The sequence below is a fragment of the Chlamydotis macqueenii genome, chromosome 5, assembly GCF_036417535.1.
Source record: "Chlamydotis macqueenii isolate bChlMac1 chromosome 5, bChlMac1.mat, whole genome shotgun sequence".
Classification (NCBI taxonomy): Eukaryota; Metazoa; Chordata; class Aves; order Otidiformes; family Otididae; genus Chlamydotis; species Chlamydotis macqueenii.
Window position 1 is genome coordinate 54451767 of NC_141560.1, and position 72089 is coordinate 54523855.

The following is a 72089-nucleotide window of genomic DNA, read 5'->3' on the forward strand; positions in this document are numbered from 1 at the left end:
TGTAGCAAATGTTCCTTTTTCATAGATGTTAGAAGCTAAATAGAGATGAAGGTTGATAAGCAAAAGCATGTATGTCTGAAGCTGAAAGAGGCAATTCAAAACATCTCTTCTGCAAATCTGTTTAACAAACTGGAAATTCACTTCATTCCTATTGCTGTTGCTTTGAGTCTAGTCGTTTGCCTCTGGCTGGTGAATGTTACTTATAGTGATTGATGGCTTCTAATAGATCTGGATAAAGTAACTTACTAGTAGCAATCAAAAAGCACACCCTTTTAGTAGACTAGTTTGTAATTGGTGTTAGGTCTAAAATTCAGAAGTGGCATATTTTTTATAAATCAAGGCAGTGCATCTAACTGAAATAAAAAAGCTGTTCTTACCCCATATCTGAAGAGTTAAATTGTGCAGAAAAAAAAAGCTTTTACATCTTCTGTCTCCAATTCACTAGCTACCCATACAACTGCAGTGCCTTGCATCTGAAATCAGATTTTTGCAAAAGCAACAAATCAAGCACATCACCACATCTACAGTATGATGCATCACACTTACCTTTTTCTTGGGTATCACCTGGTATACTGCAATTTTAGTTTTGTTTGCCACAATGAGGAACTAGGTCAGAACTGCTTAGTTTATTTCTAGTAGCAATATGAGATCTAACTAACTTTTAAGCACTGACTGGGACTTCTCTAGCAACCTAAAAGTCATCTGCTGAGCCTTTAGACTCCAGCTTCTTGTAGCCTTGTTTCATTATGTGATGACTTTTTTTTTCTTTCACCCCCTCTAACCTACTTGAGCCTACTAGATCAGCTCAAACTCTGGGCCTTTCGCATGCTATGTGAATAGCTCAGCTTAACTTTTGAGTTATATACAGCATAATTACAGATGATCTATGCTTAAATTCTTGTTCTGGTTCTCCTCCCTACCCTTGCCCTCTTCTTGACAGCTGGCAAAATGGTAGAAATCCACATAGGATGTATTTTTCCTCTCTGGGACACTGAAGCCTGCCTGTTTAAGGAGAAGAACAGGGCCTGTTCTGCTGCAAGAGGAGAGAGAACTGACAGCTGGGCAGCGAGGAGAGGCTTGCTTGACATCTGATGCCCAAGATGATGCAGAACACTTCAGGGGTGACAAACTCCCCAGATTTCCAGCCCTCATGGCTGTCAGTGCTCGGCCTGAGTCTTGATGTGCAGGGTCCTTGTGCCGTGCAGAAGCTGAGGCTCAGTGAAGTTCAGTCTCCCTTTGGTAGCAGCCAACACTTGAGAACCTTAGGAGCTGCACAGCCAAGTTGCATTGGAACTAGAAGGGAGAACATGAGCACTTGTCCCATCCCATGATTTTCTGGTTTTGGTGTTTTGTTTTGGTTTTGTGGGTTTGGTTGGTTTTTTGTTGTTGTTGTTGGTTTTGTTTTTTTTTACTATGCATTTCTACCCACTTCCTAAGGATTTAAAAGATTCTGGAGCAATTAATGTATTTTACTGCTGTCACTATCTTTAAAGGAAGATTTTCAGTTTAAAGATACAAACTTGTTTGTCATAGATTACAGGTGTTAAATAAAAATAATTTCAAACCCATTAAAGCATTCATAAAGTTTTTGTTATTTTCATCAAGTTTTACAACTGTTCATGACTTCAGAGAGTCAGCAGTGGTGGCATGTTCTCGAGCAGCTGTTAATGTGCTAGTAAGACATAGCTGCCCTTTCAAAACCAGTACAGGGGGAAAAGCCCCCTTTTTCGTTGATCTGAGCACAGCTAGTAAAGAACATAGTAAAACTCCTCAATTGCAAATATCACATCACACTAATCAGCAATATAAATCTGACTTGTGGCCATGAAAGAATAAGGAAGGAAAAGCTGGACAATCTTATCTTACAATAAAAGTTTTTAAGTTCTTAATGAAGAAGTACACCAGAATAATCTCACTAGTGTGGACTAGAAAAAAAAAAAAAAAATAAACCAAAAAAATCAGCAGTCCTGGTTGTAGTACTTGGAATTCTGTTGGGGAATTTGTAATACTTGCCATGCGCTTAAAATAGAAACTCTAACAGAGATTGAGTCAGAATTGAGCACTTTTAGTGTTGGTGAAACGTTTGCTGTAGGAAATGCATTTGAATGATGACCAGGATAACATTTTTTTTTTTGTAAATTACTGTAAATTACAAATTGTGATGTTGACCGGGATTATTAGTTGATGTAAGACTAGTTTGTGTTTTTAACATCTAAATATAGACTGGCTGTACCCATCTATTAATACCTTCTCATTTTTATTTAGTCTGAAAGAAGTTGCTTAATTGGTTTTTACATTTGAGAAGGCAGCGTTCCTGAACTGCAGTAGGTAGATCCAGAGTGTTCCTCTAGAGGAGCCTGCCTCTCCAACGAGTGTCAGGAGAGCTTAGGGAAATAGCTTGCTCGTGCCATGCAGTTATGTTAACTAAGATGGAATGATACAGGTAGTCTTTTATAAAAAGTGGTTTGGGTTTTCTTTCCCTAAAATACTCCTTACTTCCATTCCACCAGCCTTTTGATGATAGACTTAGTATCTGTCGGGGAAGGCAGGAGAAAGACCAGCTTTGTAGTTATACTTGCAAATTTCTTGCTTACTAACCAGAAGAACAATAAATGCAAATAAAAGCTGAGTGATACTCTGACATTGGACAGCAGTTACAGAGGTGGCAGTGTATTGCATTTCTTTCTCAGGCAGGTCAGCTTGTCCCTTACGGCTCTGCTTAGACCAGCAAATGATAACTTTGTAGGATGTAAAATCTAAAGTGAGGGCAAGAGCCGTAAAGCTTCTAAATTACAAAAGGACAGAACTTCAAACTTCTCAGGGTAACATGAAGAGGCAGTGACAAGAAAAATGCTAATTAATTAACTATCCTGTGACTTCTTCAAGGAGCATCATACAAATGAAGTGCCTCAGATGCATATCAATTCTGATAGAACATTATTTTAAATTTAGGTTTTTTAAATTATTTATTTCTATTATTAGGATTAGCTTTCCAGGGCACAACCCCATTTGTAACACTGTCTCATAGTCTTATGAGGCGCAACTTCCCTTTAACTTCCCATATTTGCCAAAAAGATCACACTTACCTATTTATGTTCTAATTTTATTCCTTATTACAACCTATGATTGCGTATTATTAGCTTAGTCTCCTTAAAAGCACCTAGAACTAGGCCATATGCTTAAGATTTTCAACTCCCTCTAGTGCAAAGTAGCATTTATCATCTTGTACCAAGAACTGTTATTCTCTATTCTGTCCTTGATAGGCAGCACTGATGTCAGAGGACCTCCCTTGTATGAACATCTTGGAGGCAAATACAACAATGTAAGCGTCACTATAACTGCTGCAGAGTCTCTACCCAAAATCCATGAGAACAAACGTGAGACACTTTTTCCTTTCATTGCTGTCCATCCTTTGGTTACAAGCTAAGTGGTTTGTCCTCATAAGTGGTCCATGAGGTCTCCATTTCAGTTTTTGTGAGTGCATTATATTTTGTCATGCCTGCTCTTCATCTCTCTTCAGAAACATTTTCTGTGAGTCTTACGGCAGGAAATGAACCACCAGTTGGCTGCACTGACCGTGTCGTGGTCGTATACTTCTGTAACTGAGATGAAAGAGCATCGAAACTTGAGTCCTGAAGTCTTTGGTTGTAAAGCATTCTTGCAAAGCTTCCATGCCCAGTTGTGCACAAGACTAGGCGTCAGAGTCATGGAATCATTATGGTTGTAAAAGATCTCTAATGTCACCAAATCTAACTGTCAACCCAATACCACCCTGCCTACTGAACCATGTCCTGAAGTGCCATGTCTATGTGGTTTTTTTAACACATCCAGGGATGGTGACTTCACCACTTCCGTGGACAGCCTGTTCCAGTGCTTGACCACTCTTTCACTAAAGAAGTGTTTCTTAATATCCAACCTAAACCTCCCCTGCCGCAACTTGAGGCCATTTCTTCTCATCCTATCACTAGTTACTTGGGAGAGGAGACCCAGCACCTGCCTCCCTACAACCTCCTTTCAAGTAGTTGTAGAGAGCAATGAGGTCTCCCCTCAGCCTCCTCTTCTGCAGACTAAACAATCGCAGTTCCCTCAGCCGCTCCTCGTAAGACTTGTGCTCCAGACCCTTCACCAGCTTCATTGCTCTTCTCTGGATGTGCTCCAGCAATTCAACGTCCTTCTTGTTCTGAGGGGCCCAAAACTGCACACAGTATTTGACATGTGGCCTCACCAGTGCCGAGTACAGGAGCACAATCACTTCCCTGCTCCTGCTGGCCACGCTGTTCCTGATGCAAGCCAGGATGCTGTTGGCCTTCTTGGCCACCTGGGCACACTGCCGGCTCATGTTCACCCAGCTGTCTACCAACACCTCCAGGTTCTTTTCTGCCAGGCAGCTTTCCAGCCACTCTTCCCCCCAAACCTGTAGCGTTGCATGGGGTTAACTGTGCTCCCTAGGAGGGTTTGTAAGTATCTGGGTTCACCATATTGGATAGAAAGGATGAAGTGGTTTTTTTAGTGGTGGTGATGAGCTCTAAAAACAAATACATGGTACTCTTGGTATGGTACTTACACATAATATTTACACAGGGAAAAGCTTGGGAGGTTTTTTAGAGATTTCACAGAGGCGGGTTACTGATTTTATGTGCCCAAGCAAACAGATGACTATTTCTCATAATCACAAGTACTGCTGCTGTTGCAAAGGAGTTGGGTACTTGTAAAGTTATTCAAGCTCTCAAAAACTAAAAATCTCCAGAGTCTAGTTGAATCACTTTGGCTTCTCAGAAGTTGGAGGATTTTGTTAACTAAGCCATCTCAAAGAATATTTTCTGATATCTAGACACAGAGGTAAAAGTGAGCCAATATGGTAATTGTCCTCTGCGCTCACAAACAGGTTGCTCAGATCTTTTGAACAAGATATCATTAAGTTTGTGTTGTCAGCTTCTAAAATGAAAGTTAATATCTGTACTTTTAGATGTGATTTCAGATTTGTATCTTTGGTTTCTACATAATCTCTCTCAAAAAAAAAAACCCAACAAAACAAAATCATTTGTGATCTATACAGGCAAAAACAATCCAAGAAATTGAATCTGATTAAGAATTTAATGCTTTGATACAGGTATGGATCAGGCTTTTTATATCTTTACAATTAAGTTATTCTGTGAAACTTAAGATTCTTGTATGAAAGAGTGAGGGTACTGACGCTAATGTCACCCTAACCACAGAGGCAGGTCATAGTGATGCATATAATTCATACGAGTAATATATTGTCAAATTACAAAATTATGAGGATCTTTATGAGTAGATCTGGACCTTATTCTTAGAAAATGAAGAATGATGAACCCAAGTAATGACCTGATCATACTCTGAAATGGGATAAAAAAAAAAAATTGCAAACAACTAGGCAACTTTTTGAGTAATGGACATACACCTGAAATCTGAAGTGGAAAAAGGTAGCTAAATTGCTGTAAAACAAGGGCTCATCAGAGTTGTTCAAAGAGCAGGTGTTCCCTTTACTTTTATCTATGTGTCTCTCTAAGTAAGCTGAGCTCAGTTGGTTTGCCTTTACTGATCCTCAGATGATATAACTCTGTATTTTTACGTAGTCACTGAAGCTGTGAGTCATAAGGCCAAACATCAGCTGAGGATAAATCAGTAATTCCCAGCAGCTGGATAAAGGCAAACTAAGAAGTGTAGCAAACAGAGTAACACATGAAATAGTTAATCTAACCAGCGCAGGCTAAAAGCCCCAGCTGGAGAACTTGAGAACACCTTTGTGATTTTAGAAAAATGTACATATTTGGGCAGAGAACATAGAAAGATATGTGAATTTGAGAGGTCTAGTAAATGTAACTTGTAGAAATTATTGGTTAGCTGTTAGAAAACTGAGGGGAGAAGGAACTCTTCAAATAGGAGAAAAAGATTGCTGCAAAAAAAGTAGTACATTTTGGTCTCTAAAGCTGCATTTTCAGCAACCTGATTCTTGGTGATTTCACTTCTGCTTTTTTGCATTAACACAGTAAATAATTATTGTTCTACTTACAGCTAAGAGTTGGTCCATAAAAAAAATGGTGCAAAAGCCTGGAAAGTTTGTCTTCCTGATAACAAGTTCTTGCAAATTTCCAAAACAAATACAAAATGGATCTTCTGACGCATCTGTTTTACTGTGAAATACAGCTTGTGGTCTAAATTGATTAGATGAACATGCTGTTGCAAATAATCTACATCCTGCAGAAGGGAAAATCAGACTATATGCAAATGAAGGAAAATGCGATTTATTAAGTTAGCTGAAATCAAACACTTATTTCAGAATAAGTGACTTGGGAATACTTCATATCTTGTTCTCTACTGTGCAGTTCTTTGAGTAAGAAAATGAGCTTGTCTCTCATCTATTGTAGTAAGAGAAGCTTTGATACAGTAATATCGGAAAGAACACCAATGCAGACAACAGACAAGTGATTTGAAACAGATGTGAAATTCCCTCTATGTAGAAAATTATAGGCACTGGTGATGACATTAGATGCATATGACTAATCACACTTAATGCTTGCTGTTGCCAATTAGCTTTATTAGCACAAGCAATTTGAGCACAGGATGACATTACTTTAATTACTGCAAGCAGCTTGTACATTTATTGAGTAGTGTGCATTTAGAAAAGGGTTATTCTGTCTGCAAATTAATCATAACCCTCTTTATCATTACAAATTCAGGAACACTCAGGAAAAAAAAGACTTTACCATGCAAATAGAAAAAATTGGGTGATGAAAGTCTGGCAGTAATTTTAGTATTTTACTACTATTTTATTTTTTGATAAAAAGACAAAAGCTATTATATGATTTCTGTCTGAAAGCTGTACATAAGTGAGACAAAATTGCTACCATTAGAGTTAAGGCAAGACATTATGACCATTAGGTGGTAGCAATGCAAAAAAAAAAAAAAAACCTTATGAAGGTGTACAGCAACAAAAAGGCTAAAGGTATCAAGAAAAAAAAAAAACAACCCGCACAAGAAACACAGAACTTATTTTCTCTTTTTTTAACTGAAGCTATGTTTATTGATCTGTGGCAGGGGTATCAATTTTTCATACAAATTTGCATATGAGAATACCATCTTCAAAAGGCGGAATAGGCATAATTTTGTTAGCAAAATGCAAAAAGAGTCATTACACGAGTATGTTTACTCGGAAATGCTGTAGGAAATGAAACAGGGTTGCAACTACGAGCTGATTTCATTTGCACTACCACACTGGCTCACAGAAATATTGCTACAGAAATTTGACATCAAAATCATGTTGATGTTTTGGAAACAAGAATTCAAAATAAGATTTTTTTTTCTTTATGAATTTCTACTAAGTCTTCATTATATACCAGAAATTGTTAGTTCTTGATTCAAAAGATAACATATTCAACAGATAAAACTTACCTTTCCTGTATTTTAAGTCTGTAAGTAATTTTAGCTTGAATTGTCAGAAATCATATTCTCCATGTTTTACAATAACTATATGCAATTTTTCTTTTAAGCCCGCTGTTGCAAATCTTGTTTTGGACAAGATATCCACTGTTCAGAAATGAACTTTGAAGCCTCTTAAAGAACGGCAGAGTCCTTTGCAGTTGTTGACTTCTGCACTGTTGTTGTTCTTCCCTTGTGTTCATCCACAGCTCCTGTAGAAGAAGCAGTACTGCTAGGGACAGCAGCCGGTCTGTGGCTGGTGTTATGTGGGCTCCAGTGGCAAGGCCACATCACACGATCAGCTGTGGACTCTGCCATATGCAGGCTGCTAGGGCATGTGAATCCCTGCTGTGGGATTAAAAATAGAGTGAGTGAGTGAAGGCCAGCAAGGCTGATAGTGCTGGCTTGCCCTTGGTGGCGCAGCCAGCTACGGCTGGTGAGACGGTTGAACGAAAGAGGTTGGAAGAGGTTGCACGAAGATGTGGAAGTGTCAGGTTGAACAGAGCTTTGAGCAGCCTGAACTAGTGGAAGATGTCTGTGCCCATGATAAAGCGGTTGGAGCCAGGTGTTGGTTAGAGGTCCCTTCCAACCCAGACCATGCTGTGATTCTGTGAGTCAAAGGTTCGCCCTGCAGTGGTGTGGAGGAACTCCTCAGGAGCCACCATCTCCTTTTACATATAAACTACTTCTAGAAGTCTCCTTCTCCGCAAGGTAATACATGTGCTTTGCAGGCCTCTAAATAACTTTAATGCTAAATGATTTTAGTAAGCACAGTGTCAGGTAAGGAAGGCTGGGCAACTTACACATTGGTTTCCCTGTTGCTTGTGTCCACAAACCTCCTGTGAACTGTCCTTATAAAATGAAAGCATACACTCAGGTTACATCACTGTTTTCGACTGCACCAGCTGTGTGCATTGTCCCATGTCTGCCTTTTGGGTCCAGGACATCTGCAACTCAAAATTTCCACTGACTTCTGACAAAACTGGTTTTACCAGCCTAAGTTTCTTTTCAGTAGTGTAGATTGTTTAACTTTCCTGATATACCTGTGTCCACAGAAGAACAATTTTGCTCGTAGAGCATACTGATGCTGTGCACTGCTGCCCTGTTATAAGCCATTACACTAAGCAGACTGATTGATTCTCAGCCTAGATCTAGCCTTTGGCAACAGTCATCAATGATAGAGTGGGAATTGTTTAAAATGCACTTCAAACAGTCTATTCATACTTACCTTAGTTGAAAAAGAACTGATCATCTTTTTTCATAACCTTAATATCACTTTCCATGCGTGGTTTGATTCAAGTAGAAATCTCCAGCATGCATGAACTCCTACACAGTATCTCCCTGAAAAGCAACAAACCCTTTATTATTTTCTAGCTTTACATCCATTTTCAATTTATCTGAATGCATTCAGCATTCAAAAGCTCCGTAAATACAGAGTCATAGTTGTCTGGATAACATGCTCTGCACTTCCAGAGTGCCAAGGGTATCAATAGTTGAAACTGCTGAAAACACAAAGTTGGTAGGTTTGAAGTGTTCCATCTTCATAGCAAGCAACTTAAAGTAGCCCCAGGAACCAAATCAAGAGAACATGTACTACAAGCATAATTCAGATATGCTGCCCAAAAGTAAGCACAAGAAAATAAATTATTAAATGGTTACATGAATGTTCAGCCTCGTGATGTGTTTGATCTCACACTACATTTTGTTAGTCATCTGCCCATGCTCCAGTTTCTTCTTGGCACAAAATGAGCTTTTCTCCTTCTTTCTGACAGTTGCTTGTGGCAGGCTGTCACAGCTTATTCCCAGGACAAATACATTTTTATTCAGAAATTCTTATTCATTAATTCTTTGAATTAACTGGTACTTGGAATATGAAAACAATACTGTGTTTTAAACATAATACTCTGTTTGTATCCTGAATTACAGAAAAAAATACAAGGCATATTTAGCAAAGACACCCTTATATTAGCAAACATTGATGGGCAGTAAATTTTCCATTGTTGTTGGTTTGGTTTTTTTGAGAAGCAATGAGTGTACCATTGCATTGACACTGAGCAATTCCAATCTTGTTCTGGACTTTCCACATTTCTGCTGGGCCACAGAGATTATTACAAAAAAAAAAAACAAAACAAAACAAAACAAAACAACTTTGACAACATTCTTTGAGAGCAAAGCCTGAAGGAGAATGAAGTAGCACTTCAGGCTGAGTAGTGTATGAGCCATTTTAATAGGAAAGGGCAGCTGTTGTCTGCAGAGAAATGTGGAACAGTACATGCATTTCAACAGAAGTTCTTCACTGACTCTGAGCATCTCAAACTGCTAAAACACATCTTGGCATAAGAGCTCTGAGAGGATAAAATGGTTCTGTCCTACAGAAGAATATTCTTCCTCCCCTCTCCCATTCTTGTGACATACCACTATACAAGGCAACCTAATTTACACAGGGATTTGCAGCATGAGCCATGGAGATGCAACACTGTGTGTGAGCCATGGAGATGCAACACTGTGTGTGAGGAACCCAGTGAACTGATGCTGGTTTGCATCACTGCAGCGTTCCCCACCCTGCTAGCCTTCCCCTAGCAATATTATTTTGATCAGGTAGGGGAGAGGCAAGAAAAGAAGGGGCAATTACGTCAGCACAGCTAAAGTTGTTCCTAAATCTACAGATTTAGGGAAAAGACGTACCAATGTTTTTGATATTTGTGATGAGGTACAATTAAAAGCACATTTCTATGTGGCTGGCGTTTTGTTCTGATACGGCCAAAACCAGCTTTTGGAGTATTCCAAGCAAACTTTATTCTCTGTCCCTGCTGATGGCCCTTCCCGTAATGCTGCCAGGTACTGTGTCCGGGTTGGTGGCTGGGCCCTCCCCCTGCATTTGGCTGGTTTTAGATTTAGATATCCCTCTTTACTAAGTATGTGGAACAGACTCAAACCCTGCTAGTTCTTGCCTTATCCCCTAACTATTTTATATGCCTCTGGTAAACTCCTAATTCTTACTAGATTGCATTTGCACAGGCTGTAGGGTTCTTTAAAAGACAGCAGTTAAAGTTTGACTCCAGGTTTAGGCTGACAAAAAGAAATAATATAGAAAAATAGAATTGTTTTCTGTGTTTGTTTCATGATCTGAGGAACTATTTTGTCTGACTAAAGTCAGCAGCATCCTAGTCAATATGGACCGTAGGCAAATCTTATTTCTGGAATGGATGCATTTTCTGATGCTGAACCTCACCCAGCATACCTCACGTTAGAGAGTCACAAATGCATTTTACTCTATAACATCGAGCCATATTGCTCATGGAACTAATAAGAAGCATTATGCATAAGTATAATTTTAGTAGGGACTATTGCAATAGGACAAGGAGTAATGGTTTTAAACTAAAAGAGAGTAGATTCAGGCTTGATGTAAGGAAGAATTTTTTTACAATGATGGTGGCAGAACACTGGAACAGGTTGCCCAGAGAGGTGGTGGATGCCCCATCCCTGGAAACATTCCAGGCTGGGTTGGTCGGGGCTCTGAGCAACCTGATCTGGTTGGAGATGTCCCTGCTCCTTGCAGGGGGGTTGGACTAGATGACCTTTGAAGGTCCCTTCCAACCCAAAATATTTTGTGATTCTGTAAGTATTTCCTTAATACTGCCAGTTCTTTTGTTTCCTTAGTGCTGGTATTTTCAGAGTCTTCTACCACCTTCTATTTTAATAATACAGTTTTATTTGGGTACGTTCTTAAAGTAAAACTCTAAATAAGCTTGTGAGGTTCAGAACACGCTGAAATACTGTATCTTAAACCAGCTTTCATGCTGAGCAGCAGGACTGCTTGCAAAATGCGAGCATAAACAGAAATGTGTAACTCTCAATCTCAAACCATTGTGAAAAAGAGAGCTTAAACTCAAAGCATGTAGGTGTTGTTCAGACCAGCTGAATTATTCTGAGCCAACTATTGAATCACTCTCTTACATTTCTGCGTCAAGCTATTTGCGAATATGCTGGCTCACAACAGAGTCCAAGCCCTGTTCACACACGCATTGAATTCTGGTTCCTTAGTACGCAGAGCGTTAACTATTGCTCCTCCAAGGGGAAAGCAGGCACTGGCTAAGTCTGTAGAGTACAGGGACAGCCTGGCTACCTGTCTACCAGCTTTTTTTTTTTTTTTTTTTTTTTTTCTCCCCAGATTTTCTAACTAGCTGTAGTGTTCAGACGTCTTACTGTTCCGTGAGACTGTATTGTTCTAAATAGCAGTCCTCTCTCTCTCTTTCTCCCTGTTTTTTTTGACTGGCCTTATTTAATTACATAAGCTGATAATAGCCCCCTCTTGGGACACATCTATCATGGTTAGAACATTTGGATACGTGCCTCTAACCTAAACTAAGTTTCTGAGCTTCTCAAGCTGCTGTCACCCTGGTGAAGGGGAGCCCACCACGGCCACGTCTCCACTGACTTTAAAAAAAATGGTTATTAGTTAGTGGAAACCCATACAGAGCTGTGATGGGTCTCTGTTTTAGCATATTCATAAGTGATGCGAAAAAGGACATGCATGGAAAGTTTGTCCTCTAAACTTAAATAGGGGAGCAAAAAGGAAAGTAACCTGCAGAGTGTTGCAAAATGATTTCACAACACTGAATAAAAACAGGCAATAAAATGGCAGATAAAATTATGTGCTGATAATTTCAAAGTGGTGTGCTTGGGATTAAAACAACTGACATAGAGAATCTTATAACAGGCTCTAATCTAGCTACGTCGCTGGGGAAAAGGTCTTGGGATTACCCTTACAATTTTTTTAGCTGAGGCAGTAGTTTAAAAAGCTAGAAGAATTTTAGGAATTACTAGAAACAAAATAAGGAACTCAACTCTTTGTAAATACAGTTTGCACTTGCATCTAGAATACTGCTTCCCCCACAAACACATAAACAATATGGGATAACAAGAAAAGGTACTGACAGCAACAGCAGAGATCAGAAGTCAGAATGAGCATGTGTGGAACTGGAGTCTTCTGCACTGAAAGAAGTGACATCATAAAGATATTTTAAGTCATGACTAGAAAATGATCAGTTTTCTATACCACAGGAAGGGCATTGAGCTAAATTATTAAACCACAAACTTAAGAAAAGGAACTACATAACTAAATGCAGAACTCACACAAGTTACTGTGGAGCAAAAAGCTTGGACAGGTTCAAAAGTGATTAGCCCAATTAATGACCGAGTGAAAAAATGAAGACTGGTCAGTATACAGATAAACTCCTCTACTTGGGAAGTGCGCATGCCACAGGCTGTGGTGAATGGGGAAATATCAGAAGCAGTACCACTGCGCTTGTCCTTTCCTTTGGTCTTTCCCCAGCCATCTACTACTGTCTCTCTGAGTCAGAGTGGCAGGAGATGCCTTCTTGAAAGAGCAAGCTCTGAACCAAATCTTTGTTAGAAGGAGGTATTAAAGTGTAAGACTGTTCTCTTTCATATAAACAGACTTGTCTGTTAACTGTGGAAATACTAGCATAAGCAGACATTTTCAAGTACAAATTAAAATTTTCTATCAGAAAATTTTGGATTTGGTAGATGAGATATTAATAGCACTCCAGCAGCACCTCCAGCTAAGGGGAGTGAGTCCCAAAGCAATTTGCCTGATCATTTTTGTGTTTACATATAGTTTACATATAGATCATTTTTTACATAAAAAGTGTCTTGAAAGTGGATGTTGACTTTAGACTCACCAAATACAATCCTTTTTATCAGTTCATTGATTTTGTCAACTAGAGCTGAAGAAATATTTTAGTTTGAAAGTTAGATCTTGCTAGCACTTCATACTCTTTCCTTACTCTAGAGTTTAACAGCTACTTAGACTAAACCATACCATTGTGACACGGTTAGCTGTTAGCTGTGCCAAAATTTGGATATAGTGATATAAAAGCTATTTATAAAACACTGTTTCTTACCCTTAAGAAAGTTTCCCCATGCTTTATGTCCTCTCTGAGACTCTAAATACTGGTTATGATTTGGAACAAATATTATAATATACTTCTTTATGATACAGTCCAGCTTTGTATCAAACCACACAGCAAGAACCATCTTTTTCATATTGACAAGTTATGTATTAGAACAAGACTTACACAAGGCTGATCTTTACACAACAGTATTTTTTCTGATTTTCTCAATGTGTTTTCCCTTTAATATGCAAATATTCATTCAACAAAAAAAAATTCCAACTAAAAATACTTTTTACATTTCCATCTGTAAGATGCGGGCACTATAGGGGTATTATATATTGATGTTCAATTGACATGAAATATTTATTTATTTTTCTGATATGCTAAATTGCCAAACATTGTTACAGAGAATACCCTGATATTCTGCTATAATTAATATTTACCCAGGTTATAGGAATAGCTATAGTTTACAAAGATGAACCCACAGAGTAGTGGAAAGAATCTCCAGAAGTTTTATTTAAGTATTCTATCCCTCTTTCTAGAAGCTGTGTTTCTGAGGAGTAGGAAGTATTTTTGAAGAGTAGACAGTAGGCCTAGTTCTCTGATATCCATCCTGCATTCAGCACATCAAAAAAGTTAACATCCCTGTTAATTAAATTATTAGTTCTCTTTTTTGTGTGTGTGTGTTGCATTTATACATACTGTGTAGCTTTCAGTAAGTGGAAGTGTAATCATAAATATTTCTAGGAAACCTGGCATCGTTCATTAAAACATCTGTAAATCTTTAAGATGTAACTACAGAAAAAAAAAAAGAAAATTTACAGCTATGGCTGAAAAGGAAATATTCTATCAAGAGCCAATAACAGATGATAGCTAAACAGAACAGCAGAATAGGTCAGGATCTAACCTGCAGTCTGCCAAGTGCTGGAATCAGCTGAGGAAAAGGAAGGCAGGCAGGAAGGAAAGAAGGAAGGAAAGAAAGAGGGAAGGGAGGAAGAGAGGAATGGAGGAAGCCAGCTTGAAGTCAGGGATGTTAATCTGCCAGATTCTGGCAATCTCTTTAAAAAAAAAAAAAAAAAAAAAAAGAGTGCCACTATGTTCTGGTTTTGTTAGTGAGGGGGGGGCCTAAGGTGGTAGCTTCTGTAGGAAACTGCTAGAAGTTGTTCCCCTTTGTTCAGTGGACTCGGCCAGGCCTAGGGCAGACCCGCTGCAGGCCAAGGCCAAGCCAATTGGTAGCAGAATGTCCTGTGATAACGCCTCTGCGATAACGTATTTAAGTAGGGGAAAACAGAAAAAAAAGAGGAGAAGATGTGAAGCAGCTGAGCGGGGGACAGAGAGGGGGAGGCGCGAGCCTCGTGGGCCTTGCAGGCCTCACCCTCTGGCCTCCCGCCAGGCAGCCAACTGGGCCCAACTCGGCCCGGCCTGGCTGCAAGAAGTGGAGAGGAGATGAGAAGTGAATAAGATGTAAAAAGGATCCTGAGAGACGCCTGCCAGCCTGTTGTGAGGAACGGCTGCAGACGCCAAGGTCAGTTCAGAAGGAGGGGGAGGAGTAACATGGCTCCTGGCCAAGATTCCTCTGCAACTCGTGGTGAAGACCATGGTGGAGCGGGTTGTCCCCCTGCAGCCCATGGAGGTCCACGGAGGGGCAGAGATCCACCTGCAGCCCATGGAGGACCCCACGCCGGAGCAGGTGGAGGCCTGAAGGAGGCTGTGGCCCGTGGAGGGCCCGCTGGGGCAGCTGTTCTGGAGGGACTACACCCCGTGGAAGAGATGACCCACGCCGGAGCAGTTTCACGAAGGACTGTGGCCTGTGGGAGGGACCCCACGCTGGAGCAGAGGAGGAATGCGAGGAGTTCTTCCCCCGACGATGATACAGCGGTGTAAAACAACGCGTGATGAACTGACCGCGACCCCCATTCCCCTTTCCCTCCTGTGCTGCTCGGGAGGGGAAGGTAGTAGAGATAATGTTAAGCCAGGAAGAGGGAGGGGTGGGGGGAGGTTATCTTGTTCCCTGTCTCATTCTCCTGCTAATTTTAGAAATAAATGAATAGTTTTCCCCAAGTTGAGTCTGTTTTGCCCGTGACAGTAACTTTAAGGATTTCTCCCCGTCCTTATCTCAAATCTTGAGCTGTTTTTCTTATATCATCTCCTCCTATTCTCTCGGAGGGTGGGGGGAGCGAGAGACAGACTGCATAGTCTGGTCCTGATCGGGGCTGAACTACGACACACTAGCATCCACATTTTTTTTTTCTGAAGAATTATCTAAGCCCAAGATACTGAAATTTCATCCTTAATCCAGGTGATGGAAGGACACTTATTTTATAAACTATTTCAAGAACAACATATTTAGTATTCACAGAAAGGTAATGAGCACAGCCTGTTTGCCAGTTTTACAGAACCTGAACAGCCAAAGTAGCCAGGCCCTTTGGTCCCTAAGCAGCCATCACACACAAATCATTGCCTGGTTCTGTGGACTCAGTTCTGCTAAAAGCGGGTAATTGTAAATGCTAGTGCCAAGCTGTAGCAGCAGTTAGGTTGCTAAGCATTTAAGAACTGTCCTGGGGCGTGCAGATGGTACTGAAAATCAGATACACTCACAATAGGGTCTCCAACTGGAGGAAAGAGTCTCACCAGGCTTCCAAAAAAAAAATCAGGGTTGAAGGGGGAATAAACACCAACTAGCCATCAATAGAAAGGAAATAATCGCAACTGATCCTTCACTGGGCAACAACTCATCGTGAGATACAAGAAGTAACTCAGGATCAGAGCCACAAACATTTTCTCTAATTGCATATGCTGTCCAACAGGCATGCCGTGAAATGGAGGATACTGAGGACTGAATAATTGCATTTCCAGATTTCTGTGTGAACAGATCTGGGAGTGGGTGCAACAGCATTGGGGACTGGAAATAACAAAGCTAAGCCTTAAAGCTGTCATCGAGCACCAAGATTGTAGACTTCTTCTCTCTGATGAGGCTTACTTGTGGAAACCGGAGATCAAGATCTTGTCATAAGCCATCATCTTGGTCAGTAGTATCTTTCACAGGCTAATGTGGGTAGACAGTATTGCCTCTCACAACTCACAGCAGTGAGGAATGGCAGCCCGTTTGGGGTTACAAGTTGCAGGAAGTCACTCAGATAAAAATGAAGGAAGGTTCAGTACTGGTGTCAAGGACTGCTGACTTTCACATCCCAAGATATTTCTCAAAAATGTATTTCTGGATGTGTGCCAAAGACATTTTAATTTCCTGGACTTTACAGCACCTGAAGGGGATCTGGATCCAAATCCTCACTTACACGATACAAAGAGTAAAAATGAACCTCTGTCATAGGAATATGCTCGTAACAGAACAGGCAAAGTTTGAAGACATATAGGAAATGGAAAAGCCACTGAGGAAAAGACAAAATTAAAGAAAAGCAAAACTGGAAAAGGAAATACATCTAGCAAAAAATCATAAAGTAGGAGGAAACTGGCTTGGAAGACAAGAGCTAGAGACTTGCTGTCAATTTTGTAGGCGAAAAGACAGTAGAAATAAAAGACGTAGGGTAAAGGCAGTTTCAAGGGCAAGTCTGCAATAGAGCTGAATGACTGTAGGGAACTCAGGACCACAGAGCCTGCATGATGGCTGTGTTCAGGGTACGTGGAGAGGCACAGCTTCACACGTAACACCCCCTGCTAGGGTAAAAATGCTACTGCTTGGTTTCCTGCTAGAGAGTGGATAAGTAAAGAGCAGACACAGCCACACAAGCTGCTCCTCTTTAAGTGTCTGCTGTTCTTTGTGCCTGCACTCATCAGCATCTCATAACGCTCGTCACATGAAGGCACCGTCAATTCCTATGTCGTGTTCAAAGGCCAGTCTGCGCAACTGTAGTTTATCCCAGATTTCCTGCGCAGTGTCTACTCGGATACAGTTGTCAATAGCCTAACAAAGATATATTATGAAATTATGTACTTTTACGCATGTGCTGCATCAAAGTGAATGTTGTGGTTGAACATGCAACACCAGTGAGTGCAATTTATAACATATAACTAAACGGGGAACTGAATAACTATCTGATTTGCCTTCTTAAATATCCCTGCAGGAAAGGAAAGGGAAGAAAAATGGGAAATTCTTATGATGGCTTTCCTTCCAGAGCCATATTTAGGGAAGGAACAGCAATCATATGTTTTTGCTTAGATCAGACTGTAGCAGTTTTAAATTACATGAATTATAAATGCTTGATCAGTGTTACAAGGTAAAACTGCTTGAAGAGGTTTCCTGAATAGGGTTGGATATAGGTTGAATGTTTGGTGTTTTTTTTTTAGTCTGATCTCAACTAAACACAGAACCACAAACAATAAGCATCAGAAATTTATAAAGGCTTAATATTAGAGGCAAAAGGATGCAGAAAAGGCTAATTGGAATTTAAAGGTGATCAAATAATATATTAAGGTATCCAAACACAAAGAACCCTAACCTGAGAGGTGTACTTTAAAAAAAAAAATTAAAAAATACTTAAACACCACCTAGTAAGGAAACTTGGTGGTTAATATCTCCACATATGTATTTGGTATAAGGGTAATGTTTATTTAAAAAGTACTCACGTATGACTGGGACAACAGTTCCACACCCCACACCCCTGACCAGTGTTAATACAGTCTTAAGCCGAGTCCTGCTCCATTTCCTCAAGCTTTGTGAAGAGTTTCATTGTCAGAGTGGGGTTGAGGAGTGGAGAGAGAAAAGTTCAGAACAAATAAAAGAGAAAGAAAAAGGCAAAGGACGAAAGCTATTTTAGCAAAATTCAATATGGAGAATATCCAAGGAACCAGACTGAGCAATAAAAGAGTATCTAGAAAACAGAATGACAGGGATACATGGAAGTGCACACAAGCAAATGTAATTCACATTGCTTACAGTGGAATTATTTTGCTGATGAGAGGACTATTTTACTACTTAATGTTTTCTGAATAGCCTATGAATTAGTACTTTGTTTTAAAAATGCTATCTTGAGAAACGATGAGTCTGCTTCTTAATAACCCAGAATGACTCACAAGGCTTCATGGTTGACACCAATTGCGTTTTAAAGGTCTTCATTTACCGAAGTCTAATAAAAAATATTTTAGACACCTCTAAATATCAAAATGGCTTTCAAAGCATTAAAATTTCCCTAAATACCACTTGCATTCTTGAAATAGGAGTTAATGCAGGAATAAAATGCAAATAAAATAAGCAAGCTAGCCATAAATATACACAAAATGAGTAAATTTCATTTATATAAACTATCAATGTCATTTTCTAACTGCAGGCCATGCAGTGATAACTGACAGAAAAATGTGATGCTCTTTAAAGATATGGTAACAATTTCTGAAACCAAGAGCAAGATCTGTGTGGTGACAGAAATCATGGGAAAGAAACTTATGTAGCTATTCCTAATATCTGAGGCTCAGATTGGAAAAAAGTAGAACTGCCACTTCAAACGGTAAGTTTTTTCTTAGTCTTCAAAAACTGCAGTAATTATTAGCATTATGCACACAGGATCTATAGGATCTTTGCAATAAAATAATCTAGCTATAACATGTGGCAAGCTGTGCTGTTTTATGCAGCCAATGCATCTTCCAGCACCTCTTTTTTCTATTAGCTGTTTTTTTCATACCTGAGTTACAAGTGAAAAAGGTGAACATCGCATTATAACAAAAACAGTTTGAAAATTGAAACCTCATTCACAATTTGAAACAATTCAATGAAACCTTAGAACAATACAAAATTAGGTTTTTCAACTTCACGGTTAGGTTTTTTTGACAATAAGGCGGTTTTCTTCAGGTTGAAGTCTGTAACAGAAATAGGATTTAATCAACAGAATTCAGAATTATTTTGCAAAGGTATTACTTACTATTGCAGTTTTGGTTAACTTGCATGGTAAATTAATAGAGAGAGGAAAAAATGATCACTCATAGTGTCGAATCAAAGACATCTATGCCATTTAATAGATGGGACAGTGATCATTCTTCCATTCTCTTCCTCTTCTTGAAGTGTTTATTTTTTCTAGCAAAAACCTGGTGTGACCTAATTCAAAACTGAGGCATCTCAGTTTATGTGAAGGCGAGCAAATGAAAAGGAGGTTGACCTTGCAGCAAGGTCAAAGTTATCTGATACATTCAGAAGATGTCTGCTGCTAAATAAGGCAGCAAAAGCCTTTGCTTTTTTTTTTTCCCACACTATACAATGAAAACTTCCAACCACTTACGCTCCAAGTTTAGCTCTTAAAATACCAACGATTTCAGCAAGTCCTTACCAGCTCTTTGCCAGGAGGACTCTAGACACTGTGTTACTGTTGATATACAAAACTTGAAAGATTATAAGATAAATTGTGAAAATATCCCTTTCAAATTTCTTATTTCATCATCTTTCATCCATCATCTTTCTCCACATTCAGGTGAAGTCCAATTTCACCTCAGTCTTGAATTCATCAGTGAGAATAAATGCCTACTTACAAAACATACAAAGTGTACTTCCTATAGCAGTTGACTGCTGCACTAATTTTACTTACAAGGGCAAGTGTGTACCATTAGGGTAATATACAGGACTAGAATTTCAGTTACTCCCAGAAATTTTTGAAAGGAGGCTACATTTGCATGAACTAAACAAACTTTCTGACAAAGTCATTCAGGAGACTGGTGCAGATAGTCTGCCACACCAGTCAGATATTAAGAATACTGAAATACATAGAACATATATTGAAGCTGGAGCCAGCTGTCCCTTCTCATCCCTTCCCAAATTCTTGTACACCCCTACGGGGCACCATGAGAAGCAGAGAAGGCCTTGATGCTGTACAAGCACTGTTCAACAATAGCTGAAACATTGATGTGTTATCAACCATACAAGCTGCTATGAAGAAACTTAAATCTGTCCCACCCAAAACCAGTACCCCTATAAAGGTGAAAATAAGTCAGAGTAGACCACTGAAAGCTGATGGAGCACAAAAGTCCCCCCTTACAAACAAGCATTGTATTATCATTTTCCATAAAGTAACTAGATTTGGCATGTTACAAGACATAATTTTGACCACTTGGTAAGTAACTAACTTTGCATAGTGTTTACATAAGAACCAGTTGTTCAAGCTGCCATTAGAGTTGAAAGACAGCTAGTCACAGGAGTCCAGAAAGTGACCTGCATCTTAAAGTACACAGTTACCTACAGTTAGACCTGTTTGCGCTCTGAGTTCCAGTGGTTGTATTGAAGAGATCTCTTAACTCCAATGGAGCTAGGATAACGGATTAGCTCATATGCAACTGCCTAAAAGTAGATAGGCAAAATAAATCGTACTACCATTTTTTCCATTTTGACAAAGGAAATTTTTAAATGTATTTTTCTTTAGCCTAAAGAGATGTCTACAAGTAAAAAGACAACATTTTTTTCCTTTTTTTCCCCTGGATCCACCTTTGCTCAGCTACCTGTTGTTCCTAGTTCAAAATACCAGATAAAATCTTTGAAAGTGTCAGTAATTTAAAACCTCCTACTGGGAAAACAGAATATCATCTTGTAACTGAGAGATCTGTCAAAATGTGTAGGTTTCCAGTATTTCATTAGGGCTTTGAATATTAAACGATTCCTTTTAACCTTCACCAGAGTTTGTATTTACTAACTTGCAAGGATTAGAGTAAGCCATTTTGATTAGCAAATGACAGATGGGAAACCAAGGGTCTATTTTTATGCATGTATGCACATCTTTACCCAATAGTGGAGGCAGTCCTTTTGGCCACCCATGCTACTTCGTTTGTTTGTTAAATTGTAACATGTGGGTCACGCCAGATTCTGCAGGTACTGATACCAGTTTTTTTCACAAAGACACATTAATGATACCCAGGACATACAGAGAAAAATAAACTGAAAACAGAATAAGCATAATTTCTCCTATTTTTATCATGCTATCAAAATCCACCGTGATGCAAGTCGTTATCACAGAAATGTTTATGAAATTTCTTTTTTTCTTACTGAAGTGCTAATGCACACCATTTACCCTTTCTAGACAGAAGGTGTCCAATTAAGTACAGGCAGAAGTATTTTAACTGTCTATGGTGTTTCTTGGTTTTTCAGTATATACAATGCTTATTTGATAAATATTATTAAATTATACAAGAAAACTAGTAAGCTAACTGTCTGCCAGGCATACTTCTGCTTTTTTCTGGTTTATTTAATTTGCTTTATTCAATTATTTAGGGAAAATGGAGCCTGTAATAATTGAGCTGCTGTGCTGTAAGAAAGAAAGAAAGAATAAACACACAAGAAGTATCTAACCATTGAACTAATCTGAAGAAAACCACCCATTTCTTTTACTTCATAATTTGTAGATTTGGAGAATCAAAATTTCAGATGAAGTATGAACTTCTTATATTCTATGTAAAAAGAAAAATGTACAGTCTTACTGTGAAGTCTGGCTTATAAAGTCAAGCATTTGTGGCTGAAGTTCTGAAGAATAAACATATACTTTTTTTTAAAGCCTTTTTTAAATGCTTCCAGGTAATGTATGCAAGTGTATTTTTTTTTTCTAAAAAGGCACTCACATCACCTTTAGCATCCAACTAAGACTCTCAAGATAAGATCTTAGCTGCTCATATTTTCAGCAGAGAGAGAGAAATTACTAACAAATATTCAGAGTCACTTTCTTGAGACATCATTGATTCCTAATTTAGGTACTTATACATCTGAAGTTAGATAATGTGAAACTCAGTGAAAAAATGCAATGCTATGGTTCTGAATACAGCCATCAAGCTATACACAATGATCTCTTCTTGAACCTATAAATACCTTGAAATAATAGTTCCAAAAGAGGTATGAATCATTCTTATTTTAGTTTTATTGCCAAATGAATATAATATCATAGACTAAGACAGTAATCATTTTACTCTGAGTTGCAACATACAAAACAGTGATTCAGAAGGGGTGACTTGGAAAGCACTCAATTCAATAATTTTTTCCTGTTACATGTCTAAGCAAGATAAACTCAAAATGAAACTGCTAGTTCAAACTCTGCAAAAACATGAATCCCAAAACCTTCTGATTGTATTTTTACACTGATAATAATGAGGTGAAACTTGATTAAAATATGCCCATAGAACAGTACTTCTAAACTTTACAATCCAGCTGAAGTGTTCAACTAAGTAATGATTTTCTCTCCTTCACAAATAGAATATTCCCCATGTAAAATTAAAAAAAAAAAAACCCCAAGTAACTCCTAGGAAACACAGAATGAAGATAGTAAACAAAAATATGGTAACATATTCCCCTGGTACACCTGGATTTGAAAAAGCTGCATGTTTATTTCTATTTGCCCAAAGAACAGAAAAAAATAAGTGGATATGGGTGGGGAAAACAGAAGGAATAAAACGCAAGCCAGGTAGAAGACAGGGGACTGTAACAAATTAATTTGCCCATGAATGTCCCTTTTTAAGAATATTGGTTCTTCCCTTCTTTCAGAAGTACAAAGCTGGGAGAGGCAACACATCCAATATCAAAAGAAGAAACTAATCAGAAACACATTTTGGAGAATTTTCTGTGTGATGTTTGCCTTTGCTGAGCTGTCTGTATTTGCTTGGTGCTATGTAATAGAGGTGTGTGATAATTCCAAAGATGGTAATCCAAAAGATTTAATGAGATATTGCATTCATTTTTTTTTCCTTAAAGAGTTTGCAACTATCTGCTGGCAATTGAAAGAAAAGGTTAGCTAACTTTCGTTCAAAGCAAATCAGTCACCTTGTTGTTCTGTAAGTTCAAATCCCATGAAGTAATATCTGATAGATTGTGTATAGTCAACATAACTTTTCCTCAGATAAACATGGGAAGCAACAATCAATTTGAAGTCTGCAAATTCATGTTTGACTGCCAGCAATTACAGATAGTTTTCAAAATGGCATGCAATCAAGATGCTCATATAATGTAGCAGTGTTGATTCACTAGGATAAAGCTCTAATATTGCTCCAATATCTGAGAATTTTTCCCTTTTATAAATACTGCAAGACACAGAGCATACAGTTTCTGTGCACAAAAGGGCAGGTAACTCTGAAAGCAGCCTCTGCTTGATTGGATATTGCATCAGGTCCCAGAATAATTCTAGGATATCCTGTGCTTTGGCTTTTGGGAGGACAGTTAGAACAAAATCACTTCTCTCATTTGTCTTGCAAACCAGGCTTTTAAGTGGGGGCCTGTTACTGGGAAGGCAGAACTGGTTTATTTCTAAGTCTGCATTCTTTTTTCAGGTACTGAGGAGGCTCCAAACTTTTTTAATGGGAGTGCTTTGGCAGCAGCTCTCCAAAGATACTGGATTTTTTTGTTTTACCTTTTGTATACAGATATTTTAACCCCTACCAAACAGTGCACTCCCATTTTATTTGATGTGTCTTAGTGCTATCATAAAATAATAGGCTCTCAGTCTTTTTCTCCTGTATAGTTTCTGAGAGCCTACTGGCAGAGTTAAGATTGCTCAATAACCTGGATGCTTTCAGCAGCTCTTCTCCTTTTTCCGCTTATTGAAAGAGGAGGTAAGGATTCTCCAGTTTTTGCTGCTGTTCAAGGGAGGGTTAACAAAAAACCCTGAAGGTAAATATCTGTGTGAGAACCAGCACTCACTTAGGATATGCATATATGTATGTGTGTGTGTGATAATATTGTTACTAACTTTAGTCATCTTGCTAGCAATGCTATTAATGTCCACATGAATAATTATCAAGTCTGAAGTCTGAATGAGCTCTGGCAACCTTTCTGTAGTGTCTCAGATTACAACTCTGAGCACAAACAGGTAAATAGCACAGCCTTCTGAGGTCAGATCATTATACGAGTGCATCTCCTTAGGAAGAATTTGACAACCAGTTAATTTTTGTGTTTCTTCTTGAGTTCTTCTGTGAACATTGGACTCTGTTCTTTCTCTTTGCCAGGACACTGTATTGATTATTGGTGGGCAGAAAGTTAGCACAAAGTTAGTGAGCACAGTGCTCCCTTCTGTGTGGAATACCTAAGTCATTAATTCGCTGTGAAGTTGGAGCCTTCTCTGTCTGCTCTTCTTCATAGTCTTCAGAGGTGTAAGCATGCTGGTTGACCCATCACACAGCACTTGGTGTATATTTACAGGATCTGTTACAGCAGGCCATGACAAGTAGGGACTACTGATTCACATTCCATCCAATTTCCACTGACATTAGACTTAAAGCTCTCTACAAACTTAGGAATTTAGGCCTAGAAAGATAGGAATCAAAAGCTGAAATATCAGTGATTGCTGCTATATAAAAAGAAATCTTTTAATATCAGCCTCATACTAAAAGTCCTGTTCAGAATTCCTGCTGGAAAAGAATAAAAATTTCTATTTCATAGGCAACAATATCAATGACTTAGATACCTAAGTTTCAGGTTTTCTATAACGTGCTTTCCAAAGTAGCATAATGCATATATATAGCTTAAGCAGCTGATGTACACAAGCATTTTCTAGATTCTTTTATCATCATCTGTATTCTGGCAGCAATTCCTCCTGATTTGAGTACTTTAAGAATTTTTGTGACTGTTTAGCATAGATTGGTTTTCTCATCAGTAACAATATCAGGATTATAACAGGGCAACAAACATAAAATAAGAAGATGCTTTGAGTTTGCCACCTTAAAAATAGGACTGCTTGCTCAAAGCATCTAACCTTTCATTGTCCCTTTCTTAAACCAAGCAGCTCTGCTGCCTGGCTTCTCTACAGCTCCAGAACTACCAAAGATACCAAAGTTCAAATATTAATACATTTTCCGTTATCTTTCCAGATGAGAGCTGCCATGATCAGTGCTTCCAACAACTGATGAAACAGCTCCAGAATAAGTTTCAGAATAGCTTCTTAAATGTCCACTCATTATTATTAGATGGATATAGTGTGTGGTCTAAGGATTGTGACAGATTTTCTGTTTTGTCTAGTGGAATGTGTTGAAAGGGAATTGCTTTTTAAGACATCCTGACAAACTTTGAAAGCGTTCTGCCATGTCTGGGGAAAGCTCGTGCTGGGAGAGATACTGATCTACCCTTAGATCTATGAAAAGACTGAAAACTATTTGTAGGGTCCATTCTGAGAGCAAGGCATGTGACATGAAGATAGACTGAGTAGCCATCTCTTTCGTAACAAAATTCTTCTGTGGATATATATACGTAGATTGGCCATGTCCAGCTTAAACCAACCGCAGCCACCTTTCTTCTGCTTCAGAGGCTACTAGTTTTCTCATTAGAACCACACTTTATTTGCAAAATATTGAAGTTATTAAAAAATCCAGCAAAAAGATACTAGGCATGAGATTTTCTGAAAACCTGGATAAGTCTGCGAAAACAAATAACAACAAAGTCTTTGTGGAAAAAAGAGAGAAAGTGCTCCTGGAAGAAGAACTGGATCTCAGTGTATGCTTGGTATGTTTAAGGACACTATTTTGAACATAGAAAAACCACAATAAATAATCATAAGCAAATTGAAATTGTTAATAACTGCATTGAAAAACAAAGGCTTCACCAAAAGTGATCTCAATCAACAAAAATATTGTTAACTGTAGGAGTAGGAAATGAATGACCAATGATTGTAAACTGTCCTGTCTTGCTAATGAAACAGGTGGCGCCTACAGCGTTGTGCTTTCCCAAGCAAAACACAGCTCCGCAGGGATCCCAACCCCTGGTATGAGGCTCGCTTTCCAAAGATTCTGTTTTCACAAGCTGTGAAGAACAAGGTGCTACTGGTAAGCCATCAAACTCAACACGGTGAGGGAACTTAAAGATAAAAAGAAGTCAGGCATCTCCAGAGTTAGGCAATGGCTGAGGAAGGGATTTCAAAATTTGAAATTGGAAAAACTTGAAATTTGGAGTAGGACATTCCAAACTCTCCCTACATCCAGCTTCAAGTATCTAAGCCATTTCTTGAATCTGGCCTCTAAGGAACAGCCTTGGTGACAGCCCAGCAGATTGAATTTTTTACTAGAAACGGAGCTCGTCTTACTGAATCTTAAATACAACAGGTAATTCCCAAGTCTTCCAAAAAATAGTTAGTAACAATTCCTTTATAGGTGTTTTCCCTCTTATCTGTAGAATTAATTGTGATTTTTGCAGTAAGGAGAGAGGAGTTGAGAAACTGGGCTCTAAATGCCAGTGGAAACCAAGTCCTCAACACAATTCTATCTCTTCGCTTATTTATAGTCACAGAAATGCGTTCATGTTTTTGATTCCTCCTCCCCAGTCATCAAGTGTGCAGCACTAGTCCCTACACCATTTGTATTTCATGAATGATAGAATGTATTTACCAAGTCTGATGAGAGTTATACCAAATATTTAAAAATATTTTTGTTGAAATTATCCACTATTTTATTTTAAGGCAAAACACATACCCTTTTTTACTATTTTTCTACACACATGTGAGTTTGGGAAACATATTTTAGTAGATTCCCATCGTATTTTGGCCCATTTTTCTGTATTAGAATTAGCTCTGACAAACTTTATTTGCGACAGCTACTATGGATGAATTGTGAGGTTACTACATATTTATCTTTCACAGTCATATCTAAGCTATTTACCCATATTTGATACATTTAAATGTAAAAATAAATAAATAAATTATCTTCTTACTTCCCTTCAATAACAGCAAAGGTTTCTGCTGCATGTATGAATTTTTTAACAGCATCTCTGGCAAGAACTGCTTTGCTTCTGACAGCCACCCTAGATAAAAATGCTCCATTCCACGCAACTATACTAGTGTATCAGCTACACTAGCCACATATTAGCATCAAAAGCAATAGCAACAGCAGATGGACAGTAGAAGTGTTCAGTCTCACTGGCCTTGGCGGTGAGATGGAACTATCCCTGATTAATTTTTTTTTGTCTTTAGTGGAAAGAGACATGACATAACAATGGGCAGCTGGAAGGAATGAGATCAAATAGCTAAATAAATAAGTTCATAAATCAGAAGTAGAATCCGTGTGAAATATCACCTTCATTCTTCATGAACAGAAAATTATGTGAAGGGATATCTGTAGAAATCTCATCAGAAGACATCTTTCGTGATGTTTCCAGTCCAAATTATATCAGCCCAAATGTTAGCAACTCTACGTGCATGCCATCTGAGAACAGGAGCCAAGACAAAGGACTATCACATCTAGCATGATCGGTCTTTCCAGACCTCCAAGTTCATATGTCATAAAGATATGGGTTTGGGTTTTTTTGTTTTCTGGTTTTTTTGCTCTGTCTTGAGGTGTTCCTTGAAATCATTATTCATTAACTTCCTGGAAGCATTTCTCAGGTGAACCAGAAGAAATTTAAATTGCATACCAGCAGATTATTACAATCTCTGTAGAGTGAAGAATTGTTGAGATAGAGCTAGGTTTTCAGTTTTTCTGTACAGAGATTAAACTGACTCAAGAAGTAATAATAGTTTAGTTTTCTTAATACAATTAGCCTAGTAAGAAATAATTTACTCTACCAAGAAATCATTCTTGTTCCAAAAGTTCACAAGTTCTGTCAAATAATTTAATCCATATTTTGTGAAGATAAACATGATATACTTATCTCTTTTTTTTTTTGCACACTGAACTCTAAATTAAGTTGTAAAAACTACCTTTTACCTAACAAAATAAATTTTGAAATATACAAAAAAAAACCCCTCCATTAAAAAAAGCAGAAATAAATATTGAAAGAGGTGTGAAGGTATGAATAAAGAAGCCAGGCTCACTTGTGGTGATGAAATTAAATAGTGGCAGTTCTATTAAAATCAGGCAAAGAGTGCATTGTACTCCTACAGCACTTTTAATAAAAATCCCCTTATACCTGGGAATTGAAACAGTCATAAAATCAGAAGACATTCCCTTGTATATACACAATAATGTATTCGACAACCTGGACTGATAGGCTTTCTTCTGATGTCCCAGACTGCAAGTTGGTGTGATAAATTCCATAAATTGTTTACCCTCCTCTATATAGCAATATTTCTTCTGTTCTTATTATTTAAACAATTCCAGGAAGAATCCTCTAAAGACTAGGTCATAGAAGGTTAAATATCTGGAGAGAAAACAAACTTTAAAAAAAGATAGTGAACTGTACCACCTGTTAAAGACATCTACTGAGACTTGAAAGTCAAGGAAGTCGTGCCTTCTGATAAATAATACACAAGATTCACTAGAATAATGGTTCTTCATAACTCTTTGACTGAACATCCTTCTTCCAAGGGCCTTTTTTCATTGCCTAGTAAGAGAAGTCCCAAGAAAGAAAATCTGCAGTTTTATACTCCGAAACTCTATGCAACTTAATCGATTTAGTTATCTTTATAAACTTTTGAGGCTATTATATTTTTTTAAAAGTTTGATTTCATTTATTTCCTGTATATGAAAAAATAAATAAGCTCTCTAATCACAGTCAATACTTTTCTAATTTTCTTTTGGAGAAAATAAAGCAAAAAAAAAAACTGTCAGGGATCATTTTTGGAGCAATGTATCAAGAAAATCTTAACGTGAGAAGACATTTATCTCTGCTTTTTTTCTCCTACATGAAGCATAGGTATTTACAGAAGTCGCCTCTGTAACATATCTGATCAAAATAATCAGAGGAAAAGTTAGTGAGGTGGAGTGAAAAACAAGAGTCTATAGAAATAGGGGCTGTATGGCAGAGGTACACAATGTATCAACCTACAAACTGTGTGATCTTGAACAGAATAAGTTATTAAATTCAGAAGATAAAAGGACACTGCAAGGTTTTTCATAATACATGTAATGTCAGCACTTTTCTATGATCTGAAAAAGAAGCTTTTCTTTATTTTCATGCCACTTCAATAGGAAAATGTAGGAAATGTACTGACATAAACCCATTACTGACATGGTCTTTATAAAAGCTCTGGGGATTTCTCCCAAACATGAAGTTTAGCCAACCATTGTAAATGTCCCTGGTCCAAAGCAGCGCATAAGTACTTTCTGTATAATATATACATATACTATATGTCTTTTATCCCCATAGGAGGCTTTTAATCCCCCAGGTACAATAAACTACCAAGATTCTGTTATTATCAAACTGGGTCTCTTCTTTCTCTAATTTCTTTTTGATGAAAGAAGAGTCATGGTAGATCTAAGACTAGACTTAAATATCTCATCTCTTTCATGCTAGAAAGCAGAAACAAGTAGACTCCTGAAAATCCTTTCTTATTTGATACTAAAGAGTTGACATCTAACACTTAAATTTTATGTCCAGAAGTAGTTAAAGGCCTCTTTTGCTTCTGTTTCTTGGGTTAATAAAGTAAACTGAACAAATCTGTGAGAACCTGTAAGCCAAATAATAGAGAGTATGGTTTTTCCTGGATTGCATAACAGAGTGGACAATTGTGATCTGTCTGCTTGTGCTGCTAATAGAAAAATGGACCCTTGATACTGTGTAAGCCACACAACAATAAGGTATGAGTTAAAAAGTGCAAGTGGAAGTCAAGAGAAAGTAAGAGAACATACTTACGCTCATATAAATGTATGAAATTCATTCAAGCCTGATCTATAGACTTAATGTGTTATAGAACTGTTATACTTAAAATTTTGCAAAGATATTAGAAAAAAAAAAGAGATAATATCAGCAATTGCATTGTGTATGATATCTATCGTTTTCAATCACAAATGAGAACATATGCATACTTAAGTGTATCATAATAGACCTTAAAAAATTAAACCCGGGAAACATGTAGATTCACTTGCAACAAGCAGCTATTAAAAGCTTTCAAGAAAGGACATAATAAAGATTTATTTCTGTTTCTTGTGTGCCTCTGAATTATCCGTAGTGTTAGTTGGTTTAATAACTTGGCTGATAATGTTAAAAGCTGAGTGAATATTCACTGTATATCTGAGTGGATCAGTAGGACTTAGTTGCTTTTTGTAAGTGACAGAGGTGACAACCCTTCCCAGAGGAGGAAACAGGTTTCTTTCATTAAAAACACCCCTTAAAACAACTTGGATCTGTTCTTTGGGTTTTTCTTTGTAGAATCTTCTGATACTGAAACAAGGATTGATTGATAAGCAAAAAATATTTCTCATAATAAAATACTACATAGCAAATCTTTCTGTCTTAAACAATTAGGTGATTAGTGTTATGAGTACTAGAAATTGTAAATATTCTGTGTTAAAGAGAAGGACAGATGCATTCCAGTGAGAAGTTTAGAAAAGAGATTAGGGAAAAACTAGAAACATAATTTCTTCCCATTAAATGTATCATTATCAGATGTTTAAACTATACCTTCTGCAATTTTATTAGTAACAATAAATAATTAAAACTGTTGTAGAACCTAAGATACTAATTCAGATTACTGAGCTACATACGAAGCAGTGAGACTTCTGGTAAACCATGACCAGCTTTCAAAATCAGATAGCTCTTAATAGTGCCTTGCTTTTGGTGATTGTTTTAGTTTTTACCTTGTATTGCACTGGGAAAAAAAAAAATCCTTAAAAAATATTTTCAACTAAATGTGTAGATCTTATTCTGCAGCTAACTGCATCTGTTTTTCAATTTATAATGATAAGTTATAAGTCAAAATGATGGACATGCTGACAGGTCATTCTGTGAAATTCTGAAGAACAGTTTGGAACAAATTTTGATTCATGTTTCCCTGTCCCAAAATCCTAACTACAGTTGTTTTCAGTAAAGGACTGCTAATTTACAGTCATACATAGCATAGTCATGGTTGTTAGAAAGGCAAGGGATAAGGATAATTGCTAACATTCAAATGGTGTAAGCCAAAGTTCCAGAAAGTTAAATCAAAGGACTTCTCTTCTTATCATCCAGATTCAGGTTCCAGTTAAGATAAAAAAAAAACCCCACCAGTTATTGTTTTTGCAACATCTTGATTATATTAAAAAGTGATAATTTCTTTTTATATTTATCTGAGGAATAGAGGAGTTTAATAGAGGCTATGTGCTCTGTTTATGCAAACTCTGGGTCACACAAAGTACCAGGAGCAATTAACTTCCCTCTGTGCTGCTAGGATATGCACAATGGTAGGATAAAAAGCAACAGGCACAACTTGCAACACATTAAATTCCAACTGGATAAAAAGAAGAAAAAAAAACTTGACTTGAAGACAGTCAAACACTGGAGCAGAGGCCCACAGAGGTGGGGGAATGTCTCCACCTTCAGAGACATTCAGACCTCAATTGGTTAAGGCCCTGAGGAACCAGATCTAGTTGAACAAGCTACAAGCAGGAGGCTGAACTAGAGGACCTCTAGAGGATTTTTCCAATTTAATTACTGTATGATCGTATGAAAATAAAAATAAATTCATTAATTCAGCTAGCATTAAAGTTAATGAAACCTGGTTTGCTACAGAATAAGCCTTATGATTGATGGCATTCTTCATTTTAAGCTTGTTTTTTTCCAAAATCATGTGTGGGAAAAGGACAGAAGAGAAGACAGCAGAGTAATACTATAAGATCTATTTCTTTAGGAAAATAGACTAAAAAGAGTGGAAATAAATTGAGACAGGGATAGAGAGACTGTGAAAAGGAGTGATGATGCTACAGAAAAGCAGAAGAATGAGAGAGGAAGTAATAAGGGAGATAACAAAAAGTAAGAATACAACACATGAGGGAAGCTAGGTAGTGAAGATTATGAACGTGCTGGGAGAGTACATGAAGTTAAAATACGTAATCAATCACAACAGCAAAAATCCACATTATGTCATAGCATAAACAGATCTGAAATAATTCTAAGAAACACACTGTCCCTGAGTTTTTTTGACACAGAATCATACAGAGACATACAGGTAGAACGGAGAGATTACATAGTTGAAGTGTTACTCTTCTGGAGTATTGTGTGCCTGCATTGTCCCTGACACATTCACTCAACCTGGTCTCTAGAGAAGCCTCCACATAAATCCTCTACCATTATATTTCTTACAGCATTCTTTTTCTAACCATATAGTTAGAAATTTTTTCCTAATAACTAACCTCAACATTTTTTCTTGCAGATTAATACAGCTCTACCTTCTTCTACCACCCATTAGGCATGGATATTAACTGATCCCTGTTTGCTAACATTTTTTTATTGTTTAAAAGACTGTCATCATGGCTGGAATTATTTGCCATTAATTTAGGTCCCTGAAGGTGAGCTACGTGTCAAAGCTTCCATAATAATCCATGGATAGCTAGCCAAAGCAATCACTGGGATCTAGAGCACTAGTCAACTAACAACATGTAGGTACTTAGCTTAAGTGGAGTGACTCTTGACCATACTAATTCCCTCTCCACTGACTATCATGGGAGCGTGATAACTTGCTCACATGCAAGTTCCTAGAGCTAAGAAGCTGAATCCCATCCCCTGTGTCCCTCTTACTTCTTCATTCTCAAGCTTTTTCTTGGGGGTGGAGTGATTACCTTAACCCCTCGTTTATGTTCCGTAATAAGAAAACTTGGGGCTGGAGGGGCACTGCTGAGGAACTGAAGTGAGTTTGGTGGCAAATAACCCCTGCACAGACTTGCACATCAGTCACAGAAAATTTTGTTCTCTACCTGCCTCAATTTACTTCCATTTTGTCAAGACTATTTAGTGATTGTTGGGAATTTTTTTTCATTTGCTTGTTTTTAAAGCTAGTATTTCAGCAGACTGTATGACCCACTGTCTTAACAGCCTTTTATTTGTGGTTTTGACTTGACAATAAACCTTCAGCCTTCTCTTATTGCCCCAAAATGCAAATAACCTGGCAACTCACATTGTCTAAATCCTGGTCTGAATTAAGGGTATGGGCTCCCTCTGTAGCCAGTGGAAAGAATAGGCACGTTACAGGGTAAAAATCTGCATGCAAACAGCACGTAAACAGGTTTGGGGTTTTTTTTTATTGGATTCATAAATATTCCTTTTTCTGCAATAGAACACCATTGCATGGGCATCTTATGTAACCTATCTTGTGCATGACATCACTGGCATTTTTATTCTGCAAAGCCATGGAAAAGGTCACATGCAGCCCAGATAAACTGACTTTTCTCTTCCTTATTCCACTGAAAATACCAAAATGTATTAACAAAAGTTTTTCAAATACAAAAAAAAAGGCCAATATGTCACCTTTATATGTCAAAAAATATTGATGGAAGCTAGGATGTTGAAAGATGTTAAGCACCTCTGTTCCCACTGAGAATCAGAAGTGTGTGTTCAACACACGTCAGGATCTCAGTACATAACCTACCAAAATATAACAAAAGGTTTGCCTCCATATGAATCACAGGTATGAGCAAAGATGACTTTAAAGTAATTTTTAGCTTTGCACAAGCTCGTTTGAACCATATGTCTCAAGATGCCATCAAATCCTTGTTTTCTCTCAGAGCTGAAATTCCACATTTGAAAGCTGGACCACTGAGAATGGTTTTCAGCCTGAGATCAAATGATTTTGGTTTTGAAGGTTTTTTTTCGTGTTTTGTTTTTTGGAAGATTTTTGTTGGGGAGAACAGCTTCTGCCTTATAGTTACTAGTAGTGTATTCTTACCACCAAGGCATCAGGTGAAAAGACTTCCAGAGGAGAATAGAAGAAAGTTTTTTCCCCTGTTTATTTTTCCATTGGGAAGATGTGGGAGAACAGTCTGTTCGGCTATCACTTTCAGTCTCCTTTGCATGAGATCAAACGTACTCAAGCCTTTCCACTTCTGGAAAACAATGCAAACCACCAAATTTTCCCTAACCTGGTTTCAAATTACACAGTGGGCCTGTAAGATGGAATGAGTTATTTCTTATCAAAGCAGAAAAAGACTAATTGGGTGCATTTGTAGTAGGAAAGTTAAGGCCGTGTAATATCATCCTGCTAATTCCAATTTGTGCTTTAACAAAATAAAACCCAGTAAATCAAAGAAAGATACAAAACTGTGTTTTTTTAACTGAATATCTATCTTTTAACACTCTGCCTAACTTTCTTACACTTAAATTAACTTAATATAAAGATATTTTTGGAAAATAGTTGATGTAAATATTAATCTGTAGCTCCTTTTGCATTACTGTGAATGTACTTTATGTCTGAAATGCCTACTTGTGAGGCTTTTTGTATTATAATATTGCAACATACTTGTTAATGAAGCAATTGGTGTTTGTCCTGTTAAAAAATAAAAGCCATGAAAGCACTGACCTGTTTTCTATGGGTCCTTATTTTAGTACATATAATTTGATAACTCACTTATTGTAATTTATAAATAATATTTTTAGGTGATAATAGAACAGCCTAGGCTGGAAGGGACCTCAAAAAACCCCACTAAGTCCCTGGGAGACTGATTGTTTTCACTGTAAAAAATCTCTTAGAAGTTGCTCACCAGGAGACAGGTAGCTGTCATCAGCTGCTCCTCACGCTGTTTCTCATCAGCAGGTAGGCAGTAATCCCTCCTGAGATCTTGCAGGAGCAGAAACAGCTCCCTTGTGTTTGGTAGTTGTGAGCTTCCACTGAATTTACTGTCCAAAGGAGGAGAAAGTCACTGGTGAGTTAGGAATTAAATGTATACTTAAGCCAGGAACCAACTTCCTTCAGGCAAGCATCGGAATTGAGAACTTGGGAAAGGAGCCTCTGCTGTTGCAGGATTCAGCCAGGGTTTCTGCCTCTGGAAAAGCTGAGCTCTAGCCTTAGCAGGAGCTGAGAGGCAAGCTCTGTTGCCTTTCATCGAGCTGAGATATTGTATTTGCTTCTGAGAGAGATAAATCCTCCTCCTCGGCCTGCAAAGAAAATTACCAGAGCAGTAGGTCTCCTAGAATTTCAGTGACGCTTCTGCATACAGCCACTTTGCCCGAACAGCAGTGGTCTGGAGATGCATAAAACTAGAAAAGGCAGTAGGGTGTGCAATCTGTATTGTTCCACCCTTGCAAATGGTATTTCTTAGAATATTTGAAATTCTCAGCGCTTTTCTCAGATAAACCCTCATCAAGAGACCCTCTCATTCAGGCTGACTTCTTTAGGATGTGAAGTTTATGTGACTGTGTTGGCTAGCAACCTGTCCTTGACAATTTTTAAACCTATTTATGTGTATAGTAATTAACTTTCAGAATTTTCATCTGAAGATTTTATTCTGTTGGGGTTTTTTTATACACAATTAGTCTAAAATCAATGTGCTTCTTGAATCAAAAATCTTTTTTAAAAGATATAAGATTTTGTTCTAATGACATGTGTTCTGGTAGCACACATTGATGTAATAACAGGAAGTTATTAGTTGATATTGGTGCGATTCAGAACAGAAAATAGTCCTTCATTCAGAAGGTATATCTGTAATGTTTAGTTCTATTTGACACTGAGCTGAAGGTGGTAAAACGGGCAAAAGATTCATTCAGTTAAAAATTGCCTACGTTTCACAGAAATTACAAAATGGGAAAATGGGAAGAAAACAATAGCAAAGACTTTGGAAGAATGAAGAAAATAACCCTTCTCTTATTACTACTTTTTTTTTAAACCATGTTCTCTGTTCTACATCCATTAAAGAAGAAAAATGTTCTATATGTGTGAGGGAAAAAATAATCAAGATGTTTCTCAAAGACTCAAAGAGCAAACTACTTTCAAAATGACAGCTGCATATTGAAGTTCTATGTCATGTTCAGATAAATGCAAAGAGTGCCATCTTCAACTCATCTCTGCTTAGGTTAACACTGAGCAGCTGAGATGCAAATACTGAAAGGTGGGGTAATGCTGTTGAGTAGAAAGAAAAACTCTAAATAACTCTTCAGCTCTGGGACAGTGTCCTCATACACCACCAAAACAGCATTAAATCTTTAGATCAGTGAAACAATTCACAGTCTTGTTGGCATCTGGAATGTTTCATTGCTTCTCAATACTCGGGTCTCTCAATGCCTATACTCTGTTGGAAAAGAATTTGTGCCTTTCCCACTCAGAATTAGAATTAGCCACAGAAAGCCTTGCGTTTATGATCTCCATGCTCAGTTATGGTAAATCTCTGTATTCAGGATTAAAACGCTGATCTCGAAAACCTAAAATCATTTCCAATGCAGAAAAAACAGTAACATGAGTTACTGGTGTCACTGCATGTTAGTGGTCCACTGGTAAATATTGAATTAGATTCAAAGATAGACAACTTTAAACTTCACAAAGAATCATTTCTAGGTAGCTGGATGATGACACTCCCCAGTAAAACATTTACTTTCTGTAATGTCAGTGTTTCACTGAAATCACTCCAGTGTATGGTAAACAAATTTTTCTGGTAACTTATCTCCTAAGCCTAGAATTCAATGCCATTGTTCGTATAATATTTTTATGATTTTGTGTACGTACTTCAGGATGGTCTTAATATGTTCATGCTTGATGTTACCTGGGAAGTAGGAAAAAAACTTCACTCCTTTTTCATGCAGATGGACATCCCTCTGTGAATGCAGTGGCTTTTAATATTTGAGTTTAATAGTCATGGGTGAGTTGCTGAAACCAAACCTGGCTATACAACTTCAAGACAGAAATAGCAGACGCACTTTTTCATGCTTCATTCATCATCTCAGTAAGCTTGATAGTGAAGGGAGCCACTGCAACTCCAGATCCTCCCAAAGTATATTGCAAAATCCACTTTCATTCAGTGTTTTCTTGATGGTTTATGGGTTTTGTTAATTAAAAATAAGACAGGTCATCCTACATCATAATTTGTATATAAGGGAAATTTTTACCATTAAACACGTAATAGACTCCTTAGGATTCACTTGTTCTCAAAATTTTATCTCCAGTGACAAAAATGTAATTAATTTTTTTCCCAAGCTCAGTGTTTCAATACTCTTATTTGTTTAATCTGTATTATCATTTCCTTTAAAATTTGAAGCTTTTACTCTGTCTGGAAACAGTATTCTCCCCTGTGTTTTCATTTAATTATCATGAAATGCAGTTGCAATCATGGAACAGAGTACGTGGTGTTGTGTGAGGCAGCCAATGGCAGTCCTGTCTCTCATGTATCAATTTAGAGACATTACAGACAGTTTTGTTATCAATGCTTGTTGTTCTATTGACTTGACCAAATTTTAGATGAGCTTCATTGTGAGTTTGTCTGATGGTGAACCTGTGGTGAGGACTAGTCATAACCTAACAGCTACTGTAAATTCCAATAAGCCTTTACAATTAACCGAACAACAAATAAATCAGTGGAGAAATTAGTATGTTAAAGGGTCGCCTTAACAAGAAAATAAACTGTATAGTCACAGAGATGGCCGTTTTTCAAGCTAGGCTAGAAAAAGCAGGCTTCAGACTAATTCTAATATTTCTGTCTGAGCAGTGAGGTTTAAAATTCCTATGGAATAAAAAAAAAAAAAGACTAGTAGCATTCTTGACAAGTAAAATTGAGGGAATGAGAACATCAATTGTAGGAATGACTGATAAAATTATTTAATTGACACTAACCTAAAGATAGATTTAGACAAAAACTATGATGGGCAAGAGATGGATTAAGCCTTTGAGTATACAAAGAGGCTTTCTTTTGCATCTGACTCCAGTGGAGATGAACTCTGCAATTTGACAAGATGTAATTTCACTCTGTAGTTTGACAAGAAGATGCAATTATTGTGATGAAAAACTGGAATAAAAATTACAGGGTAAAATACATTGTTTCAAATACTTTTTACAGGAGCCTGAAGAACAAACTGTAGTGAAAGATAACAGAATTAACATTTTTTTTTAATATAGCTTGAATGCAAATGTTGACATCTCTTGATATAATTTCTGTGGTTTTATTTGAATAACACAAAGAAAACATTTTATGTCACAGAGAAGCTTCAAGATTCAAAAATTACCTCTGAGGAGTTAACAGTTGAAAGCTAGGAAATTTCAGCCAGAAGTGCATTTTTGATAAGGTAAAGAAAAACAATGCTTTGCAAAAATTATATTGCCATTTTCCAGATCTATCTGCTCTGATTTGTGAGGATCATGCAATGGCTGACAGAACATCCTCAGCAAATGATAAAAAGCACCTAATGAAATCTGCAAAGTTGAGCCTCCCATTTACGTACATTAGCATTTAAGAACAGCATGAAATAAACTTTATTTAAGCAGTTTCAAATCAGAGATCCAATGACGTGGCTAGGCTACTGTAACTACTGCTTCTGACTGAAGAGGATAGGAAACAGAACTACAAGACACAGCTTCTGCTTCTAGCCTAGGTTATCAACATTATGCTACATTGAAGTAAAAAAAGGGTTTGCTTCTCAACTGGTGAATTATAGGTGTATTGCATTGTTCAGTAACTGTCTCAGCTCCACATTCAAGTTCACATTCGCACTGTGCAAGAGTTCGCAGGGAGTTGTAAGCAGCTTCAGGAAAAGGAGCTGGAAGTGTAACTTATTCTGTGCAACATCTGTGATAGTTTTTTTTACTGAAAGATGAATTTGAGGGACTTGTAGTGAGTAAACTTATCTGTTCAGAGGAAATACAATTTTGGCAGGGATAAAAGGGAACTAACATTGGAATTCCTGCCTTGTAATTCAATTTTGCGTGTCCTGATGCTGGCTGTAACCACAACTAAGATAAGCAAAGTGGTGAAACTTTCACCGGTTGCAGATTAGACTAGGCTAGGGCTACTCTAATCACCGGGGAGAGCTACATCCCTAGCCTTTCACATATAACCCTGGGGGAAAAAAAAAAAAAAAAGGAGAGAAAAGGGGAAAGGCAGAAAAGGAGGAAAGAAAAAAGGGGGGAGGGGAAAAAGAAAAAAAGGGGAAAAAAGGAAAAAAAAGGGGAAAAAAGAAAAAAAGGGGGAAAAAGAAAAAAGGGGAAAAAGAAAAAAGGGGAAAAAGAAAAAAGGGGGAAAAAGAAAAAAAAAGGGGAAAAAGAAAAAAAAAGGGGAAAAAAGGGGAAAAAAGAAAAAAAAGGGAAAAAGAAAGAAAAGGGAAAAAAAGGGGGGAAAAAAGAAAAAAAAAGGGGAAAAAAGAAAAAAAAAGGGGAAAAAAGAAAAAAAGGGGAAAAAAGAAAAAAAGGGGGAAAAAAGAAAAAAAGGGGAAAAAAGAAAAAAAAAGGGGAAAAAAGAAAAAAAAAGGGAAAAAAAGAAAAAAAAGGGGGAAAAAGAAAAAAAAAAGGGGAAAAAACCAACAGTGGTATCTCAGATACAAAGGGGTGAGGGAGTACAGTAACAGCTCTGGCTCGGCTGCTTTTGCCCTGGTGCAGCAGCAAAGGCCGTGAGTCAGAGGGGCTCCAAGGGGGGCGAGCGGCCCGGACCACCGCCAGCTCCAGGGACGGGCACACGGAGCGGCGGGGCGCGCAACCGTCCCGAACGCAGAGCCCGCACAGCGCAAGCCGTGTCAGCTCCGCACCTGAGCCTCTAAAGACCTGCGACCGGGATTCACTTCGCGCCTTTCTTGCCCCCCGCCGCCGCGCCCCTGCAAAGTCACAGCGGGTGACAGTGCGGGCCAGGCCGCCCGGACCAGAGCGCTGGCTGCTCAGCAGCCGGCCCAGGGCCGCCCTAATCGGACATAATTGCCCGAGCCATTATCTCCCCGCAGCCTGCTCCCAAATACCTCTAATTGAATGGCCAGCATTTCCGCTCTTCCTAACGCGGTGGGTTGGCGAGGGGGAGATGGCCCCGGGGAGGCGGAGGAGAGGGGGGTGGGCGGCTCTCGGCTCCCCCCCCACACCCCCCCCCGGGGGTTGCCCCTCCTGCTCGGCCGCGCTGAAGCCCATAAAGAGCGGAGGGAAGAGGAGGGGGGTGGGCGTGTGTGTAGCTCCGCACCCGCGCAGCGTGGCCATGCAGTGAGAGCCCGGCCGGACTGCAGCCGCGGGACGAGCCGCCAGCCCCGGGGAAGCGCTGCGAGGGACGGGCCGTCCCCCTCCGGCTCAAGGTACTCCCTTCCCTCCCCACCTCCCGGCCTCTCTCCCGGGGGGATTCCGGGAGCCAAACCGGTGGCTGCAACCCCGCGGGAGGAAGGTTCGCCCCCGCGCCCGTGTCCGCACTCCCGGGGGAAACAGTAACTGGAAGGCAAAGCGGTCGCTCCCGGCATTTACCCCAGTACGGTCTCTTTCCAGATGCAGAGGTGCACCAGTCTCCTGTTTCTGTCTTTAATCCTTTGTGCCGCCCTGTCAGAAACCGTTGGACTGGTTTTCTCAGTAAGTACTAATTTTGCTGTTGGAGATCCTGCCTGCTGGGCAGCACCCGTGCCTCAGCTGCCGAGCCTTGCAGTGATGTACACTCTATTCAGATATTCAGCTGGACAAGGTGCAACACTCAAACATATTTTGGGCGTTAAACAGGTTTTTAGCTAAGAACTTGGGGGTTCTAGATGCTGACTTCTCCAAATAATACGACTAAAGGGAAAAAAAAAAAAAGAGCGTCGAGTTTAGAGACCAAAATTGAATGGGATGTCTCATCTGTCCCAGAAAAGGCAGTGTACGTATGGACCTTTAAAATAAAGATGCTATCATGTAAATAAAAAAAATTAAAAGAAAGCATTGCTGTTTGTTAAGGTGATAATCAGGTGGTAATGTAAACTAGAAGTATAAAGTCAAAATTTCTGCCCTTACAAAACAGTGTGATTTGCAGTTTCACTTGTATGGTGTGAAACCTGCACACCGCACGGATGTCAATAGCAGAACTATTGACTTAGATGGGGACGGGGCAAGAGTTCACCGTTAATATTTGTTTCAATAATTGGCTTGTATTTTTTATAACATTTCTTTATTTCAAGCCTTCAGAAGACAGTCTCTGCTAAGACAATGTCCCTTTGGGTGCTGTTTGCTTTGTCTTCAGAGAGCACTGTGCGGTTCATGCAATAACATACTTGCATTTTTTTCTTTAAGGCAAAAGAAAAAAGGGGCTGGACTTTGAATAGTGCTGGTTACCTACTTGGGCCACGTAAGTCAAGCACCCTTTTTTGCATTATTTAAAAATGCAGAAGTTTTGTTTGTTTTTTTTCTTGTAAACCAGTTTGCTGTATTTTGCTACTCACTTTTCTGATGATTACAATAATTTCATCTAAATCTGCAAGACTGAAGAAACTCATTTGGGAGAATACTTGTTTAAATATTTTTTTTTTAGATGCCTCTTACAGAAATCAGTTGTCTTAAACAATAACTGTTCTTTCCTAAAGCAGAGTTGTGCTTTGCTTTACGTACAGAAGTGCATTTGGTCACTCTTTGTGCTTCTGAATTGTAATTTTCGTATGACAAATACATCCCTCTGTGGAAGTGTTACAAAATGTTACAGCATCTTAGATGTCAAGGGAAAAATGACAAAATGTGGCATTTTGGCACTTCTCAATGTATTTCAGATTTTACCATTATAAATCTATTTGAAAATGGCTTCCCTGCCTGGCTTTATTATACTACTAATTTTTTTTCCCAATTAAAGAAAAAAATAAAACAATAACATGCAAACTCATAACTGTCAATATTAACAGTTCACTGTGAAAAATATTCAACGTACAAGGTGTTTAAAGTACAGGAACACACTGGTTTACAAAGACGGAGAATCACTAATGTAGATTATAAGAAAAGTGAAACTCAGTGCTAAGCTGTCTTGAATATCTGTCCTTTTAATATTATTTCTTGTTAATGTAAGAACACTCATTACCAATATTTATATATTGTCAGTCTCAGTAATACATGACAAATAGTGCAGATACTTTCTATGACTCTCTTCCTTCTTTCTAACTAACCTTAAGGATATCTAGAAAAAAATGCTTAATGCATCTTAAATGTATTAACTGGTTCTGCAAATGTCTGGAAGTATATTTGCCCTGAAGCAGATCTAACCAAATTGGCAAAGATACCATGGGGAAATGTACTTGTCAAAGTGCCATTTATCTAAGACTGGATAATAGGAATCATCCTTTGTTGCAGGTCGTATTGGTCAGCTTTTACTGATAAAGGAAATGCCCATTGCAAGGGGGAGAGAAGAGGCACCAGGGTCATGTAAGATAGTTTACATGAATAACATTCAAAAACTATCTGTAGTTTTCTTTTAAGCAAACTCATTGGCAGCATTTTCTAAAAATAGAGGAAAGGGTAGCCAAAACAACTTCCCAAATCACATGTGAATGCGCAAACTTACATTTTTCTTCACAACTTCCTCTGAATTCAGTAACAGCTTCAGCAAGTACGCAGTACAGGACTGGGTCTGTAAATGACATAAATCATAAGCACAAATTCAGAAGAAAGGTTATTTTATTCAGTGACACATTATTTGCTTCTTTGTCATTTTGTACATCAAAGCACCCATCATGATCTTTTCTTTGAAATCCATGAAAAGCAAGCCATATAGCAAAGGTTGTTGTTAAGTTGATTAACTCCTCTGATTTCTAATTTATTTATCAGATGCAGTAGATAACCACAGATCTTTTAACGAAAAACATGGTTTCACTGGTAAACGTGAAATACAGCCTGATGAGGATATTAAAGCAGGTAATTAAATTGTGAAAGCTCATATTGTTGATTTATTTTTTTTTATGTTTAGTAATTTATTTACTGTTACTTAGTTAACTAACTACCTAGACACAAGGCTATTCCTGCACTTTAACAAAAATCCTAATAAACATATGAAAGGAAGAAAAATTAAATTTGGCTATTCAGTGTGCTCTTTGTACATGGTCGTGGTTTAAAACATCTTGGTGCCTAGGGAAAAGTACCATAATTATGTTGCTTCTAAAGTATAATAGATCATATTACTTTATATAAACCTAATTTTTTCTTTTCATATGTTAAAATAAGTACCTAAAATGTCAGCCTAGACACTAAAGAGTTAATTACCCTTGTAGCAAAGAAGTGAGCCCATACAGTAATCTTTTGGTAGGGAAAGCTATACAAACTGGCAAATATATTTTTCAGCTTTGGAGTATCAGAATAAAACCAGCCCTCAGAACTGTATGACACTGTTTATGTTGTAAAAGTCTTCACTATTTTAAAAAAACCCAACTCCGTGATAAGCCTTAAAATATTTACTGTATTTAAGGAAGACGGATTATCTTCATTTAAAAAATTCAGAACCTGGTCAAAACTGAAGTCAAGTCAACATATTGTCTTGATGTTGCACGTATCAGAACTTAGTCAATGGCAGTGGAAAGGATGCAGCCTTGTTCCTGATTCATCATCCAAAGCTGGGCCTCTACAATTTCTGTCTAGACTTCATTTATGAAGAGAAGCTGGCACTCTAAGGATTTATTTTGAACATCTACTTCAGGAGAAGATCTAGAAACTTCTAGATTAATCTGTTGGTTTTGTTTTTTTTTTTCTCCTGAGGAGAAACTAAATCTGCTGCAGACATCTAAAGTGAGCTGGACTTAATTTCATCTTTAGACTGTCAAAGAGTGGTCTGTTCCTCACTGCAACCAAAGCAAGCGGTATTTACTTGACTCCTATCGCGTTCATCGCCGCACTAATGGGGAAAAACAAAGTCCCTGCCCCAGAGCTCTTGCAGGCTATTTTAAATCCAGCCAGCACCACGCAAACACAGCTAACACTAAATATGTGAATAACTGAAGGAGATGTGCTTAATTACAATTTCATGGACATAATTACTTTGTAAATAGAGAAGTAACATTAATACATTTCTTAGTTACTGCATTCTCAGCACAATTGCAGTTTGGTACGTAGTTACATAGTGAGATTTTGTGGGTGCCTATGGTGGTTTTGGTAGGGGAGTGTGGTATTCAGGGGTTTTTTTTTTTTTATTGGTTTGATATTTTATTTATTTTTAAGAAAAAAAAAAAAAAGGAAGAACCTACTTGCTTAAACACTGGTGTAAAAAGTAATATTTTGCCAGTCAGAAGCAATGTGAAAGAAAAGCATTTCTAATCAAACAACGCAGCTCACGCTGCAAAGCATTGTCGTTTGTGGATGTACTACCAACTACTTTGCAGGAATATGATCTTTAAGTGCTATGGAACTCTTCTGCCAGGTACTGCTGCACCTCTGCAATTACAAGTAAACCCAACCAAACTTGTCTGGATGGGACCTGAAAATCGTGCAACTACTTCTGTTATGAACCTAATCTTAGATGCTCTTCTCTCATCAAAAGTTTTCTTTGAAGCTGAAGTTTATTACAGAGTTCCTATCCAAAGAAGGTTCAAATATTAAAAAAGACAAAGTAGACAGATACCTTCATTTTCCATTAAAATAAGACTTTTTAAAAATTAAATTCTGCTGATTATTTACAAAAGTATATTAAAATGGCAATTAATATATGTTAATATATAACATACACATTATTATATATAACATACACATTACTAGTGTAAAAGAATTCATGCAAAGGACTGCTCTCTCTCCCTGAAGGAATGCTGCAAAACTCACAAGCTCTCCAGAAAACCTAGAAGAACTTGTAAGCTGTATTAGTTATATAACACTCGGTCTGTGTTTGAGGGGGGAAGTGAGCATAATTAGGAAAATCTTTAAATTTCAAGAGCATGACTGTTTCTTTACTACAGTCTGCAAGTAATTGGCTGTACAGAGGTAAGGTCAATAGCAGAGTATATAGAACTAGACATGTATTATTATAGTTCAAGTCACTAAAAGAAAACATTTATCCAATAAATATTGCATTGGTAATAAAATCTGGGTCAATAAACTACTAATATAATGATTAATAATAACAAAAATCCATAACAGGTCAGATGGGAATAAACATTAAATTAAGGAAAATTTTAAATAATACAACTGTTATTAATTTAAGTAATAACAGTATCTTTGTGTCCCGTCAAAGACTGGAAGATAAGACTTTCAGATGCAAATATCTTAAATGCTGTCTCTCTATATACCAGAAACCTCCTTCCTTACAAGTCCCCATCAATATTTTTTATTTATGCTACAGACCTCAGTCTGCCTTACAACCTGTATGTCACTAGAGATCTGAATAGTCTCTTCATCACGGCAGTACTCCTCCAACATTCACCTGCTCAAAGTCAGTCTTTCAGAGTATTTTCTGAGATTGAACACATCCCCTATGATACCATCAAGGGACAGCATTTTCAGTGACGTAATAATGGACTGTCAGTCAGATACTGGTATCCATCTGGTATATATATGCATGGAACTAAAAATCCTAGGGAAATTACCTACCATTTTTTGTCTAAAGTAGAACAGTTCTCCATCCTGTTGATAAAAAGCAAGAGGTTTTTTGGTTTGTTTTTTTTTTTTTAATAGACACAGGAAGTGTACTTCTCAGTCTCTCGAAGTGCAATAACAAGCTCCCAGGGAGCTTGATAAATTGAGCCATTTAAAAAGCATCAAAAGGCCTACTTCCATAAGATCAAAGAGGAGTATATTGTATTAGATACATGTGCAAAAACATATATTCTGAGCTTTGAGTGAAGTCCCAGGCCTAGCTTTTGGGCTCTGAATCACTTCTATACCACTTGAGTGGCTTATTGGAAACAAAGTCAGACTACATGAAGAACTTTTAGCTGTTTTGCAAAGCTGATGAATTTATTTGCTAAATTTACCCTTCCCTTCAATCTCAGGCTAGTGGACACAAAGGAGAGAGTTGAGAACAGAGGATAACTCTTTCTGCAACAGAACACGTAAGACTTTAAAGACCATGACCATGAGGGTGTCAAAGCAGCACCTATGCAGCAGTAGCATACAAAGCTGGGCGATTTCAATCCTGAGAATTGCAGTTACCTACCTTAAAAGGGCTTTGCTCTTCCATGAAATGAGGTTTTCCATTAAAGATTTTAAGGAAAAGGAAATTTCAGGTAGCTTTTTTTCAGAGTGCACATAAACCTAGCCAAAATGTCACATATAATACATCTTTATACTGTGTTAACATTAAGTAACAACCAACTTGTTTTACAGGGAATCTTGGAAGACCACTGGCTGGTGAAAACATCATGCGCACAGTAATTGAGTTTTTGACTTACTTGCATCTCAAAGGTTAGTGAATACCTTTTCAATCTTTCACATTTTCTGGTGTGAAATTTGCTGAGAAGACAGGACTATCCTTGAATGTACAAGTCTTCTGCAGATTTGAGTGTGCAAGATTTTGAACAGCATCTCTGGTTGGGGGAAGGAACTGTCAATTCCATGTTTGTGCACTTAGGAATAGGCCTGATTTAGAAAGTGCCAAACTGCAGGTCAATGAATATCCAACATAGCAGGGTTCTAATAACATTTGATTACTATAAGCACTGCAAAAATACTATCGGCTGCTACTAAAATTGTATGAACCCAGCTTTTAGAAGAGTTGAAAACAAACTAAATGCAGTCTCATTACATGGGTATTAGTATGAAACAATTCAATAACAAATTGAAGAAGTTGGTTGAAATTCTCAAACAGTTTTTAGTGACGAAATACATCTCCCCTTCTGCACGTATTCTACAGTAAAGTCATATCATAAATTTGCAACAACAGTGAGCTGAATGTTGGCAAACAGCTCAAAATGCTGCTAGTAAAAACTCTGTGGAGTCTCAAAATCGTAACAAGAATTGTAAAACTGAACTTAACAACTGATTCTATAAGAATGGTAATTTGGTTATAGTATTAGATGGAGAAGAAATCTGGCTGCTTCTGAGTTTTCATTAGTTTTGCTTTTTTAAAAAAACCCACAACTCCGAGCTTTTAAAAACCTCTTCAGCCCTTCTAAAACTGCACATATTATGTTTTAAAATGTAATATATACTTGCAAAGAAAACAACAGGAAGGAAAAAAAGTTATTTTTACTGCAAATGTTTGAGGAATTCTCTATCTCAGAAAGCAGGCAATTCAATAAATATGTAACTTCTACATTCTTATATTTGTATCCGACAAATTATAAGCAATTTTGAGGCAAGTGTTTGCTGTGGAATAGTAACAAAGAACTGTGTTACATTTGTTTTTTAATTTCATTATTAAAAGATATTTTCAAGAGATCTGTTCATTTTTTATGTATCTAGGAAACAAAATTCTAGACCTCTGGCATCAGTTTGCACCCACCTAAGTTAAATAATTCTCACTACTGAAAATATCAGCCCAGTGTTTATTGAATCAGCTTTACATTTGAAACAAACACTATTCATGGTTAGTACTCAGGGCTTGAGATAATTCAAATAAATAATTACAGTAGATTATTAGTGTGTATATTTACTGTGGACAAGGGAGTAGCTTGTTTGTCGTGCCCCTGTGGAGAAGAAGCAGCCCTAAACACTCCTTTACACTGCTACGTGAGTCTAGGAAGTAAAGCCAACAACTGGGCACAACAGAAAGGGTATGAAACATGTTGAACTCAAGCATGCACTCTCTGATGAGTAGGCCAAGAGCTGCTAAGTTGGGCAAGAAAATAAAATGCCCAACAAAAATGAGAATCTTCAGATCAGGTAAAATGGCTTTCCCTCAGATAGTTCTTGTATTCCTAGGTTTCAAAAGACCTGGAATGTTGTGATATTGTCCCTTAACAATATTGCCAAGACCTAGTAGAAACTCCTACACAAAATCAGAACTGTAGATTTAGGAGGTGAAAAACATACTTTGTTATGGTAGAGATGCTTTAACATTTCTGCTCAAGTGAAACTTTACTATATTAAATATATTGGTTCCTTTGAGGGGAGGGGGAAAACAAAACTCCCACTCTTGGGATTCAGATTCAGGGAGTGGTTATTCAGATTACACATACATTTTGATCTGCAAGATAAAGGGAATATTGTAACTGCTAAGAAATATCTTGGTGATAACTAAAAGTGGCCTTCAGCTCTTTCACTTGAAAATTGTTCCCTCCACCTTTAAAGTCTTCCCATACAAAGCAAGCTTTAGGATGGCAGCCATAATTAGATAGTATCAAAAATTTTGAGAAGCTGGGATCCAGCAATATCAATTGACGTAATAAAATTGATGTATTTTCATTACCATTCTGTCACTGCTCTTTCTGATAAGGTTAATAAGGTGAAATTATAGCAGGGAAGAGATTAACATTCCAAAGGAAAAAAACCCAATAGTTTATAAATTGAAATACAAAAAGGAAAAAGTTCAAGGATTTGCTTCTTATAGTTGAGAGAAGACAAATATAAAAATGTATACTACTGAAATTTGATTTCATTATTTAATTGCTAAGATTAATATGCATACTTACATACATGTTAATTCTCTTTCTTTTTTTTTTTTTCCTTTTTGCAGAGATTGGAGCACTTGACAAACTACCTTCACCAGAGGAAACAAACCAGTCTTGAAGAAGAAAGCATTTTTATTTTATTGTAGTGTAGATTTAGTTTGAATTCTAAAAAAAAGATCCAAATGAGCTGAAGATGAGAATTATTGTTTGCATTAATCTGGTAACTGGTAAACAGCATTCTGCCCTCTGTTTTTTGGTTGTTTGTTTGGGGGTTTTGTTTGCTTTTTTTTTTCCCCTCCTGTGATGTTATAGTGAAAATTTTGCCTTGGTAAAATTTTTCTGTAGGTAAATGATAAAATAAAAATAAAGAGCAATGACATTGTTTCATTTTAAAATTAAATACATATCAGCACACAATACATCACATACAAAGCTCAGCTTGAATTGTGAGATTACACTGCATCTATACTCTGTGAAATTACAGTAAAATAAAACATAAACACTACATATTTAGCTAACTGATAAAAAGAAGAGCAGTGACTTGAAACTGCTACCATACAGAGTCTTTTTAAATTACAGACCTGTCTGTATTTCTATGCTTCATGGAAGCCTTACTTCCTGTTCATATTTTCATAGCCATGAAATAAACTCATGTTCGTTTTAAATTTTATATTGTTCACCTGTAATACACCAACCTATTGACCAAAGCACACCTTCACACAATACAAATTTAACAACTCCATACAGGTAATAGGTTTACACAAATCCTATGTGTAGGATTCCTACTCCTATGTCATGAAGAATACTGGATCTGTATTCTTCAATGAAGAAATTCTCCTGCCCTCTCCAAGACTAACAAAAATATTTTATTTTGTAAGGTGCTTTAATCCAAGACTAGCAAAGTACTCGAATACATGCCCAACCCCTATGAAAGAGCTTTGATGGGCCAGGACAGAACGCTAGGCCCATACTCAATAAATGTCATATCAAGAAAGAGGAAAGTTTTGAGAGGACACAGAATCTTAGAAAGGTTTTTCACATCCAGATGATTTTCGCTCTCTGCAGAGTGCAATGAAGTATCATCCTTTCAAAAGGCTGCTGTGCACTAGAGCACATAGACTGATAGAAATACTGCAGAACATTATTTCATAATCTGTTTTTCACTTTTAGCATAGCAGAATACATTCTGGATGCCAAGCCACTAGCGTCTAATTCGAACCCTCAAGGTTATCTCACCTTGTCAATCAGCCTGTGCTCTTCCTCTGATAACCACTCAGCCTGTGATTAATGTCTGACGTTCACTTTCCAAAGTGTACAAAGCGCACTTTTTATCAGATCCAATGAGATTTTGAGTAAGCCCTTCAGAAAAATGTTTTACTGATTTGTTTGAGTTTTTTTTTAAAGTGTAATAAAATAATGCACACTGCTAGTATACATGCAGCTAGTTCAACATTATTTGCTAAATCTATGGGCTTCCAAAATGTGAAAAAAGGAGAGAGTGAGATTTAATTTCTGTACATTAGTATAGTTCAGTAATTCCAAACTCTCATTTTCACTAGTAATGTCCACATTTTTCATCATAAACTCAAAGTAGAGCTCACTAAAATCAAGAGACGTTCTTTTCATTGACTGCCATGGACTTCGCTTCATTGAGTGCTAAGAACCAGTATCTGTTTGCAGAACTCAATAACAAGCCATCTTTCTGTGGCAAAGCAACTGAACCTATAGTCAAATCAAAATAACATAATCTTAGCATTGAATTTATTTTCTTTTGAAATAGAATAAGAAATTGAATTTAAAGTTAGAAAACAGTTATTACTTAAATCCAATTAACATACTGTCAGCTTGTTAAAATTGGAATAGTCTTGCCAGAATGTTTATTTGAAATTCTGAAATTCGAGATTATTTGAAATACTGAAAAACTCATAGGATCAAGTTCCTTGGAAGATTTACTTCACTGTCTAAGCAGGGAGGCCCACACATTCTTACTCGTTGTGCTGCACTGCTATATGCATATATTATTAAAAAAAACCACAAAGGATCATTATCTAATTACCAAAAGTGGCCCACATGCTTTCACTTAATAATTACTGCTTTCAAACACATACTGGTAATATGCCAAAATACAGAGAGAGGTAAAATTTTCGGACTGTTTCTTCACCCTCTACAACTCTTATCTTTGCAGAAACAAAGAGGCAAAAAACAATAAGGGGTCAATTTCAGTAACATTATTATTTTATTAACATACTTATTTTATTTAAAGCATGTCTTATAGCACTACATCTCAGACACAAATTCTGCAAATATTTGGAATGACATCTCCATGATCAGCCTCTCAGACAACCATCTGATAAAAGATGGCCTTTAAAGCACAATTTGAAAGCAATTAGTTTCCACAGGGCAAAGACACAACAAAAAGATGAGACAAGGTTCAGTAGAAAATAAAAAAAAATTCCTTAACCATTTCCTTCTCATTTCATTTCTAATTTCCTTCTCATTTCATTTATTTGTTCGTTTGCATATACTGTATCCCACTTTTGTGTAGGATTAGACCAAACATTTATCTGCACTAAAGGCAAAGGCCAAAGTCTAAAAAAATGGGTAAAACTTTGTTGTAATGTTTGACAGTGATATGAAATTACCCAGAACGCAAATTTAACTCTGACAATGAACAGAAGGCTTGCATGATGCTCAGTGACTGGGCAATAAGATGGCAGATGAAATTAAATGCTGATGCAAGCAAAGTAATCTACGCAGAGAAAAACAGCTCTAATTTTGCATACACATAATTATGGTCTAAATTATCTCTGGAAAAATAGCTAAGACTCATTGTATATGGTCCTCTAAAAATGTTGCTTTAAACCTCAGCAACAGTTAGAAAGGCAAATGGAACGCTAGGAATTATAATGACAGCAGCCAAAACCAAACCAGAAAAGATCATTATGCCACCATTCCCAGCTTCGACACCAGTTGCAGTTCTGTGAACTCATTGCAAAATAAAGCGTGGTAGAACCAGAAAAGCTATAGAAAAAAGTGACGAGTATCTTCAGCAACTGAGAACAACTTTTATACACAGAGGCACTAAATAGACTGTGACTTTAGCTAGAGCAAGAGGCTAGTAAGGGGAGAGATTCCAAAGTCTTAAATGTTGTGGTAAAAGTGCACAGCAAATTCACTTCTTGTAACACAGGATTTAAGAGTTACCTGAAAACATGATGAAGTCACATTTTTAAACCCCGCCCTCAGAAAAAATAAGTCCTTTTCCATACATCTCATGATGAAAATGTGGCACTGACAGGCACAGGACACTGTGGAGGTCACAGGTGCTGAAAGGAAGCAGTTGTATTCATGAAGTCTTTCAAGGTCCAAATGAAACCACTACCTCAAAAAGTCTAATTAAATTGTTTCTTAGAAGACAACTTGGACATGTGTGCACAGAGCTATAAAACAGCCATTAGAACCTGATTCATAATTCAGGGATTAATTAAACATGGCTTCTTCATCTGCACAACAGCATCTGATACCAGCTTAAAAAAGAAAGTTGGAAATCACAAATTTTTGGCCAAAAGTTCTGCAGAAATGAATACTACCTAAAACCAAAGAGGTATAATTTTACACAGTGCTTCACCAGTTAAGGGAGTCTCACTAAGACTTGTTTAAATGCAGAACAGTTCAGCCTAAAAGAGGGAATTTCTGGTGGCACAGCTGACATAAACCACTCTATTCCAATCGGGAAGTCATTAGGCAGCTGACAGGATACATGCATTTTCCCACCTGTCTACTCATGTAAAGGTCAGGCTGCAAAATTAGCATAGAAAAATTAGATGGGACTCAAAATACAGAGGGGGCTTGATGCTGAGGCTGACATAATTCTACTTTCATGTTTAATGCTACCATAGTTAAAACCAAACTACAGCCCTTTGTGCCTGACTAGTGCACTAACTGCCTAAGATAACAGAGACCTTGGTGGGAGTTAGTTTGCAAAAGGTTCTGACAATTTCTTAGCTCTTCTTTTGCCTTTCAAACAAGGTGAGGGCATATGATACGAGACAGTGTGTGAAGGAACACGTTAATAACTCACAGAAAAAGCAATGGAAGTATTTTTACATGATTTCAGAATATATGACACAAAAAAGCAACAAGTTAGAAATGGACACCAGGAAATACTTCATAATTTGTGGAGGATATAAATTACCTCAGGAGATTTCTAAGGCAGGTAGGAGCACTGAAAGAAAGTTAGAGTTGAATGTTATTAGCAGAACAAATTATTTTTCACCAATTGCCAAAGTACCTTTACAGAATGCAGTACTTCTGTCACTATTTTGCGTTCTGTCATTTATTTTTATATAAATGCAAGTAATAACTCTGATACTTTGATACTTCATTTGGTGAGGACTGAGCATGAGGTGGACCAGCCATAGAAAGCTGCAACTCACAGATTGCTCTACTACTCAGATTCAGTAGTTGGGTATACCAAGGTCAGTTGCTAAGATTTTTAATACATCAGAGCACAGGGTACTTGTCAATTTGTGTGCAACACTCGGCACCTCCCAGAAATGAGCTTTAAAAAGCCAGAGTTGAGCTGCAGATGAGAGTTATTTTATCTCCTTGCTTGTAAAGCACTACATTATTCCCAAATACTTCATCAAATTCCCTTGAGATTCAACTTGTATATGTTCTGTCATCTGTGGTATTTCTAATTGAATTGATCTCCACAGATTTCCCACTGATTAAGTACATATAAATCATACAGCCTTTCTGAGTGCTGGCAGACAGGAGTCTTACATAGAATGTCTGTCTGAGAGGAAATTCTAAAATACCAAAATACAGTCTATATTAAATCAGGATAAAATGTTACCATTCAGTTTATTTTTTTTTTTTTTTTTTGCCTTTGGTACAGTTTCTGTGTATAGAATACAACATATATTCTATATTTAGGTTTTATATAAGTTAATAGCATTTATATAGTCAACTACATAAATGCTGACTATTTATCACTTACAAACACTTAAATAATTCGTTCAGAATGGATTGCTTCCATAATTTCCCCTTCAGAATGTTTATGAGGTCATTCCTTGAAATGATTCTATGTCGTAGTTCAGTTTCATTAAAAATCATTCTATCAGAAAATAATTGATCCAATTTATGAACATCATGGCTATTACTTACATTTATCAATATTAAAGGTGGTATTTCTGGACAAGATTTAAAACTGAGGCTTCATCATTTACGTCATTATAAGTTTCATGTGATATTTGTAGAATGGGTATTCTTTGCTTACTATTTATTCAGGTGTCAGTGTAGGGGAATCATACCCGTCTTCCCTAGACTCTTTCTGCAGTTTCATGGAGTCGTCCTATTCCTCTTGAACCTCTAATCTAAAAAATAGTAGAGTTCAGAATCATTATCTTTCTGCGGTTTCCACACCTACTGTTTTCTGCAGCTATTAAAACCCTACTGAAAGTAGTCTCCAAGGATTTGCATTAGAATTTTATGCATCTGTTCTACAAATCAGTGTGTGAGGAGGTTTATGTTGGGTCGTTTCTTTTAGGACTTTTCACAGGAGATTTAGGCACACTAAAGAGGGCAGCTCTGCTAAGTGAAGGTCTGAATCGCCTTCTCCTCCCTGCTAATTGGAGAGTTGAGCCCTGGCTCTGAGTCCAGAGTAACCTTTTAAATGAGGCATTTCGGTTTGCTTCTTCAGATCAAGCAGAACGAACCCAGGCTCTAAGACTTAGAGAACCAGAAGGAGCAGACAGGAAAAACAACCACGTTTTTACAGCAAAAAGTGTTACATTTTTGCACCACTTTACAAAACACAGTTTTGCAAATGGTACCCACTTGGCTTTCATGCTGGTTACCTGCTCAGTCACTGTTTAAAAACACAGCTCTTCAAGGACAACATAAGAGGGCCAAATCCTGACCTAAGGGACTCTGTATAGTGGTAACGATGACCTTGAAAGTAGGTTTATTTGCATCAGTTAAGATTTGACCTTACCCACTGAAGCAACATTATTTAAAAAATCTAATTTTAATAAATCTGAGATCTTATGCCGAATATAATTTCAGAAATAAAAGCTATAACCACGCTTATTCCACAAACAAGACCCCTCCTTCCCACCTGCTGCAAAATCCATTGTTCGTTAAATCCTTCTGTCACTTCGGGTCTTCAGAACCATTTACTGTTTGTAGCCATTAAAGAAATGATCCTGTGTCTGTGTGTTACTTAGAAACACCCCCACATCTGTGACATCTTAATTCATTTTATGTAGTTCTGCCTTTCAGTCTATATTTATTTGAATTCCTCTTTCAGTGCACATTATAGACAGTATTTTATCTGTCACCTCGGCCCTCAAACATCTGTTTCCCAAACCCAATTTGATTAAACATAATAGTCCTGTTGTGTTAATCATTATTTTGGTATTCTTCTCCCCACTCCAGCTATCTATTAGTATAAAACACAGTAATTACCAGTAATTCATATTTGTGGCAGTGTTGACAAGCCAGACATTCTTGGCTTGGTAAAGGGAAGCAGATGTAACACATTTTTTTTCCTTCTATGTTCTGTAGTAGCTATTACGCATACGCATTATTGTTTGCCTCAGCTGGATAAAAAGGATGTAAGAACTAAAGAGTTCCTTTTTACTACACTATATTTTGGAATTCAGAGTGGAATCACATCTGTGGACAGATTTGAGATACATTTTTCAGACGAATTAAAGCAATAAAGAATTCTAATCCCCTACTTTCAAAAGTGATTTAAGGACAGGTTTTTTGGAGGCACTAATTTATTTTAAGATGCGGAAACACACTTGACTGGATTTATGGGAGCATGCAAAGTGCTGAACTGCCAACAAGATTTGAGACTTTTAAATTATTTATGTGCAAACTGAACCATTATTAAAGCAAGAAATTGTATGGAATTATAAATCCAACTTGATACTAACCTGAACCTCAGGATGCCAAAATACATTAAAAAACTTGGCCCTTTACAGGTGAAACCCTGGAGAATACTACTAACTTGTGCTATCAAAAGTTGTTCTTTGTTACTATTGGTTTACATAGATCTAAATAGTGTGATGTTAGCCAGCGAATAAAATAATCTCACCAACACCTGGGAAAAATTTTTGCAGAACCAACTCAGTTTAGAATTAATAATAATAAAGTCACATAAAACCTTGAAACCATGGCTTGCAGCAGGAAAGATCTTCCTTTAGAAGAAGGGAAAGATAAATATAAAAATGAACACTGACTATACATTCATGTTCTGACAAAAGCCAGAAAGCTCTGTATGTGCAGCCCTGCATGTATGAACCCTTCGTCGTTATCTGGTATGACGGCACTTCCTTTCTGATCTCCCTAGTGCCACTTCCCAGAAAAAACACAATCAGAGTGGACATGTACCATATTTTCCTGGGATAATTTTCTAATCAGTTGTGCCAGCCCTAAAGCAATATTAGCAATTAGGGTTCTCATTCAGCAGTTAAATGCTCACCCATCTCAATAGTGTTGCAGTATATGGAGCTTTAAAAGTTTTGATGACTACATGGTTTTTGTTGATTTTTTTAAATTTGGAAATACTAATTATAAAAGAGCTTGGTAGAAGTGCTCCTTGCAGGGGGGTTGGACTAGATGACCTTTGAAGGTCCCTTCCAACCCTAACAATTCTATGATTCTAATAGAATTATAGAATCATAGAATATCTTGAGTTGGAAGGGACCCATAAGGATTGTCAAGACCAACTCCTTGTTCCTCACAGGACCACCTAAACCTAAACCACATGACATCGTCCAGATGCTCCTTGAACTCTGACAGGCTTGGTGCCCTGACTACTTCCCTGGGGAGCCTGTTCTAGACCGAACACCCTCTCAGGGAGGAACCTTTTCCTAATGTCCAAGCTGAACCTCCCATAACACAGGTTCATTCAATTTCCTCACATCCTATTGCTGGTCACCAGAGAGAGGAGATCAGCACCTCCTCCTCTACCGCCCCTCTTGAGGAAGTTGTAGACTGTGACGAGGTCAGTCTTCTCTTCTCCAAGCTGAACAAACCAAGTGACCTCAGCCGCTCCTCATAAGTCTTGCCCTTGAGACCTTTCACCATCTTGGTGACCCTCCTCTGGACACACTCTAACAGTTTGATGTACTTCTAAAATTCAGGTGCCCAAAACTGCACACAGTAGTCAAGGTGGAGCCACAGCAGTGCAGTGTAGAGTGGGACAATCAGCTGCCTCGACCAGCTGGCTAGCCTGTGCTTGATGCAATAACATCAGCCAGCTCTTTCACTATCCTGGGATAAATCCCACCGGGCTCCATAGACTTTGGTGCCTCCAGCTGGAGCAACATGTTTCAAGTTCAGAGTCAGCTGGGATTCATCAGAGTCATCCCCCCAGTCAGAGTCTTCCAACACAGGGCTCCAGGGGCCCCAGGGCCCATCATCAGTGTTAATGCCAGAGGTGAAGATGGCATTGAGTGTCTCTGCTTTGTCTACATCCCTATTTGTGAGGTGGCTGACCACATCAAGTAATGAACCAATATTATCACCTCTTATCCTCCTCTTTTTACTGTTAACATGTTTTAAAAAGCCCTTTCTGTTGTCTTTCACAGTGCTGGCCAGCTTGAACTCTAGTCAAGATTTGGCTGCACAAATACAGTGGCAAGCAGCATCTCTGTAGTCCTCCGATGCTGCCTGTCCTTGCTTCCAATGCCCATATACCTTCTTTTTACTCCTAAGTTCTAGAAGGAGATCCCTGCTCAGCCAAACAGGCCTTCTGTCACACCTGCTTGATAGCTTACTGCTGCTGAGCTAGAATGCCAAGGGCTGGAATGGTACAAACTGAAATGATTTGTTGATTTCTGGGAAACAACATGGATTTGTACCAGCTGAAAAGCCAGTCTTAAGAGGTAATGTAAGAGTGATGTTTGTTCAAACTACTCTTAAACATGATGACTTCATGTTGCTACATGGATTATCTATCTCTTTTTGGTTTTATTCTCTCAAGAGGGAAGCCACTACAGCTGAAATTGGAAGCTACATTGTGCTGCCGGGATTTGGGGAATCAACAGCAGTAGGTGGCAAAGCCTGTGGCTTCTGGATATTTTTTTCAGTGACAAACCTACATACAGTCTTTAAACCACGGTACTTGGTAGTAAGTGTGTATCAGCAGGGACTTAATTTCGTGCTCACCTTGGGATTGACAATTTGTTTTTTAAAAGTGAGCAAAGGAGAAATCTTGAAGATTGATGCTAGTGTTGGAGAGAGGTGCATAGTGCAGCTAATAAAATTGTAAGAGATTATTTCTATGGCTTTAATGCAAGCCTTGCATTAGATGGCCTCTGGTAACTTTTTCTCGTAGTGTTGGTAGCTGTAGTTTTATTAATCCATACAAGAAAAAAGATGGAAGAAATCTATGGAGAAATTCTAGACAAAACTGTTTTTTATTCAGAAGTAAGTGCATTCTTATATGACAATAAATCATCCTGTCATTGTATCTTTTCCTAACATAAATAAATAAATAAACAATCAAGCCAACCAATCCACCAAGGAAATGCCAATAATTCCTCACAGAGGGACGTATTTTCCCACTTGCAAGGCAAATAATTCTTCAGCTCGTAAGTTGTTGGACAGGCAAGAAACGCAAGAGGTCATCTAAATTATTCGCTAGTTCACAGCAAGATCAGCTGCTCATAAACCATATCTGGAGATAAAAACCTCCAGTGCTGAAGCCTCCACAATCCCCAACAAACTGGTCGGTGAGTGCTTCAGTGTCCTTTACTGTTAGAAATGATTTCCTGATAGAAAAGTGAAATTTTCTTTCTGCCTTTTCTACCAAGCACTTATTTTATTGACAATGGACATGGCAATAATTTTTCCCTTTGCCATTACTGAACAAGCATATCTCAAGGTAGTTACTCTGCCCTCTCTCACAGCCCTTTAGGATTCTTTTCCTAAAGGCAAACAACCACAACGTCCTAAACTTTGAGGGAAACATGATAAGGGTTTCCAGAAGAAAAGGTTCAAGTATGTGCGAGATCAAGGTTTATAGCTTTTTTTTTTTTCAATTTAAATAAATGAGTTTGATTTTAAAATAATATGCAGAACACATTAAGGTTGTTGTTAATGCTTTAGTTCTCTAATTTTTCTCCATCCAGGTGAAACCAAAGGACAAGTACAAAGCAGAGAAGGCTGGCAATTTAGAAGACTGCAGCATACCCAAGCCCTGTTCTTCTGAGCGTCATAATAGAAGGCCTGGATGGCCACAAGGTGGTAACAGTGCTCTACATGGAAAAGCTCGAGCATGTTTAACAGAACAGGTTTAAATCGGTACAAATGTCTGATTTACCCAGAATTGCAATTAGAAAGAACGGCAGAGCCTTTAGAAACGAGGAAGTGAAAATAACTAACAGAACAGAGTGTGATGGCTGACAGAAATGCAGGGGCTATGTGATTCATACCTGCTGTAAATTGTTATTGAAAAAATGTCCTGGTTCTAGCCTGACAAAAATTAAGAACATCATTGGAGTAAAGTCAGGTAAAAAAAACCCACAAGAGTCTTGTGCAATGGTTGTCTGGATGCTTTACCAATGTTTTACTGAGAAATGATGGAGAAAAAACACTCATAAGTTTTACACTATGAATAGGAAAGATGACAGTATAGTCCTCTCTTTGGAAAACAAACTTGTCAAGAAGCAACAGGGCAGCTTCCAAAGTGTATCATTTTGTTAGTGCAAATATCACATTGCAAATAAGATTTCTTGTAAATCTGTCATCAAGTGGCTACATAAGAATATTTCCTTTAGTTTAGTTGTTTGAGGAAGGTATAATATCTTGCTACTCAGAGCACCAGCTTAACTACAGAAAAATAAATTACACAGAGAAAATAAAAATTATTCCTTTTCTAGATTTGAAAAGTGTCACCCTAAGTTTCTGTGATCATTTTTAATGTTGAGATTGTTGCCACAGCCTGGAGCCGTAAATGCCAATATCTGTTTGTAGGCAATTGCCCATTTAGAGAGGGGCTCCTTCAAAAGGTCAGCATAAAATCTTATTTGTGGAGCTTTGGAGGTCACTGTCACAGGTGCTACAAGGGAAAAAATAACTGCTCAGGGATATACAACTCCCAAAACTGTGCTGAAGCAAGATTTCAGCAGAGAAATTCCAACACTGAAAATACACCTGTTTTTCATTTTTAAAAAAAAAAAAAAAAAAGTGTAGTACAAGGCAGAGAGCAGTCAGAACCCTCTGAAGTGAGCAGTGAGCATTGCCTGAGAAGAAAAGTGAAAACATGCAGCTGGTTTCTGCTTTTGTGTTTCTCATGACTTGGTCAACTACATGCAACCAAATCTTATTTAGAGACAAACTGCATCCTATAAAGTACTGCGCCAACTCATCTGACCAGCCCTGATGTCCCTCCCTTTCTGAAAACACGGTGAGCCCAGCCAGTGATCCCAGTCTGCATCTGAACAGGACAGTCTATCCACAGCAGAACGTGGAACTGGTGATTCGGATAAGACAGAGAACCTCTGCATTTAGGCTTTATTTTTTACAGCAGTCATATCTTTGGCACTTGTTTTCTGGATTCTGTGACTTACTGTTCTCCACATTAAGGATTCCAAGATTCACTTTTGTAGAGTAGCAACACAGACACTGACAAATTCCAAGGCTGAGCATTTGCAATGAAAGGCTTCAGTTTCAGGGACACTGTTTGCAGCAGAAACCACTCTCTAGTAACCACTGATCTGCAAGAAGATGTGGGGATGGGGATAGATTTCAATAGCGGTGTTCAAAGCATACTGGGCTAAGTAAAATATAACAGAACAAGAAGGTGTTTTTTGAAGGTAAGAAAAATAGGGATGTCTGCAAGTGAGGATATCCTAGTATGGATAGACTTGAGTTGTATTACTCTGGAGTGTTAAGAGTTAATGAAATAATGTGATGGGAGAGATGTGATGTTCCTGCAGACTCCCACACTGAAGCTCTGATGACAATCAGACATTCATGCAGAGTGAATTAAGCCAGTCACAGTCAGAGTTACCGGTAAAAGAGGCAGACGGGCTTAGGTACTACTGTGATTTTTTTACATGTAAGAAAAGAATCATCTAGGGCAAACACTGTTCCTGACTGTAAGACTTCATCCTAGTTGCAAGTGCAACTCATCCAAATAAAAGAGAAATTAATTAATTGTCTTTGAGTGAGATCTTTGTACACTAGGTGACAGACCCAACTTTTGGGACAACAGTATTAGTGGTCACAAGAAAAAAAACAAAAGCATACTTTCCATGCTCAAAAGCACTAGAAAAAAATTCCAATATATGTATTTTTTTTTATTTTAAAGCAAATATATTAATTTAGAGAGTCATAAATCTGGATACCTGGGTTTGGAGACAGTGTATCAGTCCCAGGAATAAGTCATTTGTTTGATCATTCAGATAAATCATCAGAAATGTGTTTCTAAAGCATTATGTACGTCTGTGGACTGCAAAGAACATGTTGATGTGGAAGCTGCATGGAAAAAAAAAGATTTCCAGAAGATGGAGGTGTGTTATATTAACACAGAATAAAGGCTATGACACAAGCAAAGTGACGCTTTGTTTCTAATCATGCAGCTCAGCAATTATTATGTGGGGAAACACTTTTATTGCTAGGCTTTACTGACTATAAGCTGATACTTGAAAAACAGTATTGCAATTTAAATTTTATTTTCAGATCAATGGAAGCAACTATGGGAATTTTCATCTGTATTCTGCTCAAACATGGTTAGCCGTGGCAGACTTTACAGCATACCGTGTTCTACATAGCCTGTTCTGTGTGAAACAAAAGGAAAATGATTAATTTAAATTTTTACCAGAGTGAATCATTCATCGCTTCTGAGTCCACACCTGGAAATCATCCCCTGTAAAGTCAAGGCGCTATTTGCACAATCAGAGATCACCCCCACTAAAAGTATCAGAATCAGGCCTCTTATCCTTGACCAAATGAAATGAAAGATTGCCTCAATTGCCTGTGATAATTAGATGATTGAATTGTGTGAGTAATAGTTCACTCATCATCTAGCTGTCTAATTCCTGGTTAATGAGTTCTCTTCACGCACTTTTCACCATAAGGACTCAACTCATAATTCTCTCTCTATTCATCTGGGAGTTCACTTCGGTCTGAAGAAACAGCCTACGTAATGATGTGATTTTGATGCTTGTCGTCTCTTCAGAAGGTAGCAGGTCAGTGAAAAAAAAAATAAATCACACTACCTTCCCCACAGCAATTTCCTTTTGTCTTGGTACAAAGAGGTTCTCACTTAAGGATACAACAGGAGAGCAGCTAGTCTACTTTTTCTTAAAAAGAACTCACATATGCTATTTTTCTTCAACCGTATTTTTTCTGTCTTAATATTTAATTATCATTCTGTAACTTTGTCGTTTCCCTTCTCCTGAGCTCGCTGACCCATTTAAAGATCTTGGTTTTAACCACTCTACAATATCGCTTCCTGTAGAAGAGGTAACAACGCAGCAGCCTTTGAGCAGGTAAAGAGGGACCAGATTACCTACGGGGTACCCAGCATTTGGATTCGAACTCTGTGACTGATTCTCAGAGCAACGGCCTCCTGTTCTCCTCAGAGCCAGCTGCAGCGAGAGCACATAGCTTTCAGACAGGCCAAGGCAGAGCCAGACATGAGCACTGGGCCGCGAGCGTGCAGAATTGCACAGCAGGGTTAAAGGATTTACTTTCAGGGACAGAAGAAAACACAAACCTCTTGGCCCACCAAGTTCAGTCCTTTGTTGTTGTTGGCAATCAGTTTATATAAACCCTTTCCTACACAGCAAAGTATCAGATGCTTGCTAGTGAGATTAATTTTTTCCTGGCATACGGAGACACTGTCAGGGTAGGTAAAATCTTCAGTCTTGTCATGTTGCCAAATTATTCACTTTCCGACAGCGCTGCGACAGGGGGTAGCAAGGGCAGGCTAAGCCTCGGGGAAACCAACTGGGAGCTGAGGCTGACAGGAGGGCAGGCAGAGCCAGTGTCCCTGTTGCAATAGAATTTAAAATGTAAAATTTAGATTAATAGCCAAGTTAACTGCTGCTATAGATACCCTTTCTATCTATCCTTAGCAATTTGAAGCCAGAATAATGTTAGTTAAAGATTCATAATTTTAAAAATGTGCCTTTTTCTGACCATGTGCCTTTGTCTGACCTGTCTAAAAGCAAGAAGCATAAAATGATGAAATGGAATTGCCATCAACAACCCATGGAGAACTGCTTAGGTTTGCCAAGCTACTCGAGAAACTAGGGGAAAGGTAATTCCAGCAGGGGTTATCGCGACCACCGACTCACAGACCCTCTACCCAAATCATACCACTGACTCAGAAGAAGCAGGCAGAGTAACAGGACTGAACATGCATACTAATTTACATGCTAGGTGAAGAGACTCTGACCAATCATTTAATAAAATAACAGCCCATATGTATTAGGAAGTTGAAAATGTTAATGCTTTGTGTATAAATAAAAGACAATTTGGAGCTTTGAGGTGTGCTGTCTTGGGACAGGCACCCACACCAGCACACGTATGCAATAAAATGCAATGCCTCCACTCCATGTGTGGATTGGTTCTTTGCACACCAGGTGCTGGACCCAAATTTGGGACAACATCCCCACTGGAAAGGGCACAGCCCCAGAGTACCTGAGCAAGAAGAGCAGAGCAAGTACAGTGATGTTAACCAAGTTCAGCCAACAGTCTGAATTGCCAGACAAGCTCAGCATGATGAAGTTGGTCTGAGATCAAGCCGAGAAGTCAAGATCACGTGTAAAAGTCCAGATCTGTCTCAGCCAGGCACAGGAGGAGCTCAAACACAGATTAGGCAAGGACCATGTTTGAGAGCCTCAGCTGAAAAGCTACTCCTGAGCAAAGAGTATCTGCACCATGTTGAAGCTGCCTTCAGCCCAAAAAGCAAAGTCCATAGGAGAGGTGGGAGGTTTGCACTCCCCACCCTGACACTCTGAAGGGGTCTTCTCCTGTTCTACTATGCCTTTGTCTGCACTGTACAACAAAGTATCCCTCCCGCTGGAAGGGAGGGATGCCATCCAGAGGGACCTTGACAGGCTGGAGAGGTGGGCCCGTGCCAACCTCATGAAGTTCAACCAGGCCAAGTGCAAGGTCCTGCACCTGGGTCATGGCAATCCCAGGCACAAACACAGGCTGGGTGGGGAATGGATTGAGAGCAGCCCTGAGGAGAAGGACTTGGGAGTGCTGGTGGATGAGAAGCTCAACATGAGCAGGCAATGCGCCCTTGCAGCCCAGAAGGCCAACCGCATCCTGGGCTGCATCAAGAGAAGCGTGGCCAGCAGGTCGAGGGAGGTGATTCTCCCCCTCTACTCTGCCCTGGTGAGATCCCACCTGGAGTCCTGTGTCCAGTTCTGGAGCCCCCAACACAAGAAGGACATGGACCAGTTGGAGAAGGTCCAGAGGAGGGCCACAAAGATGATAAAAGGGCTGGAGCACCTCTCTTTTGAGGACAGGCTGAGAGAGTTGGGGCTGTTCAGCCTGCAAAAGAGGAGTCTCCGGGGAGACCTGATAGCGGTCTTCCAGTACCTCAAGGGGGCCTACAAGAAAGATGGGGAAAGGCTGTTTAGTAGGGCGTGTTGCGATAGGACGAGAGGTAATGGTTTTAAAATAGAGGGGGGTAGATTTAGATTAGAAATTAGGAAAAAAATTTTTACGATGCGGGTTATAGAACACTGGAACAGGTTGCCCAGAAAGGTGGTGGAGGCCCCATCTCTGAAAGCGTTCAAGGCCAGGCTGGATGAGGCTCTGAGCAACCTGACCTAGTCAGGGATGTCCCTGCTCCTTGCAGGGGTGTTGGACTAGATGACCTTTGAAGGTCCCTTCCAACCCTAACCATTCTATGATTCTATGATTCTAAAGTGCTGTACAAAGACATTCATTCCTCACAGGTCCCTGCTTCTCAGCCCAAGGATTTCAACACGCTAAGGAGCAATGAGTAGAATTAGCTATGCCCTCAGGAATCAGTGCTGCACAGAGACGAATGCAGAACCTAAATGGACAGAGCTGCCTACGTGTTATTCCTCACTATGGCTATACATACTCAAATAGGTTACCTGGAAAAGGGTAAATCGAACAGCAGCTCTGTAGAGTTCATCCAAGATACGACATTTCTGACAGAGATTAAAGGGGATGTGGGTGTCCTCAGCTCTTTCCTTACAAAAGCATGTGCTGCATAGGCAAATGCCACATCTTTCTTCTGTGCAGTGATTACATTTGGTATTGTGTTACATTGTGCTATTAGAGTTCTCATTGTCCTGAGTGGTCACCACAATACAGATTTTCTGAAATAGCTAGTTCACAGAAACAAATCTAAAAAGTTACATCTTCCTTTCTCATAAATCATCTGATGTTCCTTTTGTACTCATTATAGAAAGATAATAAAAAACCTTTCAATCCAGCATTAAGAGTATCAAAAGAGGACTAAACTGAACAAGGCAGAAAATAATTTATGAGTGGGTACTGGGGAAAATCCTGCTAATTCCCTTTAACAATTAGGCTAGTATTAGTGTGTGGGGTGGATAGGATTAAATTTTTAATACACTATCAGAGCTGTGATTGAAACGACATTACGGGACCTTGTTTGGGCAAATTGTTACAGATTGCTACAGTTTTCTTAGGAAAAGATGGGAAAGAATAAAAGGAGGAGGTTTTGGACTGTTTGTAACAGCAGTGTATGTATTCCATCACGAAACTCAGGAGCAGGTGAGTGGAAAACTCATTTAAAACATGCACAGGAAGACAAAAGGAGCAGTGATATAACAGAATACTTATTCAAAAAGTCTTGCTCAGAGAGAGGGGGGTTTCTGCAGTGCCACACTGGGGTGGGTTGACCTTGGCTGGCTGCCAGGTGCCCACCAAGCTGCTCTGTCCTTCCCCCTTCTCGTAGGACAGCGGGAGAAAAACAGGACAAAAAGCTTGCGGGGCGAGATAAGGACAGGGACATCACTTACCGATTACCATCCCAGGCAAAACAGACTCACCTTAGAGAAATTAATTTAATTTATTGCCAGTTAATCAGAGTAGAATAATGAGAAATAAGAACAAATCTAAAAACATCTTCTCCCCCCTCCTTCTCTCAGACTCTACTTCACTCTCAACTCTTCTCCTTCCTCCCTCCACCAGCAGTGCAGATGGATGGGGGAGGGGATTGTGGACAGTTCACAATGCTTTGTCTCTGCTGCTCCTTCCTCCTCACGCCCTTCAGCACAGGGCTTTTCCACAGCGTGCAGTCCTTCGGGAATGGACTGCTCCAGCAAGGGTTCCCCATGGGGTCACAGGTCCTGCCAGGACCCTGCTCTGGCATGGACTTCCCACAGGGCCACAGCCTCTTTCAGGCATCCGCCTGCCCTGGCGTGGGGTCCTCCACGGGCTGCAGGTGGATCTCTGCTTCTCCGTGGGCCTCCATGGGCTGCAGGGGGACAGCCTGCTCCACCATGGGCTGCATCACGGGCTGCAGGGGAATCTCTGCTCCAAAACCTGGAGCATCTGCTCCTTCTGCTTCTTCACTGACTTTGGTGTCTGCAGGTAAATATTGTGTTTAAAATGTCTTTATCACAGGAGAGGGTTCATTTCTGGCAAAATAATACCTACTTTCCTTTAGTAACTTGCAGAGTAAAGCTGTTCTAAGAGGCTGGGGCCCACAATCAATGCTGTAAGGATGCTGTAAGTTATATTAAAAAACTTGTCCTGTGAACAATGAAGATACATGCTTATTTGGTCTAGGGTGTTATAAACATTAAACCATGACAGAAAATCAAAGTATGTTAATCAAATGGTTTATGACACAACAGCTGTGCTAAATGAAATTATGCAAAGCAATATATTCTATTAGGAAATGGCCATAACAATGTTTTTGTAAGCATATTTGTATTATGTATAAATTGCTTTTAGCAGACTTTTTTTTGTTTATGCCATAATACTTTATTCAGATGCATATTTATTTCACTTGTCCCTCTCATAGACAAACTGTCCAGCAGTATTTGTAGAGTTACAAGATTCTTACTTCATGTGGTAACTCAATGGGACATGGCTAAAACATACTTATTATCTTATATTTCTGCTTGTATTCAAACTTTCAAAAATAAACAAACATAATGACCTGTCCTTCTACCTGCAAACTGAACTGCATTTTATTGCAGTCTTTTAAACTCCAGTTCTCATTATATTTAAGGCTAGCTAGTAAACAGGTAGTTTACTTTTTGCTGATACTTAGAGGAATCTACGTGGTATGCAATCATCTTATTACATTAAATAACCGGAAAAAGACAACCGCTTGTTAGTAATGATTGAGTGGAATGTCAAGTTTGCCTCTGTTTGACAACAGAATGTCACTGAGTAGGCAGCCTCTCTAGAAATATCTTTGAAAACAAGACATTTGAATTAATAAGGTACTTAAAGAACAGCGAATAGTACACCTACTCAGTATCTTTAGATATTATTCAGGTGGCACTTGCTCTAGAGGTTATGGACTACATCTGACCTAGTCTTGACATTAAGGATTTATGTACAATATCTCAGGAACAATTTAAAAGAGTGATTGATGACCCAGGAGTCATTGCTATAACAGTATATGCCCTATGGTACCTAATTTCTGAAGTCAGCCTTGCCTAAGAACTTCTATTCTATGTTGAGACGTTACTAGAATGATCTTGGAGGGGTTCAACTCGGAATCGAAATATTTTGGAGGTGCATACACAGTAGCCCAGAGGTGAAATTAACCAGTCACAGAATTATTCTTCGAAGTAGGATAATCTTTGGCTAGCATTGAGATGTCATCAATGCCATATTCCAGTGGCCTCTCGTTCAGTGGAACAGTGAAAGGCAAGGTGAGTAGCAAATGATTCTTCCACAGTTATTTCAGGTGTCAGAGTAGCTTTATGGAATTGCAGCAAGTTATATGGAAGTGTTGATGGAACAGTTTTGCTGAATTGTTTGTTTCTATCTCTCATTTTTACTAGATGGCAGAAGATATACCTCTGGCAACGATGGGCAGTATATTACAAGCTTAATCTGGAGGACTGCAGTGTGGTTTTTAAAAGTAATTTTAAAAGAAAAAATATACATAATTTACCAGTATACTAGCTACAGATAAATATCTGTGGCTTTTTATCATATTAAAACCAAAATCATTTTTTTTTGCTGGTGTAAGTAGTTCTATTTCCATGGGATTAGTTACAGTATAGAGGATCCATTCCTTGGTTTGGTACACCAACTGAAATCTAAGGGAAAACAAATGGAGGCCAGGATTTTTCAAAGTGGTCAAGATTATTCTATCTCTGCTGCCTGTGATACTTTGCATTCTCTAAGAGCACAATTAACTAAGCACACAGCACTGCCCTCCCTCCCAAACCAGTGGCATTCTAAGAATTCAAGTACTTACTGGAAAAAAAACACATCAGAAGTGTGATGATCTTTCTTTATATCTAGACTTGAGAAAATGCCAGCAGCAGTTTAGTGCATTTCCCACACCCAGAAGAACTGTGACTGCAACAGGATGACAGCAGGGAACAGGAACAGCCCTAACAAGAGAAGGATGCAGTGAAGTAGTGCAAGTACCACACACAGAAAGCATGAGATGATGCCAAGTTGGAGAAAGGAAAAGCAAATGGTTCCTGCAAGTAGAATTTCTTCAGTGCTTACAACACTGCAGTCCCCCTCCATGAGTACAAAAGAGAGTTATGCTGTTAGGAAGTGGCTATTTGCAGATACAGCACCACTGTCTCACAATGCAACAGTACAATCTGAAGATTCCACATTTTTCTGGTGTGGGGCCACACAGATTACATTCCCAATATTTTAATGGGGGTAAAAATGAATTTGGAGTAGTCCCAAGAAAGAGACCTGGGAATCTTCAGAGTTCTTCCGTTGCTTCTGAGAAACATCAGAAATTGGTAGCATTACGAGATCAGTTTGCAGACTGGGTTAACAATTCAGGGAAAACATTATTGTAGAAGAAAGGTGATTAAGCACATACGTAGCAGAGGTGGACTTTAAATATATGCTCCAGATTCTTCCTGGAATAGGGTGTGTAGAAGTAATCATTACCAGAAGATTAATGGGAAAGTAAAGGATGTTTGCAACGCAGTTCAGCCAGCCCTCGAAACACAAACAGTTTTGTTTTACTGACTTAGCCCATAGGGATGCTGATGGAAGGTTAAATGAAAATAGACCAAATCAATGGAAAAGCAATTCTTTTGCATGAGTAACCTCTCCCTTACACTTGGGTTGCTGTTGTGGAAAGAAAGTGCCACAGTTCAGTTGGGCCTATGCAGAACATTTAAGGTTAAGTCAATTCCTACTATGGGACTAGCTAAGTATACGCTTTCAAGGCTGAATCGGCAAGAGCAATATTCCAGGCTTGTAAGATCATAGAATCATAGAATAGTTAGGGTTGGAAGGGACTTTCAAAGGTCATCTAGTCCAACCCCCCTGCAAGGAGCAGGGACATCTCCAACCAGATCAGGTTGCTCAAAGCCCCGTCCAACCTGGTCTTGAATGTTTCCAGGGATGGAGCATCTACCACCTCTCTGGGTAACCTGTCCCAGTGTTCTACCATCCTCACTGCAAAAAAAAATTTTCCTAATATCTAATCTGAATTTACCTCCCTCTATTTTAAAACCACTACCCCTCATCCTTTCACAACAGGCCCTACTAAAGGGTTTCTCCCAGTCTTTCTTATAAGCCCCCTTTAGATACTGGAAGGCCACTATAAGGTCTCCCTGGAGCCTTCTCTCCTCCAGGCTGAACAGCCCCAACTCTATCAGCCTGTTCTCATAGAAGAGGTGCTCCAGCCCTCTGACCATCTTCGTAGCCCTCCTCTGGACTAGCTCCAACAGGTCCATGTCCTTCTTATATTGGGGGCTCCAGAGCTGGACGCAGCACTCCAGGTGGGTCTCATGAGAGCGGAGTGGAGCGGTAGAATCACCTCCCTCGACCTGCTGACCACGCTCCTTTTGATGCAGCTCAGGATGCAGTTGGCTTTCTGGGCTGCAAGCACACATCGCCAGCTCATCTTGAGCTTCTCATCCAACAGCACAACCAAGTCCTTCTCCTCAGGGCTGCTCTCCATCCATTCTCCACCCAACCTGTATTTGCACCTGGGATTGCCCCGACTCACATGCAGGATCTTGATAGACAGATATACATCTGCAGCAGCTGCTGTACAAATGTAAGACCCAAATCCAACACCTGCTTATGTCAGAGAAAAGATCTTGTCCTCAGTGCAGCTAGAATAGGTTATGAAAATTAATCATAGATTATGCTTTCTGCAGAATGTCCAGAGAATACATATATTTTTGTTTTTTTCTTTTACTTTAGGCTGAGTTCAACACCAATGACCTTTCTGAATATCAAAAGAAGGTTTAAAGCCCAAAATACAGACATCAGCTGCTTTAAATAAAACAAATCTTTCCTGCTGTTTGCTGCAAACATCTCCTCATGCTGAAAAAAAAATATGTTAACTGAACGTAACTGCTGTAAATGTCACAGTGTAAGTTTCTTTAAAGACCAGAAAGTGCTAAATCAGCTTGTTCCAAGATGAATCTTCATTTTATCTCATTAAAGTTACATCTGAATGTTATGAAAGATAAATGCTTACTAATATGGTTGGTCTTCTTTTTTTTTCCTTTACATTATGTGTAAGAGACAATGTAAGTAAATGAAAAGCTTATAATTCTCCTTATAATTTTCAGAATGTCTGTGGGAAGCAGCAGTATTCAAAACACCAGATAAACATTTCCTTGCTGTCCTCAAAGAGCTCCTTTCCAAAACCTGTTATACGTGATACTACAATATTCATTCAACTCCATTAATTATATTCAGCTTCTCTCTGTGCCTGAATGAGGTGTCTCCACGTATACGCAGTCTTTGTGATTCTCACAACACAGGAGATGCCAAATATCTTTTACAACACAGCACATTCAAGAGATCACATTATCTTTAAAAAGAAGTGAAATAATATAGTGTGTATATACCTCATTCAGGTAATTGCTAGAAACATTAATAAGAAGATACATGTCTCATCTGTAACTATTTCATATATTTTAATTCAATTAAACTTACAGTGCTTGCTTTCTTCTGCAACTTCACTACAACAGAGGTCAGAAATTTGAACAGATATTCAATGGATGTTGTTTCTGCTAATTCTGTGAACCTTCCTAAAAAAATGTCCTGTATTCTTCCATAAGATCTAGAAAAAAATAACAGCATCTTACAAGCAAGCAGCTTCTGATAATTTCTGTGCAAATGTTAAATTTTGTTAATTACCCACTGAAAAGCTGCCTCAGCTGCTCACCCACTGGACTTAATTTTTCACTATTTCTTTTAGCAGAGCTAAAGGAAAAGACAGATAAAATATTAGATGTTTAATATAACATCTAATGTGAATAACACTGCACAAGTACAGGATTTTATCTCCAAAAGACACAGAGCTATGTGCGAGTGAGATGTAAAGGCACAAAGCAGGGTATAGCTAAGTCCACGTATAAGACCACTGCCTTTCGTAACTGACTGAAGTCAAGGGAAAGAACTCTACCGATTTCACTGACTGGTCAATCCTGCCCCTGCATCAGAAAGACATTTTTTCAACACTCCATATCTCTTGTTCCAATAAAGAACACAGCTGTTACACGTGCTCATATCCACTTGGAGCAAAGAAAAGTGATTTGTATGTTGTAAAATCTAATAAAGCAATTCTACAAGACAGATTCTCAGTAAAACAGTGTGAAGCTCAAAAAAAATTCTTTCTTAAATTAAGTAAAAATGTTAAAATATAGAAGTGACAAAAAAAAAGATGAATGCCTACTCATTTCTACTGAAGAAAAAAAAAACAGTGATGTGCGTATACACACATATTCACTTCCAGTGAAGTCTATTCTGTATTCAGCTGCCTGAATGCCTCAAATTCTCTCAGTACTTAGTAACTGCATAATCAGAAAAACTGCAAAACTGTGTTTCTCACGGTCACTCTATAAAGCAACACACAGTCTGATACTTATGGATCTAAACAGAAAAGTTGCTTGAAACTTCAAAACTTCTCAGTCTGATCTCATAACATTTGTTTTCACTCAATTCCCATATACTTTCCATGTACACCAGGGAGCTAGATCACGCGCTTTTCAGGGAGATTTTCTCTTGCTGCATTTGTACAATGGTCTCAATTTTGATGTGTGCTATTACTCAAACACTTTTGTGACTGGAACAAACAATAGAAATTATCAATAATACAAACTTACTACCAGAGATGGAGGAGCAGTACTGCACTTGATTAGAAACAAACAAAGAACAAAATAAATAAACTTAGATACTAACATTTTTGCTGCTACTCTTCTCATTTTTCAAATAGTAGTGCCTAACCAAGCTCTATTAACAATTCAAATATGATTACTAGATTCTGACAATGTACCACCTATACCTTTTCCATAATTATATCTGCACTAGCATTGACAGCTTCCAAGCAGACTTGCAGTAATCTCTGACATTTCTGACAAATATTGTCATTGTTATACTCACTGCATTCAGAATCTTCTTTGAGGACTGCCTATTACTGCTTTTGACAGCATGTACATCTTAATAGGCTTCTTAACAAGACACAAGGGAAAAGATATGCAATGAAATGAGGCCAGATTAATTATATAAAAATGTGAAATAAATGTAAATTTGGACAGCTTCCTACTGATGTTGCTTTCCATTGTCCCCAATCCTGCCTGTAACAGAAAAATAGAGTCTTTTCTTCCATAATTTCTCTTCTTACAAAA

General features: G+C 38.3%; 1 protein-coding gene across 2 annotated transcripts; it reads left to right on the forward strand.

Moving 5' to 3' along the window:
- The first annotated feature begins 40294 nt into the window (after positions 1-40294).
- GAL (galanin and GMAP prepropeptide) lies at positions 40295-48658 on the forward strand. Of its 2 annotated transcripts, XM_010123414.2 has the most exons (6): positions 40295-40375; positions 41066-41120; positions 42107-42178; positions 42581-42667; positions 46055-46132; positions 48345-48658. In XM_010123414.2, the coding sequence occupies exons 1-6, from the start codon at positions 40295-40297 to the stop codon at positions 48395-48397; spliced, it is 426 nt and encodes a 141-aa protein (XP_010121716.1). In that variant the 3' UTR covers positions 48398-48658. The 2 variants fall into 2 exon arrangements, with proteins under 2 accessions (XP_010121716.1, XP_010121723.1); XM_010123421.2 differs by lacking the exon at positions 42107-42178.
- Positions 48659-72089: the final 23431 nt, after the last annotated feature.

Excerpts from the sequence above, each read along its gene's own strand:
- GAL (XM_010123414.2), top strand. The coding sequence starts at position 40,295 with ATGCAGAGGTGCACCAGTCTCCTGTTTCTGTCTTTAATCCTTTGTGCC. Across the intron at positions 40,376-41,065 it reads CCGTTGGACTGGTTTTCTCA|GCAAAAGAAAAAAGGGGCTG; the intron begins GTAAGTACTAAT and ends TTTTTCTTTAAG. Across the intron at positions 42,668-46,054 it reads TGATGAGGATATTAAAGCAG|GGAATCTTGGAAGACCACTG; the intron begins GTAATTAAATTG and ends CTTGTTTTACAG.